At 49.2% G+C, this 72,089-nt stretch overlaps 2 protein-coding genes across 2 annotated transcripts; both read left to right on the forward strand.

Annotated features, from left to right (window-relative positions):
* Nucleotides 1–817: 817 nt before the first annotated feature.
* On the forward strand, nucleotides 818–14,562 carry LOC139299314 (GATA zinc finger domain-containing protein 14-like; the record flags this gene model as incomplete). The annotated part of the gene is made up of 11 exons (XM_070922208.1): nucleotides 818–822; nucleotides 872–1,454; nucleotides 1,548–2,838; nucleotides 2,885–2,964; nucleotides 3,486–4,002; nucleotides 4,697–4,821; nucleotides 4,911–5,698; nucleotides 6,512–7,096; nucleotides 12,797–13,036; nucleotides 13,376–13,544; nucleotides 14,512–14,562. Coding segments are annotated over exons 1-11 (4,434 nt in total), but the record flags the coding sequence as incomplete, so codon positions are not given.
* A 3,469-nt stretch (nucleotides 14,563–18,031) lies between these two features.
* LOC139299315 (uncharacterized protein DDB_G0283357-like) lies at nucleotides 18,032–58,094 on the forward strand. Its single transcript, XM_070922209.1, has 26 exons — nucleotides 18,032–18,102; nucleotides 18,197–18,412; nucleotides 33,368–33,571; nucleotides 35,186–35,389; nucleotides 37,196–37,330; nucleotides 38,318–38,470; nucleotides 42,527–42,745; nucleotides 44,216–44,455; nucleotides 45,596–45,754; nucleotides 46,631–46,750; nucleotides 47,447–47,623; nucleotides 48,119–48,469; nucleotides 49,082–49,142; nucleotides 49,372–49,422; nucleotides 49,557–49,617; nucleotides 50,728–50,995; nucleotides 51,332–51,523; nucleotides 52,715–53,271; nucleotides 53,804–53,865; nucleotides 54,492–54,628; nucleotides 55,133–55,312; nucleotides 55,685–55,858; nucleotides 55,901–56,185; nucleotides 56,549–57,091; nucleotides 57,422–57,597; nucleotides 57,769–58,094. The coding sequence occupies exons 1-26, from the start codon at nucleotides 18,032–18,034 to the stop codon at nucleotides 58,092–58,094; spliced, it is 5,322 nt and encodes a 1,773-aa protein (XP_070778310.1).
* Nucleotides 58,095–72,089: the final 13,995 nt, after the last annotated feature.

Genomic DNA, 72,089 nt, shown 5'->3' on the forward strand with positions numbered 1-72,089 from the left:
AAAACCACGGCAGCCCCAACTACAACCACAGGGGCCCCAACAACAACTGCAGCAGCTACAACAACTGCTGCTGCAGCAACAACAACAGTTGCCACAACAAAAACCAGTGCAGTGGCAACAACCACCACAGTTGCCCCAGCAACGACCACATTAGCTCCAGAACCAACAACCACAGTAGCCTCAGGACCATCAACCACAGTTGCCACTGGAGGAATGACTACAGCTGTTGCAGCAACAACCACAGTGGCCTCAGGAGCTCAAACAAAAACCACAGCTGCGCCGACAACCACAGCGGCCCCAACAACAACCACTGCTGCCCCGACAACAACGAGAGCAGGGACAGCAACCACAGTGACCCCAACAACAACAGCAGCAGGAGCAACAACTACGGCTGCAGCAACAACAGTTTCCCCAACAAAAGACACTGCAGCGAAACTATTGACCACAGAAACAACCACAGTAGCCCCAGGACCAACAACCACGGTTGCCCCTGGAGCAATGACTACACCTGCTGCAACAACAACCACAGTGGCCTTAACAGCCCAAATAAAAACTACAGCTGCTCCAACAACCACAGCAGAAGTGGCAACCATAGTACCCCCAACAGCAACCGCAGCAGCAACAACTACTGCTGCAGCAACAACAACAGTTGCTGCATCAAAAACCACCGCAAAAACTACCATGGCTAGAGTAACCACCACCACATTTGCCCCAGCAACAACCACCACAGTTGCCCCATCAACAACGACAGCTGTGATGACAACAATCACAATTGGCACAGCAACATCTACAGTCGGTATAGCAACAAACACAGTAGATGCAGCAAAAAATCTCACAGTGCCATCAGAAGCTCAAACAAAAACCACGGCAGCCCCAACTACAACCACAGGGGCCCCAACAACAACTGCAGCAGCTACAACAACTGCTGCTGCAGCAACAACAACAGTTGCCACAACAAAAACCAGTGCAGTGGCAACAACCACCACAGTTGCCCCAGCAACGACCACATTAGCTCCAGAACCAACAACCACAGTAGCCTCAGGACCATCAACCACAGTTGCCACTGGAGGAATGACTACAGCTGTTGCAGCAACAACCACAGTGGCCTCAGGAGCTCAAACAAAAACCACAGCTGCGCCGACAACCACAGCGGCCCCAACAACAACCACTGCTGCCCCGACAACAACGAGAGCAGGGACAGCAACCACAGTGACCCCAACAACAACAGCAGCAGGAGCAACAACTACGGCTGCAGCAACAACAGTTTCCCCAACAAAAGACACTGCAGCGAAACTATTGACCACAGAAACAACCACAGTAGCCCCAGGACCAACAACCACAGTTGCCCCTGGAGCAATGACTACACCTGCTGCAACAACAACCACAGTGGCCTCAACAGCCCAAATAAAAACTACAGCTGCTCCAACAACCACAGCAGAAATGACAACCATAGTGCCCCCAACAGCAACCGCAGCAGCAACAACTACTGCTGCAGCAACAACAACAGTTGCTGCATCAAAAACCACCGCAAAAACTACCATGGCTAGAGTAACCACCACCACAGTTGCCCCGGCAACAACCACCACAGTTGCCCTATCAACAACGACAGCTGTGATGACAACAACCACAATTGGCACAGCAACATCTACAGTCGGTATAGCAACAAACACAGTAGACCCAGCAAAAAATCCCACAGTGCCATCAGAAGCTCAAACAAAAACCACGGCAGCCCCAACTACAACCACAGGGGCCCCAACATCAACTGCAGCAGCTACGACAACTGCTGCCGAAGCAACAACAACATTTGCTGCAACAAAAACCAGTGCAGTGGCAACAACCACCACAGTTGCCCCAGTAACGACCACAGTTGTGCCAGCAATGACTACAGCTGTAACGACTGCAACCTCAATTGGCACAGCAACACCTACAGTAGTTCTAGCATCAACCACGGGTACTGCCGCAAAAACCACAGTAGTCCCAGCAGCCGCAACCATGGGAGCCCCAGGAGGTTCAGCCACACTGGCAACAGAAATAACAACCACAGCGGCCCAGGCAGCAACAACCACATTGCATCCAGCGGCAACCACAAGTTCTGCAGTTACAACTACGGGAGCCCTAGTGGCATCAACCACACTAGCAAAATTAACAGTGGACCTAGCAAAAACAACCACAATGGCCCAAGGACCAACAGCCACTGTAGCCCTAGTAGCAAAAACTACTGTAACTCCAGTATCAACCACAGTTTCCGCAACAACAAGCACAGTAGCACTAAGGACAACAACTACAGTGGCCCCAGCAGTAACAACCACAGTAACTCCAGCATCAACCACAGGTTTTGCAGCTACAACTACGGTAACCCAAGGGGCACCAACCACACTAAACAAGGAAACAACCACAGTTTCTGTTGGAGCAACGACTACAGCGACTGCAGCAACGAGTACAGCTGCTGTAGCAACAACTACAGTGGCCTCAGAAGCTCAATCAAAAACCACAGCTGCCCCAACTACTATCACAGTTGCCACAACAACAACCACCTCTGCCCCAACATTAAAAACAGCTGTAACAATGACCACTGTAGCTCCAGAACCAACAACCACAGTGGCCACTGGAGCTCAAACAAAAACCACAGCTGCTCCAACAATCACAGCAGCTCCAACAACAACCACTGTTGCTCCAAAAACAACGACAGCAGCAACGGCAACCACAGTGAACTCAGCAACAACAGCCGCAGGAGCAATGACTACAGCTACAGCAACAACAGTTGCCCCAACAAAAAACACTGCAGCGGAACTATTGACCACAGAAACAACCACAGTAGCCCCAGGACCAACAACCACAGTTGTCCCTGGAGTGATGACTACACCTGCTGCAACAACAACCACAGTGGCCTCAACAGCTCAAATAAAAACTACAGCTGCTCCAACAACCACAGCAGAAACAACGACAACCACAGTGCCCCCAACAGCAACCGCAGCAGCAATGACTACTGCTGAAGCAATAACAGTTGCTGCATCAAAAACCACAGCAGTGTCAAAAACTACCATGGCTGCAGAAACAATCACCACAGTTGCCCCAGCAACAACAACAGCTGTGATGACAACAACCACAATTGGCACAGCAACACCTACAGTAGGTATAGTAACAACCACAGTGGACCCAGCAGAAAAACCCACAGTGGCTCCAGGAGCAACAACCACACTGACCACAGAAAAAAACACAGTGGCTCCAGGAGCAACAACCACAGTTGCCGCTGGAGGTACTACAACTACAGCTGGAGCAACAACAACCACTGTGGCATCAGAAGCACAAACAAAAACCACAGCAGCCCCAACGACAAACACAGTGGCCCCAACAACAACCACCTCTGCCCCAACATTAACGACAGCTGCAACAACAACCACAGTAGCTCCTGGACAAACAACTACAGTTGACACAGGAAAGACAACCACAGTTGACACAGGAGCAATGACTACAGTTGCCCCTAGAGCAACAAGTACAGCTGGTGCAACAACCACAGTGGCACCAGGACCAACAGCTACAGGTGCCTCTGCAGGAATGACTACAGCTGCGGCAACAACAACCACAGTGGCTGCAGAAGCTCAAACAAAAACCACAGTGGCCCCAACAACAACCACCGCTGCCCCGACAACAATGACAGCTGCAACAATGACAACCACAGTAACCCCAACAACAAAAGCAGCAGGAACAGCAACTACAGCCGCAGGAACAACAGTTGCCCCAACAAAAAACACTGCAGCGGAACTATTGACCACAGAAACAACCACAGTAGCCCCAGGACCAACAACCACAGTTGCCCCTGGAGCAATGGCTACACCTGCTGCAACAACAACCACAGTGGCCTCAACAGCTCAAATAAAAACTACAGCTGCTCCAACAAACACAGCAGAAACAACGACAACCATAGTGCCCCCAACAGCAACCGCAGCAGCAACGACTACTGCTTTAGCAACAACCACCACAGTTGCCCCAGCAACGACAGCTGTGAGGACAACAACCACAATTAGCACAGCAACACCTACAGTAGGTATAGCAACAACCACAGTGGCTTCAGGAGCAACAACCACACTGACCACAGAAACAACCACAGTAACACCACGACCAACAACCACAGATTCCACTGGAGGAACGACTACAGCTGCAGCAACAACAACCACAGTGGCATCAGAAGTTCAAACACAAACCACAGCAGCCCCAACTACAACCACAGTGGCCCCAACAACAACCACCTCTGCCCCAACATTAACGACAGCTGCAACAACAACCACAGTAGCTCCTGGACAAACAACTACAGTTGACACAGGAAAGACAACCACAGTTGACACAGGAGCAATGACTACAGTTGCCCCTGGAGCAACAAGTACAGCTGGTGCAACAACCACAGTGGCACCAGGACCAACAGCTACAGGTGCCTCTGCAGGAATGACTACAGCTGCGGCAACAACAACCACAGTGGCTGCAGAAGCTCAAACAAAAACCACAGTGGCCCCAACAACAACCACCGCTGCCCCGACAACAATGACAGCTGCAACAATGACAACCACAGTAACCCCAACAACAAAAGCAGCAGGAGCAGCAACTACAGCCGCAGGAACAACAGTTGCCCCAACAAAAAACACTGCAGCGGAACTATTGACCACAGAAACAACCACAGTAGCCCCAGGACCAACAACCACAGTTGCCCCTGGAGCAATGGCTACACCTGCTGCAACAACAACCACAGTGGCCTCAACAGCTCAAATAAAAACTACAGCTGCTCCAACAAACACAGCAGAAACAACGACAACCATAGTGCCCCCAACAGCAACCGCAGCAGCAACGACTACTGCTTTAGCAACAACCACCACAGTTGCCCCAGCAACGACAGCTGTGAGGACAACAACCACAATTAGCACAGCAACACCTACAGTAGGTATAGCAACAACCACAGTGGCTTCAGGAGCAACAACCACACTGACCACAGAAACAACCACAGTAACACCACGACCAACAACCACAGATTCCACTGGAGGAACGACTACAGCTGCAGCAACAACAACCACAGTGGCATCAGAAGTTCAAACACAAACCACAGCAGCCCCAACTACAACCACAGTGGCCTCAACAACAACCACAGCAGCTGCAACAAATACTGCTGCACCAACGATAACGGTTGCCGCAACAAAAACCACTGCAGTGGCAAAAACTACCACGGCTGCAGCAAAAACCACCACAGTTGCCCCCGCAATGACCACAGTTGTCCAAGCAATGACTACAGCTGTAACGACAACAACCACAATTGGCACAGCAGCACCTACAGTAGGTATAGCATCAACCACAGGATCTTCAGCTACAACTATGGGAGCCCCAGGGGCATCACTCACACTGGCCACAGTAGCAGCAACCACTCTGACCACAGAAACAACCACAGTAGCCCTAGGACCAACAACCAAAGCAACCCCAGAACCAACAACCACAGTTGCCGCTGGAGCACTGACTACAGCTGCTACATCAACAACCACAGTGGCTTCAGAAGATCAAACAAAAACCACAGCTGCCCCACCTACAACCACAGTGGCCCCAACAACAACCACCTCTGCCCTAACATTAATGACAGCTGCAACAACAACCTCAGTAGCTCCAGGACCAACAACCACAGTGACCCCAACAACAACCACAGCAGAATCAAGAGCAACCAGAAGTACTGACCAAGGAGAAACAGCCACAGTTGCCTCTGTAGCAATTGCCACAGTTGACCCAGGAACAAAAACCACAGGAGCCCCAGGACCATCAGCCACATTGGTCTCAGGAGATACAACCACAGTGGCCTCAGGTGTTAGAAGCACAGTGGTCCCAGGAGTAACAACCACTTTACCCACAGGAGAAACAACCCCAGTAGCTCTAGCATCAACCACACCTGCCGTAGCGACAACCACAGTTTCCCCAGGAGCAACAACCACAGTGGCTGAAGCTGAAACAACCACATTGGTGACAGGAGCAAAACCCACAGTGACACCAGGAGCTACAACCACAATGACCGGAGCAACAGCATTGGCCCCAGGAGCAACAACAACTGGAGTACAAGGTGCAACCACCATAGCTGTCCAAGGATCCACAACCACAATGGTTGCAGGAGCAACCACCACTGTACCCCCAGTAGCAACAGAAGCTTCAGCATCAACCACAGCTTCTGCAACAACAGCCACAGTTGCCCCAAGAACAACAACCACAATAGCTCCAGGAGCAACACCTACAGTGGCTCTAGGAGCCACAACCATGGGAGCCCCAGAAGCAACAACCACTGTACCTACAGGAGAAATAACCACAGTAGCTCCAGCATTAACCACAGCTGCTGTAGCAATAACCACAGTTGCCCCTGGAGCAACAACTACACCTGCTAGAGCAACAACCACATCTTCCGCAGTAACAACCACAGAGGTTCAAGAAGTAACAACCACAGTAGCCCCAGCATCAACCACTTTTGCCCCAGGAGCATCAACCACTTTTGCCCCAGGAGCATCAACCACTTTTGCCCCAGGAGCAACAACCACTGGAGTGCAAGGAGCAACAACAACAGTATCCCAAGGAACAAGAACCACAGTAGCCCCAGGAGCATCAACCACACTTGCCCCAGGAGCAACAACCACATTGACCCCTGGAGCCATGACTACAGTGGCCCCAGCAGCAACATCGACAGTGGCCCCTGGAGCAACAACTATGGGAGTGCAAGGAGCAACAACAATAGTATCCCAAGGAACAAGAACCACAGTAGCCTCAGAAGCATCAACCACACTGGCTCCAGGAGCAACAACAACATTGGCCTCTGGGGCCATAACCACAGTGGCCCCGGCAGCACCATCCCCAATTGCCCCAGGAGCAACTACCACAGTTGCTCCAGGATCCACAACCATGGGAGCCCCAGGAGCAACAACCACAGTGTCCCCAGGAGCACCAACCACAATAGCTCCAGCATCAACTACAGGTTCTGCAGCAACATCCACAGTAGTCACAGGAGCCACAAATATTGGAGCACCAGGATCATCAATCACACTCGCCCCAGGAGCTACAAATACGAGAGCCCCAGGAGCAAAAACCACAGGTTCTTCAGTATCAGAGGGAGCCCAAGGGGCATCAACCACAGTAGAACCAAGAGCAACAACCACAGTTGACCCAGGTGAAACACCCACATTTACAACAGTAACAACGGCCACAGCTGTCGCATCACCAACCACAGTAGTGGCAGGATCAACCATAACTGTGGCAGCAACAACCACAGTAGCCCCAGGAGCATCAACCACACTGGCCCGAGGAACAACAACCACACTGGCCCCTAGAGCAACAGCCACATTGGCCCCAGGAGCAATAACTACAGTAGCCCCAGCAGCAGCCACAGCTGCCCCAGGAGGAACCACAACGGCTATGGCAGCAGGAACTGCAGTGGCCCCAGGAGCAAACACAGTTGTCTCTGCAGGAACCACAGTGGCCCTAGCAGCAACCACAACAAAAACAACAGTAGTGCTAATAGTGGAGGAAACAGTAGCAGCAGCTACAGCAGCACCACCAACAGCAGCACCAAAGCCAACAACTGCTGCCTCCTCTTCAGTCATCAACAAAATAAGTTTCCTTTTAGTCATAGCCATTGTAACAGCCATGCTTTGGAATTAAGAACTGGCTTAATGCCACAAATACTGCACCGTATACCATGTATTGTTTATGAAGAAACTGAAGAATCACTTAAGTCACTTAACTTATTATTATTATTAATCATATTCACCCTACATTTGAATGTGTTTGGTAATAGGCCATGTAAAGTACTAAATGTATTAAAATATAGAATGGAAAGAACCAGGGTTTCTTTTGTTGTGTTTGTTTGTAATAGAACATGGCACTCATATTTGTTTCTTCTGGCAGTGTGTAGCAAGCCCATGTTGGCTCTGTATCTTGTAGAACAAGTTCATCATTACAGGCAACAATAATGTTAGGCTAAAGAAACTTCAAGTGTACCAACAAGCATTGCACAAACTATTTCATACAAACAAATTGTACTGTATTACAAAGAAGAAAACAATTACCAAGGCTAAGAATACTAAGGTATTCCAATATTTATAGTGTAACTATTATTATCTTACAATTGTTAAAAATACAATATATAATACGGTTTGGTAAATTTTCTTGAACTGCTGGTCTTAAATGAAAATAATTTACACATATAGACATATGTACAGAATAGTTTTTTTTTAATGTTTGAAGGTCATGCAGACCCTCTTAAGAGATTTTTTTATTCCAAATTAGAATAATTAAAGTTCATAGTAAATTTGAGTCCAAAGAGCATCACTTTCCCAGATGCACAGATTGATGATTATTAACACACAGACTGACCACAGCACCTTTTGACATTATGACAGATCATCCTCCTTTGAAGAAAAGTCTAACTTCTACCTAAAATCTGTGTTCACTGAAGTGGGAAATGTGGCAGAGATGAAAACCACAGAAGTCCTTCCATGAACATGAGCATATTTTTGGCAAGGGCAACCTTCTGTGCCAACAGTTATGTCATCAGTTTTCATTGGAACTTATTTCCACAAAGGAAATAGCTCCTATGAAACAGCATTCCAACGAAACTTGATGCAGTTTAATTTTTCAAAGGTAAGTTTTCATTATCTCAAAGACTAAGAAAACAAACCAAAATGGTCTAGCAGTCTAGCAACTGGCCATTCAACAGAGTGCAGCTGAAATAAATATCAGGGGCTGGTTTCACAAAGATACACTTGTTAGATCTACGGCAGGAAAACCGCCAGTGTAAATTCCCATCTATGTTTGTCTAAATCTGTTGTGCAAAGCTGTCTAGATCTTGACAATCTTAAGTATTCTTGTCCAAAAACCGTGTCAAACCACTCAGCTCTGTTTAGTCCGGCAGAAAATGTTTGCCTTCTGGAAGTACCAGGACATTTTCAGTGAAGTTTAACAATACAAAAATCTTTGTTTATCATAAAATGTAAGCACAGCGCAGACATACAGCACAGCTGAGCTGCTGTGGCTTCTTAATGTGGCAGGGCTCAGTACTTCCTTTAGCTCATCAATCAGACTCAGGAGAGTTTCATTGGACAAAAGAAGATCCTCACTGCTGTATATTTCCACCAATGATTTCTTTTGTCATTTGCTCCTCAAAGTTATTAGCAAACCACGAATCATGAGCCGTGTTTTCCTTCTTTTTGTCATTTGGTGCCACTGGTCAGCAAGTATCACTGATTGTTACTATGGAAACATGGCTCTTATGTTGTTGTGATTGTCTTTCTGTATGTGTAAGCCCTGTGGCACACTGGTGACCTGTTCAGGGTTTGCCCTGCCTCTCACATCACACCCAGAGATATTTCTGGATCATTACTGTCTCCACAGAGATGGACTTAAATTTGAAAGAAACTGATATTCTCACTTTTCTCACAAAATGTATGAAAAAACATTATGTCTTGTTGTGACACCATTTATTTTATTTTAACCTTTTTTTCGCACAATGTGAAGGAGACATAGTCATCCTATGGGAATTTAAGCACAGAACAAGAGCCGGAAAAAGTATGTGACCAGGGTATTGTTGTATTTTAATGGTGAGAAGCAAAATGCCACACATTCTATAATTCTCACTTTATCTAAAAAGTACTTATATTTAAAATGACATTGTCTTTCAACATGTATCCTCATGAAGCAGGGGTTGAATGCCAGGTGGAAGTAACTTGGAGATTCCAGAGGCAAAAAGAAGAAGAAAAATAGAGCCTTGAAATGCATGATTTGGTAAAGTCAGTCACAATAAAGAATTATAGGAATGACTTGCTGTATGTTTATGGCTAATAGTCGCTTACAATAAGCCTGTATGTCTCCAAAACAGACAAGATGCAAAGCACAATTCATACTGATCTGGTGTAATTCAGACCAGAGAAAACTGTAGAGTCGATCACACCACAGCTCCCCAAGCTACAACCACAAGTTCCCCCAAAACAACCACAGTTGCCCCAACAACAACCAGAGTGGCCCTGACGACAACAGCTGCTCCAACAACCACAGCTCCCCAAGCTACAACCTCAGTGTCTGCAATAACTGCTATGGCAGCAGGAACTGCAGTGGCCCCAGGAGCAAACACAGTTGTCTCAGCAGGAACCACAGTGGCCCTAGCAGCAACCACAACAAAAACAACAGTAGTGCTAATAGTGGAGGAAACAGTAGCAGCAGCTACAGCAGCACCAAAGCCAACAACTGCTGCCTCCTCTTCAGTCATCAAAAAAATAAGTTTCCTTTTAGTCATAGCCATTGTAACAGCCATGCTTTGGAATTAAGAACTGGCTTAATGCCACAAATACTGCACCGTATACCATGTATTGTTTATGAAGAAACTGAAGAATGTCACTTAACTTATTATTATTATTAATCATATTCACCCTACATTTGAATGTGTTTGGTAATAGGCCATGTAAAGTACTAAATGTATTAAAATATAAAATGGAAAGAACCAGGGTTTCTTTTGTTGTGTTTGTTTGTAATGGAACATGGCACTCATATTTGTTTCTTCTGGCAGTGTGTAGCAAGCCCATGTTGGCTCTGTATCTTGTAGAACAAGTTCATCATTACAGGCATTTTTTTCGCACAATGTGAAAGAGACATAGTAATCCTGTGGGAATTTAAGCACAGAACAAGACCCGGAAAAAGTATGTGACCAGGGTATTGTTGTATTTTAATGGTGAGAAGCAAAATGCCACACATTCTATTATTTTCACTTTATCTAAAAAGTACTTATGTTTAAAATGACATTGTCTTTCAACATGTATCCTCATGAAGCAGGGGTTGAATGCCAGGTGGAAGTAACTTGGAGATTCCAGAGGCAAAAAGAAGAAGAAAAATAGAGCCTTGAAATGCATGATTTGTCACAATAAAGAATTATAGGAATGACTTGCTGTATGTTTATGGCTATTAGTCGCTTACAATAAGCCTGTATGTCCCCAAAACAGACAAGATGCAAAGCACAATTCATTCTGACCTGGTGTAATTCAGACCAGAGAAAACTGTAGAGTCGATCACACCCTTAAAACCGACATCATCTCTAATAGGTGTAGGCCATTATACTTAACATACCTTTACATTGTGTAATAAAAAAACACTTGGGAGGGTGTATGAGGGTGTAATTTGAAATAACAAATATCACTCACAAAATGAATGTTGGATCACACGTCACATCCAAACAATGTCACTCAACAAGTTTCTTTATTTAGTAAGTAAGACATTGCATGGTTGGCCACACCGTCAATTGAATTTGAAAGACATATTCATATTTCTAAGTTATGTCTTTGTAAAGACTGTCATCGCACCTGCTTTGTGCTGTTATAAAAGCTGCTGTATTTTCACTGGTGGACACCTCTAAGCCAACAGCAAAGGATACAGAGAAGGTGGAATCAGAAAGCATCACAAGCTCCATTACTACAGTGGACACAGTTCAAGCCGAGACAAAATCTGTAAGTGTTTCAATTATATTATGTCAGTGTTTGTCATTTATTCTGTGATTAAATAGTTAATCATTATGACCAATATTACAGTTATTTTATTGTATTTTAGCCGGATCTTGTGGATTTTTTTCTTGAAGAAAAAAACAGGAAGATGATTGTGTCTACAGTCATACCTTTATTATCACTTTTTATTAAAAAATGAAATATAAATGAATGCCCAAAATAAAGCTACGATGTTCTTACGCTCACAGTCATTCCAAATTCCTCATGTCTTTCCTTTCAATTAATTGTACTACTTTCCTTTTATGATCAAATGCGAAAGTGTTGTTGTGTTAAAGCGACTCTAGAAATTTTGATAATAGATATAAGTTCTACATTTGGAAAACTACACGATATATTACATTGTAGTCTTATTTATGAACAATTTCAACAATGAAAAGAAATAGAAGAAAGCAGGTATGTGCCTTGTTGATCACTTTTAAATAGTTACCCAGGTGTTACTAATGGGGTGGGATAAGCATAATTCTTTTTCATTGGCAGAAATACCTGTAAAATTTAACATTTTCCAAGAAAGGTATAATAATAACATTTTTATAATTAAATTACATACACTAACGAGTATGTAAGTAAGTATGTACTTAAAAAACCTGAGTTTAAAAAATGAATGTCTTAAGGAGAGTAATGGTTAGTAATTTTTAGTTTCATTACGAAAGCTCTTTTTATTCTTAACTAAAAAAAGTAATACATTTTGTTCCCAAAAAAAATAGACTGTTTACACGCCGATGATGAAGGTCTGTGTCATCCTTCTTGTGGTTCTTGGTGAGTTAAAATAATTAAATCCAAATATTAAAAGAATTTAATCTATAAAAAGGGACCCAACATATCTAAATATGACACTGGTCTATCATTCTAAATGCAAACAGCGTCTTGTAATGGAGAAACCACACCCACAGCTGCTCCATGTACAAAAGCTGACGCAACAACAACCATAGGTGAAGAAACAACAACTAAAGCAACAATGACCACGGCTTCAGCAAAAAACCCAGCAACTGCCCATACAAAAACAACAGTTGTAGCAACAATAACCACAGCTGTGCCGACAAAAACAACCACAACTGCATCTACAACAACCCTAACTGTGCCGAAAGAAACCACAGCTGACCCTACTACAACCACAGTGGCCAAAAAAACAACAGCTGCCCCAACAACAGCTGCTCAAACAATAACGACAGCTGTGCCGACAACAACAACAGCCGCAGCAAAAACAACTGCAACTGCTGAAACAACAACCACAGCCACCCCAACGACCACAGCTCCCCAAGCTACAACCACAAGTTCCCCCGAAACAGCAACAGTTGCCCAGATAACAACCACAGTGGCCGCAACAACAACTTCTCCAAAAACGACTACAGCTGCGCCAACAACAACAACAGCTGTGCCAACAACAACCACAGTTGCCGCAAAAACAACAGCTCCCCAAGCTACAACCACAGTGGCCCAGGCAAAAACCACAGTTGCCCCAACAACAACCACAGTGGCCATGACGACAACAGGTGCCCAAACAACAGCTGCGGCAACAACCACAGCTCCCCAAGCTACAACCACAACTTCCCATAAAACAACCACAGTTGCCCGGATAACAACCACAGTTGCCCAAACAACAACCACAGTGGTTGCAACAACAACTTCTCCAAAAACGACGACAGCAGTGCAAACAACAACAACAGCTCCTCAAGCTACAACCATAGGTGCCACAAAAAAAACCACGGTGGCCCAGACAACAACTACAGTTGCCCCAACAAAAAACACAGTTGCCCCAATAACAACAGCTCCCCAAGCTACAACCACGGGTACCCCTAAAACAACCACCGTGGCCCAGACAACAACCACAGACACCCCAAGACCAACAGGTGCCCCAACAACAGCTGCTCCAACAACCACAGCTCCCCAAGCTACAACATCAGTGTCCGCAATAACAACAGCTGCCACAACAACAACTTCTCCAGAAACAACAACAGCTGTGCCACCAACAACAACAGCGGCTCCGACATCTACAGCTCCGCAAGCTACAACCACAGATGCCCCAACAACAATCACAGTGGCCGCAACAGCAACTTCTCAAAAAACAACTACAGCTGTGCCCACAAAAACAACAGGTGCACCAACAAAAGTTGCTCCAACAACAACAACAGCTGTGCCACCAACAAAAACATCTGTGCTAACGACAACCACAGTTGCCCCAACAACAACATCTCACCAAGCTACAACCAAAGGTGCCTCTAAAACAACCAGAGTTGCCCGGACAAAAACCACAGATGCCCCAACAACAATCACAGTGGCCGCAACAACAACAAAAACAACTACAGCTGCCCCAACAACAACATCTCCCCAAGCTACAACCACAGGTGCCCCTAGAACAACATCTCCCCAAGCTACAACCACAGGTGCCCCTAAAACAACCACAGTGACCCAGAAAACAACCACATTTTCCCCAACAACTACCAAAGATGCCCCAACAACAACAGGTGCCCCAACAACAGCTGCTCCAAAAACCACAGCTCCCCAAACTACAATCACAATGGCTGCAACAACAGCTGTCTCAACAACAACTTCTTCAAAAACAACAACAGCTGTGCCAACAACAACATCTCCAGCAACAACAACCACAGCTGCCCCAACTACAACCACACTGGCCGCAACAACAACAGCTGCCACAACAACAACTTCTCCAGAAACAACAGCTGTGCCAACATCAACAACAGCGGCTCCGACATCTACAGCTCCCCAAGTTACAACCACAGTTGCCCAGGCAACAACCACAGTTTCCCCAACAACTACTAGAATAGCCCCAACAACAACAGCTCCCCAAGCTACAACCACAGTGGCCCAGACAACAACAGGTGCCTCAACAACAGCGGCTCCAACAACAACAGCTCCCCAAGCTACAACCGCAGGTTCCCTTCGTACAACCACAGTGGCCCAGGCTACAACCACAGCTGCTCCAACAACTACAACAGTGGCAGTGACAACAACAGGTGCCTCAACAACAGCGGCCCAAACAACCGCAGGTTCCCCTACAACAACCACAGTGGCCCAGGCAACAACCACAGTTTCCCCAACAACTACCACAATTGCCGCAATAACAACAGCTCCCCAAGCTACAACCACAGGTGCCCCTAAAACAACCACAGTTTCCCCAACAACTACCACAATTGCCGCAATAACAACAGCTCCACAAGCTACAACCACAGGTGCCCCTCAAACAACCACAGTGGCCCAGACAACAACCACAGTTTCCCCAACAACTACCACAATAGCCCCAACAACAACAGCTCCCCAAGCAACAACCACAGTGGCCCAGACAACAACAGGTGCCTCAACAACAGCGGCTCCAACAACAACAGCTCCCCAAGCTACAACCACAGGTTCCCCTCAAACAACCACAGTGGCCCCTCAAACAACCACAGTGGCCCAGGCTACAACCACAGTTGCTCCAACAACTACAACAGTGGCCAAGAAAACAATAGGTGCCTCAACAACAGCGGCCCAAACAACCGCCGGTTCCCCTACCACAACCACAGTGGCCCCGGCAACCACCACAGTTTCCCCAACAACTACCACAATTGCCGCAATAACAACAGCTCCCCAAGCTACAACCACAGGTGCCCCTAAAACAACCACAGTGGCCCAGGCTACAACCACAGTTTCTCCATCAACTACCACAGTTGCCGCAACAACAACAGCTCCCCATGCTACAACCGCAGGTTCCCCTCAAACAACCACAGTGGCCCAGGCTACAACCACAGCTGCTCCAACAACTACAACAGTGGCCCTGACAACAACAGGTGCCTCAACAACAGCGGCCCCAACAACCGCAGGTTCCCCTACAACAACCACAGTGGCCCAGGCAACAACCACAGTTTCCCCAACAACTACCACAATTGCCGCAATAACAACAGCTCCCCAAGCTACAACCACAGGTGCCCCTAAAACAACCACAGTTTCCCCAACAACTACCACAATTGCCGCAATAACAACAGCTCCACAAGCTACAACCACAGGTGCCCCTCAAACAACCACAGTGGCCCAGACAACAACCACAGTTTCCCCAACAACTACCACAATAGCCCCAACAACAACAGCTCCCCAAGCAACAACCACAGTGGCCCAGACAACAACAGGTGCCTCAACAACAGCGGCTCCAACAACAACAGCTCCCCAAGCTACAACCACAGTGGCCCCTCAAACAACCACAGTGGCCCAGGCTACAACCACAGTTGCTCCAACAACTACAACAGCGGCCCAGGCAACAACCACAGTTTCCCCAACAACTACCACAATTGCCGCATCAACAACATCTCACCAAGCTACAACCACAGTTGCCCCTAAAACAACCACAGTGGCCCAGGCTACAACCACAGTTGCCCCAACAACTACCACAGTGGCCCAGACAACAACAGGTGCCGCAATAACAACAAATCCCCAAGCAACAACCACAGGTGCCCCTAAAACAACCACAGTGGCTCAGACTACAACCACAGTTGCCCCAACAACTAAAACAGTGTCCCAGACAACAACAGGTGCCTCAACAACAGTGGCTCCAACAACAACAGCTCCACAAGCTACAACCACAGGTGCCACTCAAACAACCACAGTGGCCCAGACAACAACCACAGTTTCCCCAACAACTACCACAGTTGCCGCAACAACAACAGCTCCGCATACTACAACCGCAGGTTCCCCTACAACAACCACAGTGGCCCAGGCAACAACCACAGTTTCCCCAACAACTACCACAATAGCCCCAACAACAACAGCTCCCCAAGCTACAACCACAGTGGCCCAGGCAACAACCACAGTTGCTCCAACAACTACAACAGTGGCCCTGACAACAACAGGTGCCTCAACAACAGCGGCCCCAACAACCGCAGGTTCCCCTACAACAACCACAGTTGCTCAGGCTACAACCACAGTTGCTCCAACAACTACAACAGTGGACCTGACAACAACAGGTTCCCCTACAACAACCACAGTGGCCCAGAAAACAACCACATTTTCCCCAACAACTACCAAAGATGCCCCAACAACAACAGGTGCCCCAACAACAGCTGCTCCAAAAACCACAGCTCCCCAAATTACAACCACAATGGCTGCAACAACAGCTGTCTCAACATCTTCTCCAAAAACAACAACAGCAGTGCCAACAACAACATCTGCAGTAACAACAACCACAGCTGCCCCAACAACAACCACAGTGGCCGCTACAACAACAGCTGTCACAACAACAACTTCACCAAAAACAACAACAGCTGTGCCAACAACAACATCTCCAGCAACAACAACCACAGCTGCCCCAACTACAACCACACTGGCCGCAACAACAACAGCTGCCACAACAACAACTTCTCCAGAAACAACAACAGCTCCCCAAGCTACAACCACAGTGGCCCAGACAACAACAGGTGCCTCAACAACAGCGGCTCCAACAACAACAACAGCTCGCCAAGCTACAACCAGAGGTGCCCCTCAAACAACCACAGTGGCCCAGACAACAACCACAGTTGCTCCAACAACTACAACAGTGGCCCTGACAACAACAGGTGCCTCAACAACAACAGCTCCCCAAGCTACAACCACAGGTGCCCCTCAAACAACCCCAGTGGCCCAGACAACAACCACAGTTTCCCCAACAACTACCACAGTTGCCGCAATAACAACAGCTTCCCAAGCAACAACCACAGGTGCCCCTAAAACAACCACAGTGGCCCAGACTACAACCACAGTTGCCCCAACAACTACCACAGTGTCCCAGACAACAACAGGTGCCTCAGCAACAGCGGCTCCAACAACAGCTCCACAAGCTACAACCACAGGTGCCACTCAAACAACCACAGGGGCCCAGACAACAACCACAGTTTCCCCAACAACTACCACAGTTGCGGCAACAACAACAGCTCCCCATGCTACAACCGCAGGTTCCCCTACAACAACCACAGTGGCCCAGGCTACAAGCACAGTTGCCCCAACAACTACCACAGTGGCCCAGACAACAACAGGTGCCTTAACAACAACAGCTCCCCAAGCTACAACCACAGGTGCCCCTCAAACAACCACAGTGGCCCAGACAACAACCACAGTTTCCCCAACAACTACCACAACAGCCCCAACAACAACAGCTCCCCAAGCTCCAACCACAGTGGCCCAGACAACAACAGGTGCCTCAACAACAGCGGCTCCAACAACAACAGCTCCCCAAGCTAAAACCACAGTGGCCCCTCAAACAACCATAGTTGCCCAGGCTACAACCACAGTTTCTCCAACAACTACAACAGTGGCCCTGACAACAACAGGTGCCTCAACAACAGCGGCCCCAACAACCGCAGGTTCCCCTACAACAACCACAGTGGCCCAGGCAACAACCACAGTTTCCCCAACAACTACCACAATTGCCGCATCAACAACATCTCCCCAGGCTACGACCACAGTTGCCCCTAAAACAACCACAGTGGCCCAGAAAACAACCACATTTTCCCCAACAACTACCAAAGATGCCCCAACAACAACAGGTGCCCCAACAACAGCTGCTCCAAAAACCACAGCTCCCCAAACTACAACCACAGTGGCCGCTACAACAACAGCTGTCACAACAACAACTTCACCAAAAACAACAACAGCTGTGCCAACAACAACATCTCCAGCAACAACAACCACAGCTGCCCCAACTACAACCACACTGGCCGCAACAACAACAGCTGCCACAACAAAAACTTCTCCAGAAACAACAACAGCTGTGCCAACATCAACAACAGTGGCTCCAACATCTACAGCTCCCCAAGTTACAACCACAGTTGCCCAGACAACAACCACAGTAGCCCCAACAACTACCACAATTGCCGCAATAACAACAGCTCCCCCAGCTACAACCACAGGTGACCCTAAAACAACGACAGTGGCCCAGGCTACAACCACAGTTGCCCCAACAACTACCACAGTGGCTCAGACAACAACAGGTGCCTCAACAACAGCTCCCCAAGCTACAACCACAGGTGCCCCTCAAACAACCACAGTGGCCCAGACAACAACCACAGTTTCCCCAATAATTACCAAAATAGCCCAAACAACAACAGCTCCCCAAGCTATAACCACAGTGGCCCAGACAACAACAGTTGCCTCAACAACAGCGGCTCCAACAACAACAGCTCCCCAAGCTACAACCACAGTGGCCCCTCAAACAACCACAGTTGCCCAGGCTACAACCACAGTTGCTCCAACAACTACAACAGTGGACCTGACAACAACAGATTCCCCTACAACAACCACAGTGGCCCAGGCAACAACCACAGTTTCCCCAACAACTACCACAATTGCCGCATCAACATCTCCCCAAGCTACAACCACAGTTGTCCCTAAAACAACCACAGTGGCCCAGAAAACAACCACATTTTCCCCAACAACTACCAAAGATGCCCCAACAACAACAGGTGCCCCAACAACAGCTGCTCCAAAAAACACAGCTCCCCAAATTACAACCACAATGGCTGCAACAACAGCTGTCTCAACATCTTCTCCAAAAACAACAACAGCTGTGCCAACAACAACATCTCCAGCAACAACAACCACAGCTGCCCCAACTACAACCACACTGGCCGCAACAACAACAGCTGCCACAACAACAACTTCTCCAGAAACAACAACAGCTCCCCAAGCTACAACCACAGTGGCCCAGACAACAACAGGTGCCTCAACAACAGCGGCTCCAACAACAACAACAGCTCGCCAAGCTACAACCAGAGGTGCCCCTCAAACAACCACAGTGGCCCAGACAACAACCAGAGTTGCTCCAACAACTACAACAGAGGCCCTGACAACAACAGGTGCCTCAACAACAACAGCTCCCCAAGCTACAACCACAGGTGCCCCTCAAACAACCCCAGTGGCCCAGACAACAACCACAGTTTCCCCAACAACTACCACAGTTGCCGTAATAACAACAGCTCCCCAAGCTACAACTACAGGTGACCCTAAAACAACCACAGTGGCCCAGGCAACAACCACAGTTGCACCAACAACTACAACAGTGGCCCTGACAACAACAGGTGGCTCAACAACAGCGGCCCCAACAACCGCAGGTTCCCCTACAACAACCACAGTGGCCCTGACAACAACAGGTGCCTCAACAACAGCGGCTCCAACAACAACAGCTCCACAAGCTACAACCACAGGTGCCACTCAAACAACCACAGTGGCCCAGACAACAACCACAGTTTCCCCAACAACTACCACAATTGCCGCAAAAACAACAGCTCCCCATGCTACAACCGCAGGTTCCCCTACAACAACCACAGTGGCACAGGCATCAACCACAGTTTCCCCAACAACTACCACAATAGCCCCAACAACAACAGCTCCCCAAGCTACAACCACAGTGGCGCAGGCAACAACCGCAGTTGCTCCAACAACTACAACAGTGGCCCTGACAACAACAGGTGCCTCAACAACAGCGGCCCCAACAACCGCAGGTTCCCCTAAAACAACCACAGTGGCCCAGGCAACAAGCACAGTTTCCCCAACAACTACCACAATTGCTGCAATAACAACAAATCCCCAAGCAACAACCACAGGTGCCCCTAAAACAACCACAGTGGCCCAGACTACAACCACAGTTGCCCCAACAACTACCACAGTGTCCCAGACAACAACAGGTGCCTCAACAACAGCGGCTCCAACAACAGCTCCACAAGCTACAACCACAGGTGCCACTCAAACAACCACAGGGGCCCAGACAACAACCACAGTTTCCCCAACAACTACCACAGTTGCCACAACAACAACAGCTCCCCATGCTACAACCGCAGGTTCCCCTACAACAACCAGAGTGGCCCAGGCTACAAGCACAGTTGCCCCAACAACTACCACAGTGGCCCAGACAACAACAGGTGCCTTAACAACAACAGCTCCCCAAGCTACAACCACAGGTGCCCCTCAAACAACCACAGTGGCCCAGACAACAACCACAGTTTCCCCAACAACTACCACAACAGCCCCAACAACAACAGCTCCCCAAGCTACAACCACAGTGGCCCAGACAACAACAGGTGCCTCAACAACAGCGGCTCCAACAACAGCTCCACAAGCTACAACCACAGGTGCCACTCAAACAACCACAGGGGCCCAGACAACAACCACAGTTTCCCCAATAACTACCACAGTTGCCGCAACAACAACAGCTCCCCATGCTACAACCGCAGGTTCCCCTACAACAACCACAGTGGCCCAAGCTACAACCACAGTGGCCCCTCAAACAACCACAGTTGCCCAGGCTACAACCACAGTTGCTCCAACAACTACAACAGTGGACCTGACAACAACAGGTGCCTCAACAACAGCGGCCCCAACAACCGCAGGTTCCCCTACAACAACCAGAGTGGCACAGGCAACAACCACAGTTGCCTCAACAACTACCACAATGGCCCAGACAACAACAGGTGCCTCAACAACAACAGCTCCCAAAGCTACAACCACAGGTGCCACTCAAACAACCACAGTGGCCCAGGCTACAACCACACTTGCCTCAACAACTACCACAATGGCCCAGACAACAACAGGTGCCTCAACAACAACAGCTCCCAAAGCTACAACCACAGGTGCCACTCAAACAACCACAGTGGCCCAGACAACAACCACAGTTTCCCCAACAACTACCACAATAGCCCCAACAACAACAGCTCACCAAGCTACATCCACAGTGGCCAAGACAACAACAGGTGCCTCAACAAAAGCGGCTCCAACAACAACAGCTCCCCAAGCTACAACCACAGTGGCCCCTCAAACTAAAAAAGTGGCCCTGACAACAACAGGTTCCTCAACAACAGCGGCCCCAACAACCGCAGGTTCCCCTACAACAACCACAGTGGCCCAGGCAACAACCACAGTTTCCCCAACAACTACCACAATTGCCGCATCAACAACATCTCCCCAAGCTACAACCACAGGCGCCCCTAAAACAACCACAGTGGCCCAGGCTACAACCACAGCTGCCCCAACAACTACCACAGTGGCCCAGACATCAACAGGTGCCTCAACAACAACAGCTCCCCAAGCTACAACCACTGGTTCCCCTCAAACAACCAAAGTGGCCCAGACAACAACCACAGTTTCCCCAACAACTACCACAAAAACCCCAACAACAACAGCTCCCCAAGATGCAACCACAGTGGCACAGACAACAACAGGTGCCTCAACAACAGCGGCTCCAACAACAACAGCTCTCCAAGCTACAACCAGAGTGGCCCCTCAAACTAAAAAAGTGGCCCTGACAACAACAGGTTCCTCAACAACAGCGGCCCCAACAACCGCAGGTTCCCCTACAACAACCACAGTGGCCCAGGCAACATCCACAGTGGCACAGGCAACAACCACAGTTGCAAAAACAACTACAACAGTGGCCCTGACAACAACAGGTGCCTCAACAACAGCGGCTGCAACAACAACAGCTCCACAAGCTACAACCACAGGTGCCACTCAAACAACCACAGTGGCCCAGACAACAACCACAGTTTCCCCAACAACTACCACAATTGCCGCAACAACAACAGCTCCCCATGCTACAACCGCAGGTTCCCCTACAACAACCACAGTGGCACAGGCAACAACCACAGTTTCCCCAACAACTACCACAATAGCCCCAACAACAACAGCTCCCCAAGCTACAACCACAGTGGCCCAGGCAACAAGCACAGTTTCTCCAACAACTACCACAATTGCCGCAATAACAACAAATCCCCAAGCAACAACCACAGGTGCCCCTAAAACAACCACAGTGGCCCAGACTACAACCACAGTTGCCCCAACAACTACCACAGTGTCCCAGACAACAACAGGTGCCTCAACAACAGCGGCTCCAACAACAGCTCCACAAGCTACAACCACAGGTGCCACTCAAACAACCACAGGGGCCCAGACAACAACCACAGTTTCCCCAACAACTACCACAGTTGCCACAACAACAACAGCTCCCCATGCTACAACCGCAGGTTCCCCTACAACAACCAGAGTGGCCCAGGCTACAAGCACAGTTGCCCCAACAACTACCACAGTGGCCCAGACAACAACAGGTGCCTTAACAACAACAGCTCCCCAAGCTACAACCACAGTGGCCCAGACAACAACAGGTGCCTCAACAACAGCGGCTCCAACAACAGCTCCACAAGCTACAACCACAGGTGCCACTCAAACAACCACAGGGGCCCAGACAACAACCACAGTTTCCCCAACAACTACCACAGTTGCCGCAACAACAACAGCTCCCCATGCTACAACCGCAGGTTCCCCTACAACAACCACAGTGGCCCAAGCTACAACCACAGTGGCCCCTCAAACAACCACAGTTGCCCAGGCTACAACCACAGTTGCTCCAACAACTACAACAGTGGACCTGACAACAACAGGTGCCTCAACAACAGCGGCCCCAACAACCGCAGGTTCCCCTACAACAACCAGAGTGGCACAGGCAACAACCACAGTTGCCTCAACAACTACCACAATGGCCCAGACAACAACAGGTGCCTCAACAACAACAGCTCCCAAAGCTACAACCACAGGTGCCACTCAAACAACCACAGTGGCCCAGGCTACAACCACACTTGCCTCAACAACTACCACAATGGCCCAGACAACAACAGGTGCCTCAACAACAACAGCTCCCAAAGCTACAACCACAGGTGCCACTCAAACAACCACAGTGGCCCAGACAACAACCACAGTTTCCCCAACAACTACCACAATAGCCCCAACAACAACAGCTCACCAAGCTACATCCACAGTGGCCAAGACAACAACAGGTGCCTCAACAAAAGCGGCTCCAACAACAACAGCTCCCCAAGCTACAACCACAGTGGCCCCTCAAACTAAAAAAGTGGCCCTGACAACAACAGCGGCCCCAACAACCGCAGGTTCCCCTACAACAACCACAGTGGCCCAGGCAACAACCACAGTTTCCCCAACAACTACCACAATTGCCGCATCAACAACATCTCCCCAAGCTACAACCACAGGCGCCCCTAAAACAACCACAGTGGCCCAGGCTACAACCACAGCTGCCCCAACAACTACCACAGTGGCCCAGACATCAACAGGTGCCTCAACAACAACAGCTCCCCAAGCTACAACCACTGGTTCCCCTCAAACAACCAAAGTGGCTCAGACAACAACCACAGTTTCCCCAACAACTACCACAATAGCCCCAACAACAACAGCTCACCAAGCTACATCCACAGTGGCCAAGACAACAACAGGTGCCTCAACAAAAGCGGCTCCAACAACAACAGCTCCCCAAGCTACAACCACAGTGGCCCCTCAACCTAAAAAAGTGGCCCTGACAACAACAGGTTCCTCAACAACAGCGGCCCCAACAACCGCAGGTTCCCCTACAACAACCACAGTGGCCCAGGCAACAACCACAGTTTCCCCAACAACTACCACAATTGCCGCATCAACAACATCTCCCCAAGCTACAACCACAGGCGCCCCTAAAACAACCACAGTGGCCGAGACTACAACCACAGTTGCCCCAACAACTACCACAGTGGCCCAGACAACAACAGGTGCCTCAACAACAGCGGCTCCAACAACAGCTCCACAAGCTACAACCACAGGTGCCACTCAAACAACCACAGGGGCCCAGACAACAACCACAGTTTCCCCAGCAACTACCACAGTTGCCGCAACAACAACAGCTCCCCATGCTACAACCGCAGGTTCCCCTACAACAACCACAGTGGCCCAAGCTACAACCAGAGTGGCCCCTCAAACAACCACAGTTGCCCAGGCTACAACCACAGTTGCTCCAACAACTACAACAGTGGACCTGACAACAACAGGTGCCTCAACAACAGCGGCCCCAACAACCGCAGGTTCCCCTACAACAACCAGAGTGGCACAGGCAACAACCACAGTTGCCTCAACAACTACCACAATGGCCCAGACAACAACAGGTGCCTCAACAACAACAGCTCCCAAAGCTACAACCACAGGTGCCACTCAAACAACCACAGTGGCCCAGGCTACAACCACACTTGCCTCAACAACTACCACAATGGCCCAGACAACAACAGGTGCCTCAACAACAACAGCTCCCAAAGCTACAACCACAGGTGCCACTCAAAAAACCACAGTGGCCCAGACAACAACCACAGTTTCCCCAACAACTACCACAATAGCCCCAACAACAACAGCTCACCAAGCTACATCCACAGTGGCCAAGACAACAACAGGTGCCTCAACAAAAGCGGCTCCAACAACAACAGCTCCCCAAGCTACAACCACAGTGGCCCCTCAAACTAAAAAAGTGGCCCTGACAACAACAGGTTCCTCAACAACAGCGGCCCCAACAACCGCAGGTTCCCCTACAACAACCACAGTGGCCCAGGCAACAACCACAGTTTCCCCAACAACTACCACAATTGCCGCATCAACAACATCTCCCCAAGCTACAACCACAGGCGCCCCTAAAACAACCACAGTGGCCCAGGCTACAACCACAGCTGCCCCAACAACTACCACAGTGGCCCAGACATCAACAGGTGCCTCAACAAAAACAGCTCCCCAAGCTACAACCACTGGTTCCCCTCAAACAACCAAAGTGGCCCAGACAACAACCACAGTTTCCCCAACAACTACCACAAAAACCCCAACAACAACAGCTCCCCAAGATGCAACCACAGTGGCACAGACAACAACAGGTGCCTCAACAACAGCGGCTCCAACAACAACAGCTCTCCAAGCTACAACCAGAGTGGCCCCTCAAACTAAAAAAGTGGCCCTGACAACAACAGGTTCCTCAACAACAGCGGCCCCAACAACCGCAGGTTCCCCTACAACAACCACAGTGGCCCAGGCAACATCCACAGTGGCACAGGCAACAACCACAGTTGCAAAAACAACTACAACAGTGGCCCTGACAACAACAGGTGCCTCAACAACAGCGGCTGCAACAACAACAGCTCCACAAGCTACAACCACAGGTGCCACTCAAACAACCACAGTGGCCCAGACAACAACCACAGTTTCCCCAACAACTACCACAATTGCCGCAACAACAACAGCTCCCCATGCTACAACCGCAGGTTCCCCTACAACAACCACATTGGCACAGGCAACAACCACAGTTTCCCCAACAACTACCACAATAGCCCCAACAACAACAGCTCCCCAAGCTACAACCACAGTGGCCCAGGCAACAAGCACAGTTTCTCCAACAACTACCACAATTGCCGCAATAACAACAAATCCCCAAGCAACAACCACAGGTGCCCCTAAAACAACCACAGTGGCCCAGACTACAACCACAGTTGCCCCAACAACTACCACAGTGTCCCAGACAACAACAGGTGCCTCAACAACAGCGGCTCCAACAACAGCTCCACAAGCTACAACCACAGGTGCCACTCAAACAACCACAGGGGCCCAGACAACAACCACAGTTTCCCCAACAACTACCACAGTTGCCACAACAACAACAGCTCCCCATGCTACAACCGCAGGTTCCCCTACAACAACCAGAGTGGCCCAGGCTACAAGCACAGTTGCCCCAACAACTACCACAGTGGCCCAGACAACAACAGGTGCCTTAACAACAACAGCTCCCCAAGCTACAACCACAGGTGCCCCTCAAACAACCACAATGGCTCAGACAACAACCACAGTTTCCCCAACAACTACCACAACAGCCCCAACAACAACAGCTCCCCAAGCTACAACCACAGTGGCCCAGACAACAACAGGTGCCTCAACAACAGCGGCTCCAACAACAGCTCCACAAGCTACAACCACAGGTGCCACTCAAACAACCACAGGGGCCCAGACAACAACCACAGTTTCCCCAACAACTACCACAGTTGCCGCAACAACAACAGCTCCCCATGCTACAACCGCAGGTTCCCCTACAACAACCACAGTGGCCCAAGCTACAACCACAGTGGCCCCTCAAACAACCACAGTTGCCCAGGCTACAACCACAGTTGCTCCAACAACTACAACAGTGGACCTGACAACAACAGGTGCCTCAACAACAGCGGCCCCAACAACCGCAGGTTCCCCTACAACAACCAGAGTGGCACAGGCAACAACCACAGTTGCCTCAACAACTACCACAATGGCCCAGACAACAACAGGTGCCTCAACAACAACAGCTCCCAAAGCTACAACCACAGGTGCCACTCAAACAACCACAGTGGCCCAGGCTACAACCACACTTGCCTCAACAACTACCACAATGGCCCAGACAACAACAGGTGCCTCAACAACAACAGCTCCCAAAGCTACAACCACAGGTGCCACTCAAAAAACCACAGTGGCCCAGACAACAACCACAGTTTCCCCAACAACTACCACAATAGCCCCAACAACAACAGCTCACCAAGCTACATCCACAGTGGCCAAGACAACAACAGGTGCCTCAACAAAAGCGGCTCCAACAACAACAGCTCCCCAAGCTACAACCACAGTGGCCCCTCAAACTAAAAAAGTGGCCCTGACAACAACAGGTTCCTCAACAACAGCGGCCCCAACAACCGCAGGTTCCCCTACAACAACCACAGTGGCCCAGGCAACAACCACAGTTTCCCCAACAACTACCACAATTGCCGCATCAACAACATCTCCCCAAGCTACAACCACAGGCGCCCCTAAAACAACCACAGTGGCCCAGGCTACAACCACAGCTGCCCCAACAACTACCACAGTGGCCCAGACATCAACAGGTGCCTCAACAAAAACAGCTCCCCAAGCTACAACCACTGGTTCCCCTCAAACAACCAAAGTGGCCCAGACAACAACCACAGTTTCCCCAACAACTACCACAAAAACCCCAACAACAACAGCTCCCCAAGATGCAACCACAGTGGCACAGACAACAACAGGTGCCTCAACAACAGCGGCTCCAACAACAACAGCTCTCCAAGCTACAACCAGAGTGGCCCCTCAAACTAAAAAAGTGGCCCTGACAACAACAGGTTCCTCAACAACAGCGGCCCCAACAACCGCAGGTTCCCCTACAACAACCACAGTGGCCCAGGCAACATCCACAGTGGCACAGGCAACAACCACAGTTGCAAAAACAACTACAACAGTGGCCCTGACAACAACAGGTGCCTCAACAACAGCGGCTGCAACAACAACAGCTCCACAAGCTACAACCACAGGTGCCACTCAAACAACCACAGTGGCCCAGACAACAACCACAGTTTCCCCAACAACTACCACAATTGCCGCAACAACAACAGCTCCCCATGCTACAACCGCAGGTTCCCCTACAACAACCACATTGGCACAGGCAACAACCACAGTTTCCCCAACAACTACCACAATAGCCCCAACAACAACAGCTCCCCAAGCTACAACCACAGTGGCCCAGGCAACAAGCACAGTTTCTCCAACAACTACCACAATTGCCGCAATAACAACAAATCCCCAAGCAACAACCACAGGTGCCCCTAAAACAACCACAGTGGCCCAGACTACAACCACAGTTGCCCCAACAACTACCACAGTGTCCCAGACAACAACAGGTGCCTCAACAACAGCGGCTCCAACAACAGCTCCACAAGCTACAACCACAGGTGCCACTCAAACAACCACAGGGGCCCAGACAACAACCACAGTTTCCCCAACAACTACCACAGTTGCCACAACAACAACAGCTCCCCATGCTACAACCGCAGGTTCCCCTACAACAACCAGAGTGGCCCAGGCTACAAGCACAGTTGCCCCAACAACTACCACAGTGGCCCAGACAACAACAGGTGCCTTAACAACAACAGCTCCCCAAGCTACAACCACAGGTGCCCCTCAAACAACCACAATGGCTCAGACAACAACCACAGTTTCCCCAACAACTACCACAACAGCCCCAACAACAACAGCTCCCCAAGCTACAACCACAGTGGCCCAGACAACAACAGGTGCCTCAACAACAGCGGCTCCAACAACAGCTCCACAAGCTACAACCACAGGTGCCACTCAAACAACCACAGGGGCCCAGACAACAACCACAGTTTCCCCAACAACTACCACAGTTGCCGCAACAACAACAGCTCCCCATGCTACAACCGCAGGTTCCCCTACAACAACCACAGTGGCCCAAGCTACAACCACAGTGGCCCCTCAAACAACCACAGTTGCCCAGGCTACAACCACAGTTGCTCCAACAACTACAACAGTGGACCTGACAACAACAGGTGCCTCAACAACAGCGGCCCCAACAACCGCAGGTTCCCCTACAACAACCAGAGTGGCACAGGCAACAACCACAGTTGCCTCAACAACTACCACAATGGCCCAGACAACAACAGGTGCCTCAACAACAACAGCTCCCAAAGCTACAACCACAGGTGCCACTCAAACAACCACAGTGGCCCAGGCTACAACCACACTTGCCTCAACAACTACCACAATGGCCCAGACAACAACAGGTGCCTCAACAACAACAGCTCCCAAAGCTACAACCACAGGTGCCACTCAAACAACCACAGTGGCCCAGACAACAACCACAGTTTCCCCAACAACTACCACAATAGCCCCAACAACAACAGCTCAACAAGCTACATCCACAGTGGCCAAGACAACAACAGGTGCCTCAACAAAAGCGGCTCCAACAACAACAGCTCCCCAAGCTACAACCACAGTGGCCCCTCAAACTAAAAAAGTGGCCCTGACAACAACAGGTTCCTCAACAACAGCGGCCCCAACAACCGCAGGTTCCCCTACAACAACCACAGTGGCCCAGGCAACAACCACAGTTTCCCCAACAACTACCACAATTGCAGCATCAACTACATCTCCCCACGCTACAACCACAGGCGCCCCTAAAACAACCACAGTGGCCCAGGCTACAACCACAGCTGCCCCAACAACTACCACAGTGGCCCAGACATCAACAGGTGCCTCAACAAAAACAGCTCCCCAAGCTACAACCACTGGTTCCCCTCAAACAACCAAAGTGGCCCAGACAACAACCACAGTTGCCCCAACAACTACCACAGTGGCCCAGACAACAACAGGTGCCTTAACAACAACAGCTCCCCAAGCTACAACCACAGGTGCCCCTCAAACAACCACAATGGCCCAGACAACAACCACAGTTTCCCCAACAACTACCACAACAGCCCCAACAACAACAGCTCCCCAAGCTACAACCACAGTGGCCCAGACAACAACAGGTGCCTCAACAACAGCGGCTCCAACAACAGCTCCACAAGCTACAACCACAGGTGCCACTCAAACAACCACAGGGGCCCAGACAACAACCACAGTTTCCCCAACAACTACCACAGTTGCCGCAACAACAACAGCTCCCCATGCTACAACCGCAGGTTCCCCTACAACAACCACAGTGGCCCAAGCTACAACCACAGTGGCCCCTCAAACAACCACAGTTGCCCAGGCTACAACCACAGTTGCTCCAACAACTACAACAGTGGACCTGACAACAACAGGTGCCTCAACAACAGCGGCCCCAACAACCGCAGGTTCCCCTACAACAACCAGAGTGGCACAGGCAACAACCACAGTTGCCTCAACAACTACCACAATGGCCCAGACAACAACAGGTGCCTCAACAACAACAGCTCCCAAAGCTACAACCACAGGTGCCACTCAAACAACCACAGTGGCCCAGGCTACAACCACACTTGCCTCAACAACTACCACAATGGCCCAGACAACAACAGGTGCCTCAACAACAACAGCTCCCAAAGCTACAACCACAGGTGCCACTCAAACAACCACAGTGGCCCAGACAACAACCACAGTTTCCCCAACAACTACCACAATAGCCCCAACAACAACAGCTCACCAAGCTACATCCACAGTGGCCAAGACAACAACAGGTGCCTCAACAAAAGCGGCTCCAACAACAACAGCTCCCCAAGCTACAACCACAGTGGCCCCTCAAACTAAAAAAGTGGCCCTGACAACAACAGCGGCCCCAACAACCGCAGGTTCCCCTACAACAACCACAGTGGCCCAGGCAACAACCACAGTTTCCCCAACAACTACCACAATTGCCGCATCAACAACATCTCCCCAAGCTACAACCACAGGCGCCCCTAAAACAACCACAGTGGCCCAGGCTACAACCACAGCTGCCCCAACAACTACCACAGTGGCCCAGACATCAACAGGTGCCTCAACAACAACAGCTCCCCAAGCTACAACCACTGGTTCCCCTCAAACAACCAAAGTGGCCCAGACAACAACCACAGTTTCCCCAACAACTACCACAATAGCCCCAACAACAACAGCTCACCAAGCTACATCCACAGTGGCCAAGACAACAACAGGTGCCTCAACAAAAGCGGCTCCAACAACAACAGCTCCCCAAGCTACAACCACAGTGGCCCCTCAAACTAAAAAAGTGGCCCTGACAACAACAGGTTCCTCAACAACAGCGGCCCCAACAACCGCAGGTTCCCCTACAACAACCACAGTGGCCCAGGCAACAACCACAGTTTCCCCAACAACTACCACAATTGCCGCATCAACAACATCTCCCCAAGCTACAACCACAGGCGCCCCTAAAACAACCACAGTGGCCCAGGCTACAACCACAGCTGCCCCAACAACTACCACAGTGGCCCAGACATCAACAGGTGCCTCAACAAAAACAGCTCCCCAAGCTACAACCACTGGTTCCCCTCAAACAACCAAAGTGGCCCAGACAACAACCACAGTTTCCCCAACAACTACCACAAAAACCCCAACAACAACAGCTCCCCAAGATGCAACCACAGTGGCACAGACAACAACAGGTGCCTCAACAACAGCGGCTCCAACAACAACAGCTCTCCAAGCTACAACCAGAGTGGCCCCTCAAACTAAAAAAGTGGCCCTGACAACAACAGGTTCCTCAACAACAGCGGCCCCAACAACCGCAGGTTCCCCTACAACAACCACAGTGGCCCAGGCAACATCCACAGTGGCACAGGCAACAACCACAGTTGCAAAAACAACTACAACAGTGGCCCTGACAACAACAGGTGCCTCAACAACAGCGGCTGCAACAACAACAGCTCCACAAGCTACAACCACAGGTGCCACTCAAACAACCACAGTGGCCCAGACAACAACCACAGTTTCCCCAACAACTACCACAATTGCCGCAACAACAACAGCTCACCATGCTACAACCGCAGGTTCCCCTACAACAACCACAGTGGCACAGGCAACAACCACAGTTTCCCCAACAACTACCACAATAGCCCCAACAACAACAGCTCCCCAAGCTACAACCACAGTGGCCCAGGCAACAAGCACAGTTTCTCCAACAACTACCACAATTGCCGCAATAACAACAAATCCCCAAACAACAACCACAGGTGCCCCTAAAACAACCACAGTGGCCCAGACTACAACCACAGTTGCCCCAACAACTACCACAGTGTCCCAGACAACAACAGGTGCCTCAACAACAGCGGCTCCAACAACAGCTCCACAAGCTACAACCACAGGTGCCACTCAAACAACCACAGGGGCCCAGACAACAACCACAGTTTCCCCAACAACTACCACAGTTGCCACAACAACAACAGCTCCCCATGCTACAACCGCAGGTTCCCCTACAACAACCAGAGTGGCCCAGGCTACAAGCACAGTTGCCCCAACAACTACCACAGTGGCCCAGACAACAACAGGTGCCTTAACAACAACAGCTCCCCAAGCTACAACCACAGGTGCCCCTCAAACAACCACAATGGCCCAGACAACAACCACAGTTTCCCCAACAACTACCACAACAGCCCCAACAACAACAGCTCCCCAAGCTACAACCACAGTGGCCCAGACAACAACAGGTGCCTCAACAACAGCGGCTCCAACAACAGCTCCACAAGCTACAACCACAGGTGCCACTCAAACAACCACAGGGGCCCAGACAACAACCACAGTTTCCCCAACAACTACCACAGTTGCCGCAACAACAACAGCTCCCCATGCTACAACCGCAGGTTCCCCTACAACAACCACAGTGGCCCAAGCTACAACCACAGTGGCCCCTCAAACAACCACAGTTGCCCAGGCTACAACCACAGTTGCTCCAACAACTACAACAGTGGACCTGACAACAACAGGTGCCTCAACAACAGCGGCCCCAACAACCGCAGGTTCCCCTACAACAACCAGAGTGGCACAGGCAACAACCACAGTTGCCTCAACAACTACCACAATGGCCCAGACAACAACAGGTGCCTCAACAACAACAGCTCCCAAAGCTACAACCACAGGTGCCACTCAAACAACCACAGTGGCCCAGGCTACAACCACACTTGCCTCAACAACTACCACAATGGCCCAGACAACAACAGGTGCCTCAACAACAACAGCTCCCAAAGCTACAACCACAGGTGCCACTCAAACAACCACAGTGGCCCAGACAACAACCACAGTTTCCCCAACAACTACCACAATAGCCCCAACAACAACAGCTCACCAAGCTACATCCACAGTGGCCAAGACAACAACAGGTGCCTCAACAAAAGGGGCTCCAACAACAACAGCTCCCCAAGCTACAACCACAGTGGCCCCTCAAACTAAAAAAGTGGCCCTGACAACAACAGGTTCCTCAACAACAGCGGCCCCAACAACCGCAGGTTCCCCTACAACAACCACAGTGGCCCAGGCAACAACCACAGTTTCCCCAACAACTACCACAATTGCCGCATCAACAACATCTCCCCAAGCTACAACCACAGGCGCCCCTAAAACAACCACAGTGGCCCAGGCTACAACCACAGCTGCCCCAACAACTACCACAGTGGCCCAGACATCAACAGGTGCCTCAACAACAACAGCTCCCCAAGCTACAACCACTGGTTCCCCTCAAACAACCACAGTGGCCCAGACAACAACCACAGTTTCCCCAACAACTACCACAAAAACCCCAACAACAACAGCTCCCCAAGCTGCAACCACATTGGCACAGACAACAACAGGTGCCTCAACAACAGCGGCTCCAACAACAACAGCTCCCCAAGCTGCAACCACATTGGCACAGACAACAACAGGTGCCTCAACAACAGCGGCCCCAACAACCGCAGGTTCCCCTAAAACAACCACAGTGGCCCAGGCAACAAGCACAGTTTCCCCAACAACTACCACAATTGCTGCAATAACAACAAATCCCCAAGCAACAACCACAGGTGCCCCTAAAACAACCACAGTGGCCCAGACTACAACCACAGTTGCCCCAACAACTACCACAGTGTCCCAGACAACAACAGGTGCCTCAACAACAGCGGCTCCAACAACAGCTCCACAAGCTACAACCACAGGTGCCACTCAAACAACCACAGGGGCCCAGACAACAACCACAGTTTCCCCAACAACTACCACAGTTGCCACAACAACAACAGCTCCCCATGCTACAACCGCAGGTTCCCCTACAACAACCAGAGTGGCCCAGGCTACAAGCACAGTTGCCCCAACAACTACCACAGTGGCCCAGACAACAACAGGTGCCTTAACAACAACAGCTCCCCAAGCTACAACCACAGGTGCCCCTCAAACAACCACAGTGGCCCAGACAACAACCACAGTTTCCCCAACAACTACCACAACAGCCCCAACAACAACAGCTCCCCAAGCTACAACCACAGTGGCCCAGACAACAACAGGTGCCTCAACAACAGCGGCTCCAACAACAGCTCCACAAGCTACAACCACAGGTGCCACTCAAACAACCACAGGGGCCCAGACAACAACCACAGTTTCCCCAACAACTACCACAGTTGCCGCAACAACAACAGCTCCCCATGCTACAACCGCAGGTTCCCCTACAACAACCACAGTGGCCCAAGCTACAACCACAGTGGCCCCTCAAACAACCACAGTTGCCCAGGCTACAACCACAGTTGCTCCAACAACTACAACAGTGGACCTGACAACAACAGGTGCCTCAACAACAGCGGCCCCAACAACCGCAGGTTCCCCTACAACAACCAGAGTGGCACAGGCAACAACCACAGTTGCCTCAACAACTACCACAATGGCCCAGACAACAACAGGTGCCTCAACAACAACAGCTCCCAAAGCTACAACCACAGGTGCCACTCAAACAACCACAGTGGCCCAGGCTACAACCACACTTGCCTCAACAACTACCACAATGGCCCAGACAACAACAGGTGCCTCAACAACAACAGCTCCCAAAGCTACAACCACAGGTGCCACTCAAACAACCACAGTGGCCCAGACAACAACCACAGTTTCCCCAACAACTACCACAATAGCCCCAACAACAACAGCTCACCAAGCTACATCCACAGTGGCCAAGACAACAACAGGTGCCTCAACAAAAGGGGCTCCAACAACAACAGCTCCCCAAGCTACAACCACAGTGGCCCCTCAAACTAAAAAAGTGGCCCTGACAACAACAGGTTCCTCAACAACAGCGGCCCCAACAACCGCAGGTTCCCCTACAACAACCACAGTGGCCCAGGCAACAACCACAGTTTCCCCAACAACTACCACAATTGCCGCATCAACAACATCTCCCCAAGCTACAACCACAGGCGCCCCTAAAACAACCACAGTGGCCCAGGCTACAACCACAGCTGCCCCAACAACTACCACAGTGGCCCAGACATCAACAGGTGCCTCAACAACAACAGCTCCCCAAGCTACAACCACTGGTTCCCCTCAAACAACCACAGTGGCCCAGACAACAACCACAGTTTCCCCAACAACTACCACAAAAACCCCAACAACAACAGCTCCCCAAGCTGCAACCACATTGGCACAGACAACAACAGGTGCCTCAACAACAGCGGCTCCAACAACAACAGCTCCCCAAGCTGCAACCACATTGGCACAGACAACAACAGGTGCCTCAACAACAGCGGCCCCAACAACCGCAGGTTCCCCTAAAACAACCACAGTGGCCCAGGCAACAAGCACAGTTTCCCCAACAACTACCACAATTGCTGCAATAACAACAAATCCCCAAGCAACAACCACAGGTGCCCCTAAAACAACCACAGTGGCCCAGACTACAACCACAGTTGCCCCAACAACTACCACAGTGTCCCAGACAACAACAGGTGCCTCAACAACAGTGGCTCCAACAACAGCTCCACAAGCTACAACCACAGGTGCCACTCAAACAACCACAGGGGCCCAGACAACAACCACAGTTTCCCCAACAACTACCACAGTTGCCACAACAACAACAGCTCCCCATGCTACAACCGCAGGTTCCCCTACAACAACCAGAGTGGCCCAGGCTACAAGCACAGTTGCCCCAACAACTACCACAGTGGCCCAGACAACAACAGGTGCCTTAACAACAACAGCTCCCCAAGCTACAACCACAGGTGCCCCTCAAACAACCACAGTGGCCCAGACAACAACCACAGTTTCCCCAACAACTACCACAACAGCCCCAACAACAACAGCTCCCCAAGCTACAACCACAGTGGCCCAGACAACAACAGGTGCCTCAACAACAGCGGCTCCAACAACAGCTCCACAAGCTACAACCACAGGTGCCACTCAAACAACCACAGGGGCCCAGACAACAACCACAGTTTCCCCAACAACTACCACAGTTGCCGCAACAACAACAGCTCCCCATGCTACAACCGCAGGTTCCCCTACAACAACCACAGTGGCCCAAGCTACAACCACAGTGGCCCCTCAAACAACCACAGTTGCCCAGGCTACAACCACAGTTGCTCCAACAACTACAACAGTGGACCTGACAACAACAGGTGCCTCAACAACAGCGGCCCCAACAACCGCAGGTTCCCCTACAACAACCAGAGTGGCACAGGCAACAACCACAGTTGCCTCAACAACTACCACAATGGCCCAGACAACAACAGGTGCCTCAACAACAACAGCTCCCAAAGCTACAACCACAGGTGCCACTCAAACAACCACAGTCGCCCAGGCTACAACCACACTTGCCTCAACAACTACCACAATGGCCCAGACAACAACAGGTGCCTCAACAACAACAGCTCCCAAAGCTACAACCACAGGTGCCACTCAAACAACCACAGTGGCCCAGACAACAACCACAGTTTCCCCAACAACTACCACAATAGCCCCAACAACAACAGCTCACCAAGCTACATCCACAGTGGCCAAGACAACAACAGGTGCCTCAACAAAAGCGGCTCCAACAACAACAGCTCCCCAAGCTACAACCACAGTGGCCCCTCAAACTAAAAAAGTGGCCCTGACAACAACAGGTTCCTCAACAACAGCGGCCCCAACAACCGCAGGTTCCCCTACAACAACCACAGTGGCCCAGGCAACAACCACAGTTTCCCCAACAACTACCACAATTGCCGCATCAACAACATCTCCCCAAGCTACAACCACAGGCGCCCCTAAAACAACCACAGTGGCCCAGGCTACAACCACAGCTGCCCCAACAACTACCACAGTGGCCCAGACATCAACAGGTGCCTCAACAACAACAGCTCCCCAAGCTACAACCACTGGTTCCCCTCAAACAACCAAAGTGGCCCAGACAACAACCACAGTTTCCCCAACAACTACCACAAAAACCCCAACAACAACAGCTCCCCAAGATGCAACCACAGTGGCACAGACAACAACAGGTGCCTCAACAACAGCGGCTCCAACAACAACAGCTCTCCAAGCTACAACCAGAGTGGCCCCTCAAACTAAAAAAGTGGCCCTGACAACAACAGGTTCCTCAACAACAGCGGCCCCAACAACCGCAGGTTCCCCTACAACAACCACAGTGGCCCAGGCAACATCCACAGTGGCACAGGCAACAACCACAGTTGCAAAAGCAACTACAACAGTGGCCCTGACAACAACAGGTGCCTCAACAACAGCGGCTGCAACAACAACAGCTCCACAAGCTACAACCACAGGTGCCACTCAAACAACCACAGTGGCCCAGACAACAACCACAGTTTCCCCAACAACTACCACAATTGCCGCAACAACAACAGCTCCCCATGCTACAACCGCAGGTTCCCCTACAACAACCACAGTGGCACAGGCAACAACCACAGTTTCCCCAACAACTACCACAATAGCCCCAACAACAACAGCTCCCCAAGCTACAACCACAGTGGCCCAGGCAACAAGCACAGTTTCTCCAACAACTACCACAATTGCCGCAATAACAACAAATCCCCAAGCAACAACCACAGGTGCCCCTAAAACAACCACAGTGGCCCAGACTACAACCACAGTTGCCCCAACAACTACCACAGTGTCCCAGACAACAACAGGTGGCTCAACAACAGCGGCTCCAACAACAGCTCCACAAGCTACAACCACAGGTGCCACTCAAACAACCACAGGGACCCAGACAACAACCACAGTTTCCCCAACAACTACCACAGTTGCCACAACAACAACAGCTCCCCATGCTACAACCGCAGGTTCCCCTACAACAACCAGAGTGGCCCAGGCTACAAGCACAGTTGCCCCAACAACTACCACAGTGGCCCAGACAACAACAGGTGCGTTAACAACAACAGCTCCCCAAGCTACAACCACAGTGGCCCAGACAACAACAGGTGCCTCAACAACAGCGGCTCCAACAACAGCTCCACAAGCTACAACCACAGGTGCCACTCAAACAACCACAGGGGCCCAGACAACAACCACAGTTTCCCCAACAACTACCACAGTTGCCGCAACAACAACAGCTCCCCATGCTACAACCGCAGGTTCCCCTACAACAACCACAGTGGCCCAAGCTACAACCACAGTGGCCCCTCAAACAACCACAGTTGCCCAGGCTACAACCACAGTTGCTCCAACAACTACAACAGTGGACCTGACAACAACAGGTGCCTCAACAACAGCGGCCCCAACAACCGCAGGTTCCCCTACAACAACCAGAGTGGCACAGGCAAAAACCACAGTTGCCTCAACAACTACCACAATGGCCCAGACAACAACAGGTGCCTCAACAACAACAGCTCCCAAAGCTACAACCACAGGTGCCACTCAAACAACCACAGTGGCCCAGGCTACAACCACACTTGCCTCAACAACTACCACAATGGCCCAGACAACAACAGGTGCCTCAACAACAACAGCTCCCAAAGCTAAAACCACAGGTGCCACTCAAACAACCACAGTGGCCCAGACAACAACCACAGTTTCCCCAACAACTACCACAATAGCCCCAACAACAACAGCTCACCAAGCTACATCCACAGTGGCCAAGACAACAACAGGTGCCTCAACAAAAGCGGCTCCAACAACAACAGCTCCCCATGCTACAACCACAGTGGCCCCTCAAACTAAAAAAGTGGCCCTGACAACAACAGCGGCCCCAACAACCGCAGGTTCCCCTACAACAACCACAGTGGCCCAGGCAACAACCACAGTTTCCCCAACAACTACCACAATTGCCGCATCAACAACATCTCCCCAAGCTACAACCACAGGCGCCCCTAAAACAACCACAGTGGCCCAGGCTACAACCACAGCTGCCCCAACAACTACCACAGTGGCCCAGACATCAACAGGTGCCTCAACAACAACAGCTCCCCAAGCTACAACCACTGGTTCCCCTCAAACAACCAAAGTGGCTCAGACAACAACCACAGTTTCCCCAACAACTACCACAATAGCCCCAACAACAACAGCTCACCAAGCTACATCCACAGTGGCCAAGACAACAACAGGTGCCTCAACAAAAGCGGCTCCAACAACAACAGCTCCCCAAGCTACAACCACAGTGGCCCCTCAAACTAAAAAAGTGGCCCTGACAACAACAGGTTCCTCAACAACAGCGGCCCCAACAACCGCAGGTTCCCCAACAACTACCACAATTGCCGCATCAACAACATCTCCCCAAGCTACAACCACAGGCGCCCCTAAAACAACCACAGTGGCCGAGACTACAACCACAGTTGCCCCAACAACTACCACAGTGGCCCAGACAACAACAGGTGCCTCAACAACAGCGGCTCCAACAACAGCTCCACAAGCTACAACCACAGGTGCCACTCAAACAACCACAGGGGCCCAGACAACAACCACAGTTTCCCCAACAACTACCACAGTTGCCGCAACAACAACAGCTCCCCATGCTACAACCGCAGGTTTCCCTACAACAACCACAGTGGCCCAAGCTACAACCACAGTGGCCCCTCAAACAACCACAGTTGCCCAGGCTACAACCACAGTTGCTCCAACAACTACAACAGTGGACCTGACAACAACAGGTGCCTCAACAACAGCGGCCCCAACAACCGCAGGTTCCCCTACAACAACCAGAGTGGCACAGGCAACAACCACAGTTGCCTCAACAACTACCACAATGGCCCAGACAACAACAGGTGCCTCAACAACAACAGCTCCCAAAGCTACAACCACAGGTGCCACTCAAACAACCACAGTGGCCCAGGCTACAACTACACTTGCCTCAACAACTACCACAATGGCCCAGACAACAACAGGTGCCTCAACAACAACAGCTCCCAAAGCTACAACCACAGGTGCCACTCAAAAAACCACAGTGGCCCAGACAACAACCACAGTTTCCCCAACAACTACCACAATAGCCCCAACAACAACAGCTCACCAAGCTACATCCACAGTGGCCAAGACAACAACAGGTGCCTCAACAAAAGCGGCTCCAACAACAACAGCTCCCCAAGCTACAACCACAGTGGCCCCTCAAACTAAAAAAGTGGCCCTGACAACAACAGGTTCCTCAACAACACCGGCCCCAACAACCGCAGGTTCCCCTACAACAACCACAGTGGCCCAGGCAACAACCACAGTTTCCCCAACAACTACCACAATTGCCGCATCAACAACATCTCCCCAAGCTACAACCACAGGCGCCCCTAAAACAACCACAGTGGCCCAGGCTACAACCACAGCTGCCCCAACAACTACCACAGTGGCCCAGACATCAACAGGTGCCTCAACAAAAACAGCTCCCCAAGCTACAACCACTGGTTCCCCTCAAACAACCAAAGTGGCCCAGACAACAACCACAGTTTCCCCAACAACTACCACAAAAACCCCAACAACAACAGCTCCCCAAGATGCAACCACAGTGGCACAGACAACAACAGGTGCCTCAACAACAGCGGCTCCAACAACAACAGCTCTCCAAGCTACAACCAGAGTGGCCCCTCAAACTAAAAAAGTGGCCCTGACAACAACAGGTTCCTCAACAACAGCGGCCCCAACAACCGCAGGTTCCCCTACAACAACCACAGTGGCCCAGGCAACATCCACAGTGGCACAGGCAACAACCACAGTTGCAAAAACAACTACAACAGTGGCCCTGACAACAACAGGTGCCTCAACAACAGCGGCTGCAACAACAACAGCTCCACAAGCTACAACCACAGGTGCCACTCAAACAACCACAGTGGCCCAGACAACAACCACAGTTTCCCCAACAACTACCACAATTGCCGCAACAACAACAGCTCCCCATGCTACAACCGCAGGTTCCCCTACAACAACCACAGTGGCACAGGCAACAACCACAGTTTCCCCAACAACTACCACAATAGCCCCAACAACAACAGCTCCCCAAGCTACAACCACAGTGGCCCAGGCAACAAGCACAGTTTCTCCAACAACTACCACAATTGCCGCAATAACAACAAATCCCCAAGCAACAACCACAGGTGCCCCTAAAACAACCACAGTGGCCCAGACTACAACCACAGTTGCCCCAACAACTACCACAGTGTCCCAGACAACAACAGGTGCCTCAACAACAGCGGCTCCAACAACAGCTCCACAAGCTACAACCACAGGTGCCACTCAAACAACCACAGGGGCCCAGACAACAACCACAGTTTCCCCAACAACTACCACAGTTGCCACAACAACAACAGCTCCCCATGCTACAACCGCAGGTTCCGCTACAACAACCAGAGTGGCCCAGGCTACAAGCACAGTTGCCCCAACAACTACCACAGTGGCCCAGACAACAACAGGTGCCTTAACAACAACAGCTCCCCAAGCTACAACCACAGGTGCCCCTCAAACAACCACAGTGGCCCAGACAACAACCACAGTTTCCCCAACAACTACCACAACAGCCCCAACAACAACAGCTCCCCAAGCTACAACGACAGTGGCCCAGACAACAACAGGTGCCTCAACAACAGCGGCTCCAACAACAGCTCCACAAGCTACAACCACAGGTGCCACTCAAACAACCACAGGGGCCCAGACAACAACCACAGTTTCCCCAACAACTACCACAGTTGCCGCAACAACAACAGCTCCCCATGCTACAACCGCAGGTTCCCCTACAACAACCACAGTGTCCCAAGCTACAACCACAGTGGCCCCTCAAACAACCACAGTTGCCCAGGCTACAACCACAGTTGCTCCAACAACTACAACAGTGGACCTGACAACAACAGGTGCCTCAACAACAGCGGCCCCAACAACCGCAGGTTCCCCTACAACAACCACAGTGGCACAGGCAACAACCACAGTTGCCTCAACAACTACCACAATGGCCCAGACAACAACAGGTGCCTCAACAACAACAGCTCCCAAAGCTACAACCACAGGTGCCACTCAAACAACCACAGTGGCCCAGGCTACAACCACACTTGCCTCAACAACTACCACAATGGCCCAGACAACAACAGGTGCCTCAACAACAACAGCTCCCAAAGCTACAACCACAGGTGCCACTCAAACAACCACAGTGGCCCAGACAACAACCACAGTTTCCCCAACAACTACCACAATAGCCCCAACAACAACAGCTCACCAAGCTACATCCACAGTGGCCAAGACAACAACAGGTGCCTCAACAAAAGCGGCTCCAACAACAACAGCTCCCCAAGCTACAACCACAGTGGCCCCTCAAACTAAAAAAGTGGCCCTGACAACAACAGGTTCCTCAACAACAGCGGCCCCAACAACCGCAGGTTCCCCTACAACAACCACAGTGGCCCAGGCAACAACCACAGTTTCCCCAACAACTACCACAATTGCCGCATCAACAACATCTCCCCAAGCTACAACTACAGGCGCCCCTAAAACAACCACAGTGGCCCAGGCTACAACCACAGCTGCCCCAACAACTACCACAGTGGCCCAGACATCAACAGGTGCCTCAACAACAACAGCTCCCCAAGCTACAACCACTGGTTCCCCTCAAACAACCAAAGTGGCCGAGACAACAACCACAGTTTCCCCAACAACTACCACAAAAACCCCAACAACAACAGCTCCCCAAGATGCAACCACAGTGGCACAGACAACAACAGGTGCCTCAACAACAGCGGCTCCAACAACAACAGCTCTCCAAGCTACAACCAGAGTGGCCCCTCAAACTAAAAAAGTGGCCCTGACAACAACAGGTTCCTCAACAACAGCGGCCCCAACAACCGCAGGTTCCCCTACAACAACCACAGTGGCCCAGGCAACATCCACAGTGGCACAGGCAACAACCACACTTGCAAAAACAACTACAACAGTGGCCCTGACAACAACAGGTGCCTCAACAACAGCGGCTGCAACAACAACAGCTCCACAAGCTACAACCACAGGTGCCACTCAAACAACCACAGTGGCCCAGACAACAACCACAGTTTCCCCAACAACTACCACAATTGCCGCAACAACAACAGCTCCCCATGCTACAACCGCAGGTTCCCCTACAACAACCACAGTGTCACAGGCAACAACCACAGTTTCCCCAACAACTACCACAATAGCCCCAACAACAACAGCTCCCCAAGCTACAAACACAGTGGCCCAGGCAACAAGCACAGTTTCCCCAACAACTACCACAATTGCCGCAATAACAACAAATCCCCAAGCAACAACCACAGGTGCCCCTAAAACAACCACAGTGGCCCAGACTACAACCACAGTTGCCCCAACAACTACCACAGTGTCCCAGACAACAACAGGTGCCTCAACAACAGCGGCTCCAACAACAGCTCCACAAGCTACAACCACAGGTGCCACTCAAACAACCACAGGGGCCCAGACAACAACCACAGTTTCCCCAACAACTACCACAGTTGCCGCAACAACAACAGCTCCCCATGCTACAACCGCAGGTTCCCCTACAACAACCACAGTGGCCCAGGCTACAAGCACAGTTGCCCCAACAACTACCACAGTGGCCCAGACAACAACAGGTGCCTTAACAACAACAGCTCCCCAAGCTACAACCACAGGTGCCCCTCAAACAACCACAGTGGCCCAGACAACAACCACAGTTTCCCCAACAACTACCACAACAGCCGCAACAACAACAGCTCCCCAAGCTACAACCACAGTGGCCCAGACAACAACAGGTGCCTCAACAACAGCGGCTCCAACAACAGCTCCACAAGCTACAACCACAGGTGCCACTCAAACAACCACAGGGGCCCAGACAACAACCACAGTTTCCCCAACAACTACCACAGTTGCCGCAACAACAACAGCTCCCCATGCTACAACCGCAGGTTCCCCTACAACAACCACAGTGGCCCAAGCTACAACCACAGTGGCCCCTCAAACAACCACAGTTGCCCAGGCTACAACCACAGTTGCTCCAACAACTACAACAGTGGACCTGACAACAACAGGTGCCTCAACAACAGCGGCCCCAACAACCGCAGGTTCCCCTACAACAACCAGAGTGGCACAGGCAACAACCACAGTTGCCTCAACAACTACCACAATGGCCCAGACAACAACAGGTGCCTCAACAACAACAGCTCCCAAAGCTACAACCACAGGTGCCACTCAAACAACCACAGTGGCCCAGGCTACAACCACACTTGCCTCAACAATTACCACAATGGCCCAGACAACAACAGGTGCCTCAACAACAACAGCTCCCAAAGCTACAACCACAGGTGCCACTCAAACAACCACAGTGGCCCAGACAACAACCACAGTTTCCCCAACAACTACCACAATAGCCCCAACAACAACAGCTCACCAAGCTACATCCACAGTGGCCAAGACAACAACAGGTGCCTCAACAAAAGCGGCTCCAACAACAACAGCTCCCCAAGCTACAACCACAGTGGCCCCTCAAACTAAAAAAGTGGCCCTGACAACAACAGGTTCCTCAACAACAGCGGCCCCAACAACCGCAGGTTCCCCTACAACAACCACAGTGGCCCAGGCAACAACCACAGTTTCCCCAACAACTACCACAATTGCCGCATCAACAACATCTCCCCAAGCTACAACTACAGGCGCCCCTAAAACAACCACAGTGGCCCAGGCTACAACCACAGCTGCCCCAACAACTACCACAGTGGCCCAGACATCAACAGGTGCCTCAACAACAACAGCTCCCCAAGCTACAACCACTGGTTCCCCTACAACAACCACAGGTGCCCCTAAAACAACCACAGTGGCCCAGACTACAACCACAGTTGCCCCAACAACTACCACAGTGTCCCAGACAACAACAGGTGCCTCAACAACAGCGGCTCCAACAACAACAGCTCCACAAGCTACAACCACAGGTGCCACTCAAACAACCACAGTGGCCCAGACAACAACCACAGTTTCCCCAACAACTACCACAGTTGCCGCAACAACAACAGCTCCCCATGCTACAACCGCAGGTTCCCCTACAACAACCACAGTGGCCCAGGCTACAAGCACAGTTGCCCCAACAACTACCACAATAGCCCCAACAACAACAGCTCCCCAAGCTACAACCACAGTGGCCCAGGCAACAACCACAGTTTCCCCAACAACTACCACAGTTGCCGCAACAACAACAGCTCCCCATGCTACAACCGCAGGTTCCCCTACAACAACCACAGTGGCCCAAGCTACAACCACAGTGGCCCCTCAAACAACCACAGTTGCCCAGGCTACAACCACAGTTGCTCCAACAACTACAACAGTGGACCTTACAACAACAGGTGCCTCAACAACAGCGGACCCAACAACCGCAGGTTCCCCTACAACAACCACAGTGGCCCAGACTACAACCACAGTTGCCCCAACAACTACCACAGTGTCCCAGACAACAACAGGTGCCTCAACAACAGTGGCTCCAACAACAGCTCCACAAGCTACAACCACAGGTGCCACTCAAACAACCACAGGGGCCCAGACAACAACCACAGTTTCCCCAACAACTACCACAGTTGCCGCAACAACAACAGCTCCCCATGCTACAACCGCAGGTTCCCGTACAACAACCACAGAGGCCCAGGCTACAAGCACAGTTGCCCCAACAACTACCACAATAGCCCCAACAACAACAGCTCACCAAGCTACATCCACAGTGGCCAAGACAACAACAGGTGCCTCAACAAAAGCGGCTCCAACAACAACAGCTCCCCAAGCTACAACCACAGTGGCCCCTCAAACTAAAAAAGTGGCCCTGACAACAACAGGTTCCTCAACAACAGCGGCCCCAACAACCGCAGGTTCCCCTACAACAACCACAGTGGCCCAGGCAACATCCACAGTGGCACAGGCAACAACCACAGTTGCAAAAACAACTACAACAGTGGCCCTCACAACAACAGGTGCCTCAACAACAGCGGCTCCAACAACAACAGCTCCACAAGCTACAACCACAGGTGCCACTCAAACAACCACAGTGGCCCAGACAACAACCACAGTTTCCCCAACAACTACCACAATTGCCGCAACAACAACAGCTCCCCATGCTACAACCGCAGGTTCCCCTACAACAACCACAGTGGCACAGGCAACAACCACAGTTTCCCCAACAACTACCACAATAGCCCCAACAACAACAGCTCCCCAAGCTACAACCACAGTGGCACAGGCAACAACCGCAGTTGCTCCAACAAGTACAACAGTGGCCCTGACAACAACAGGTGCCTCAACAACAGCGGCCCCAACAACCGCAGGTTCCCCTAAAACAACCACAGTGGCCCAGGCAACAAGCACAGTTTCCCCAACAACTACCACAATTGACGCAATAACAACAAATCCCCAAGCAACAACCACAGGTGCCCCTAAAACAACCACAGTGGCCCAGACTACAACCACAGTTGCCCCAACAACTACCACAGTGTCCCAGACAACAACAGGTGCCTCAACAACAGCGGCTCCAACAACAGCTCCACAAGCTACAACCACAGGTGCCACTCAAACAACCACAGGGGCCCAGACAACAACCACAGTTTCCCCAACAACTACCACAGTTGCCGCAACAACAACAGCTCCCCATGCTACAACCGCAGGTTCCCCTACAACAACCACAGAGGCCCAGGCTACAAGCACAGTTGCCCCAACAACTACCACAGTGGCCCAGACAACAACAGGTGCCTTAACAACAACAGCTCCCCAAGCTACAACCACAGGTGCCCCTCAAACAACCACAGTAGCCCAGACAACAACCACAGTTTCCCCAACAACTACCACAACAGCCCCAACAACAACAGCTCTCCAAGCTACAACCACAGTGGCCCAGACAACAACAGGTGCCTCAACAACAGCGGCTCCAGCAACAACAGCTCCCCAAGCTAAAACCACAGTGGCCCCTCAAACAACCATAGTTGCCCAGGCTACAACCACAGTTTCTCCAACAACTACAACAGTGGCCCTGACAACAACAGGTGCCTCAACAACAGCGGCCCCAACAACCGCAGGTTCCCCTACAACAACCACAGTGGCTCAGGCAACAACCACAGTTTCCCCAACAACTACCACAATTGCCGCATCAACAACATCTCCCCAGGCTACGACCACAGTTGCCCCTAAAACAACCACAGTGGCCCAGAAAACAACCACATTTTCCCCAACAACTACCAAAGATGCCCCAACAACAACAGGTGCCCCAACAACAGCTGCTCCAAAAACCACAGCTCCCCAAACTACAACCACAGTGGCCGCTACAACAACAGCTGTCACAACAACAACTTCACCAAAAACAACAACAGCTGTGCCAACAACAACATCTCCAGCAACAACAACCACAGCTGCCCCAACTACAACCACACTGGCCGCAACAACAACAGCTGCCACAACAACAACTTCTCCAAAAACAACAACAGCTGTGCCAACATCAACAACAGTGGCTCCAACATCTACAGCTCCCCAAGTTACAACCACAGTTGCCCAGACAACAACCACAGTCGCCCCAAAAAATACCACAATTGCCGCAATAACAACAGCTCCCCCAGCTACAACCACAGGTGACCCTAAAACAACGACAGTGGCCCAGGCTACAACCACAGTTGCCCCAACAACTACCACAGTGGCTCAGACAACAACAGGTGCCTCAACAACAACAGCTCCCCAAGCTACAACCACAGGTGCCCCTCAAACAACCACAGTGGCCCAGACAACAACCACAGTTTCCCCAATAATTACCAAAATAGCCCAAACAACAACAGCTCCCCAAGCTATAACCACAGTGGCCCAGACAACAACAGTTGCCTCAACAACAGCGGCTCCAACAACAACAGCTCCCCAAGCTACAACCACAGTGGCCCCTCAAACAACCACAGTTGCCCAGGCTACAACCACAGTTGCTCCAACAACTACAACAGTGGACCTGACAACAACAGGTTCCCCTACAACAACCACAGTGGCCCAGGCAACAACCACAGTTTCCCCAACAACTACCACAATTGCCGCATCAACATCTCCCCAAGCTACAACCACAGTTGTCCCTAAAACAACCACAGTGGCCCAGAAAACAACCACATTTTCCCCAACAACTACCAAAGATGCCCCAACAACAACAGGTGCCCCAACAACAGCTGCACCAAAAACCACAGCTCCCCAAATTACAACCACAATGGCTGCAACAACAGCTGTCTCAACATCTTCTCCAAAAACAACAACAGCTGTGCCAACAACAACATCTATAGTAACAACAACCACAGCTGCCCCAACTACAACTACAGTGGCCGCTACAACAACAGCTGTCACAACAACAACTTCACCAAAAACAACAACAGCTGTGCCAACAACAACTTCTCCAGAAACAACAACAGCTCCCCAAGCTACAACCACAGTGGCCCAGACAACAACAGGTGCCTCAACAACAGCGGCTCCAACAACAACAACAGCTCGCCAAGCTACAACCACAGGTGCCCCTCAAACAACCCCAGTGGCCCAGACAACAACCACAGTTTCCCCAACAACTACGACAGTTGCCGCAATAACAACAGCTCCACAAGCTACAACTACAGGTGTCCCTAAAACAACCACAGTGGCCCAGGCAACAACCACAGTTGCACCAACAACTACAACAGTGGCCCTGACAACAACAGGTGCCTCAACAACAGCGGCCCCAACAACAGCAGGTTCCCCTACAACAACCACAGTGGCCCAGGCAACAACCACAGTTTCCCCAACAATTACCACAATTGCCGCAATAACAACAAATCCCCAAGCAACAACCACAGGTGCCCCTAAAACAACCACAGTGGCCCAGACTACAACCACAGTTGCCCAAACAACTACCACAGTGTCCCAGACAACAACAGGTGCCTCAACAACAGCGGCTCCAACAACAACAGCTCCACAAGCTACAACCACAGGTGCCACTCAAACAACCACAGGGGCCCAGACAACAACCACAGTTTCCCCAACAACTACCACAGTTGCCGCAACAACAACAGCTCCCCATGCTACAACCGCAGGTTCCCCTACAACAACCACAGTGGCCCAGACAACAAAAGGTGCCTTAACAACAACAGCTCCGCAAGCTACAACCACAGGTGCCCCTCAAACAACCACAGTGGCCCAGACAACAACCACAGTTTCGCCAACAACTACCACAACAGCCCCAACAACAACAGCTCCCCAAGCTACAACCACAGTGGCCCAGACAACAACAGGTGCCTCAACAACAGCGGCTCCAACAACAGCTCCTCAAGCTACAACCACAGGTGCCACTCAAACAACCACAGGGGCCCAGACAACAACCACAGTTTCCCCAACAACTACCACAGTTGCCGCAACAACAACAGCTCCCCATGCTACAACCGCAGGTTCCCCTACAACAACCACAGTGGCCCAAGCTACAACCACAGTGGCCCCTCAAACAACCACAGTTGCCCCGGCTACAACCACAGTTGCTCCAACAACTACAACAGTGGACCTGACAACAACAAGTGCCTCAACAACAGCGGCCCCAACAACCGCAGGTTCCCCTACAACAACCACAGTGGCACAGGCAACAACCACAGTTGCCTCAACAACTACCACAATTGCCCAGACAACAACAGGTGCCTCAACAACAACAGCTCCCAAAGCTACAACCACAGGTGCGACTCAAACAACCACAGTGGCCCAGGCTACAACCACACTTGCCTCAACAACTACCACAATGGCCCAGACAACAACAGGTGCCTCAACAACAACAGCTCCCAAAGCTACAACCACAGGTGCCACTCAAACAACCACAGTGGCCCAGACAACAACCACAGTTTCCCCAACAACTACCACAATAGCCCCAACAACAACAGCTCACCAAGCTACATCCACAGTGGCCAAGACAACAACAGGTGCCTCAACAAAAGCGGCTCCAACAACAACAGCTCCCCAAGCTACAACCACAGTGGCCCCTCAAACTAAAAAAGTGGCCCTGACAACAACAGGTTCCTCAACAACAGCGGCCCCAACAACCGCAGGTTCCCCTACAACAACCACAGTGGCCCAGGCAACAACCACAGTTTCCCCAACAACTACCACAATTGCCGCATCAACAACATCTCCCCAAGCTACAACCACAGGCGCCCCTAAAACAACCACAGTGGCCCAGGCTACAACAACAGCTGCCCCAACAACTACCACAGTGGCCCAGACATCAATAGGTGCCTCAACAACAACAGCTCCCCAAGCTACAACCAGTGGTTCCCCTCAAACAACCACAGTGGCCCAGACAACAACCACAGTTTCCCCAACAACTACCACAAAAACCCCAACAACAACAGCTCCCCAAGCTGCAACCACAGTGGCACAGACAACAACAGGTGCCTCAACAACAGCGGCTCCAACAACAACAGCTCTCCAAGCTACAACCAGATTGGCCCCTCAAACTAAAAAAGTGGCCCTGACAACAACAGGTTCCTCAACAACAGCGGCCCCAACAACCGCAGGTTCCCCTACAACAACCACAGTGGCCCAGGCAACATCCACAGTGGCACAGGCAACAACCACACTTGCAAAAACAACTACAACAGTGGCCCTGACAACAACAGGTGCCTCAACAACAGCGGCTCCAACAACAACAGCTCCACAAGCTACAACCACAGGTGCCACTCAAACAACCACAGTGGCCCAGACAACAACCACAGTTTCCCCAACAACTACCACAATTGCCGCAACAACAACAGCTCCTCATGCTACAACCGAAGGTTCCCCTACAACAACCACAGTGGCACAGGCAACAACCACAGTTTCCCCAACAACTACCACAATAGCCCCAACAACAACAGCTCCCCAAGCTACAACCACAGTGGCCCAGGCAACAACCGCAGTTGCTCAAACAACTACAACAGTGGCCCTGACAACAACAGGTGCCTCAACAACAGCGGCCCCAACAACCGCAGGTTCCCCTAAAACAACCACAGTGGCCCAGGCAACAAGCACAGTTTCCCCAACAACTACCACAATTGCCGCAATAACAACAAATCCCCAAGCAACAACAACAGGTGCCCCTAAAACAACCACAGTGGCCCAGACTACAACCACAGTTGCCCAAACAACTACCACAGTGGCCCAGACAACAACAGGTGCCTCAACAACAGCGGCTCCAACAACAGCTCCACAAGCTACAACCACAGGTGCCACTCAAACAACCACAGGGGCCCAGACAACAACCACAGTTTCCCCAACAACTACCACAGTTGCCACAACAACAACAGCTCCCCATGCTACAACCGCAGGTTCCCCTACAACAACCACAGTGGCCCAGGCAACAACCACAGTTTCCCCAACAACTACCACAATTGCCGCATCAACAACATCTCCGCAGGCTACGACCACAGTTGCCCCTACAACAACCACAGTGGCCCAGGCAACAAGCACAGTTTCCCCAACAACTACCACAGTTGCCGCAATAACAACAGCTCCCCAAGGTACAACTACAGGTGCCCCTAAAACAACCACAGTGGCCCCTCAAACTAAAAAAGTGGCCCTGACAACAACAGGTTCCTCAACAACAGCGGCCCCAACAACTGCAGGTTCCCCTACAACAACCACAGTGGCCCAGGAAACATCCACAGTGGCACAGGCAACAACCACAGTTTCCCCAACAACTACCACAATAGCCCCAACAACAACAGCTCCCCAAGCTACAACCACAGTGGCCCAGGCAACAACCGCAGTTGCTCCAACAACTACAACAGTGGCCCTGACAACAACAGTTGCCTCAACAACAGCGGCCCCAACAACCGCAGGTTCCCCTAAAACAACCACAGTGGCCCAGGCAACAAGCACAGTTTCCCCAACAACTACCACAATTGCCGCAATGACAACAAATCCCCAAGCAACAACCACAGGTGCCCCTAAAACAACCACAGTGGCCCAGACTACAACCACAGTTGCCCCAACAACTACCACAGTGTCCCAGACAACAACAGGTGCCTCAACAACAGCGGCTCCAACAACAACAGCTCCACAAGCTACAACCACAGGTGCCACTCAAACAACCACAGTGGCCCAGACAACAACCACAGTTTCCCCAACAACTACCACAGTTGCCGCAACAACAACAGCTCCCCATGCTACAACCGCAGGTTCCCCTACAACAACCACAGTGGCCCAGGCTACAAGCACAGTTGCCCCAACAACTACCACAGTGGCCCAGACAACAACAGGTGCCTTAACAACAACAGCTCCCCAAGCTACAACCACAGGTGCCCCTCAAACAACCACAGTGGCCCAGACAACAACCACAGTTTCCCCAACAACTACCACAACAGCCCCAACAACAACAGCTCCCCAAGCTACAACCACAGTGGCCCAGACAACAACAGGTGCCTCAACAACAGCGGCTCCAACAACAACAGCTCCCCAAGCTAAAACCACAGTGGCCCCTCAAACAACCATAGTTGCCCAGGCTACAACCACAGTTTCTCCAACAACTACAACAGTGGCCCTGACAACGACAGGTGCCTCAACAACAGCGGCCCCAACAACCGCAGGTTCCCCTACAACAACCACAGTGGCCCAGGCAACAACCACAGTTTCCCCAACAACTACCACAATTGCCGCATCAACAACATCTCCCCAGGCTACGACCACAGTTGCCCCTAAAACAACCACAGTGGCCCAGAAAACGACCACATTTTCCCCAACAACTACCAAAGATGCCCCAACGACAACAGGTGCCCCAACAACAGCTGCTCCAAAAACCACAGCTCCCCAAACTACAACCACAGTGGCCGCTACAACAACAGCTGTGACAACAACAACTTCACCAAAAACAACAACAGCTGTGCCAACAACAACATCTCCAGCAACAATAACCACAGCTGCCCCAACTACAACCACACTGGCCACAACAACAACAGCTGCCACAACAACAACTTCTCCAGAAAGAACAACAGCTCCCCAAGCTACAACCACAGTGGCCCAGACAACAACAGGTGCCTCAACAACAGCGGCTCCAACAACAACAGCTCGCCAAGCTACAACCAGAGGTGCCCCTCAAACAACCACAGTGGCCCAGAAAACAACCACAGTTGCTCCAACAACTACAACAGTGGCCCTGACAACAACAGGTGCCTCAACAACAACAGCTCCCCAAGCTACAAATACAGGTGCCCCTCAAACAACCACAGGTGCCCCTCAAACAACCACAGTGGCCCAGACAACAACCACAGTTGACGCAATAACAACAGCTCCCCAAGCTACAACTACAGGTTCCCCTTCAACTACCACAGTGTCCCAGACAACAACAGGTGCCTCAACAACAGCGACTCCAACAACAACAGCTCCACAAGCTACAACCACAGGTGCCACTCAAACAACCACAGTGGCCCAGACAACAACCACAGTTTCCCCAACAACTACCACAGTTGCCGCAACAACAACAGCTCCCCATGCTACAACCGCAGGTTCCCCTAAAACAACCACAGTGGCCCAGGCAACAACCACAGTTTCCCCAACAACTACCACAATAGCCCCAACAACAACAGCTCCCCAAGCTACAACCACAGTGGCCCAGGCAACAACCACAGTTGCTCCAACAACTACAACAGTCGCCCTGACAACAACAGGTGCCTCAGCAACAGCGGCCCCAACAACCGCAGGTTCCTCTAAAACAACCACAGTGGCCCAGGCAACAAGTACAGTTTCCCCAACAACTACCACAATTGCCGCAATAACAACAAATCCCCAAGCAACAACCACAGGTGCCCCTAAAACAACCACAGTGGCCCAGACCACAACCACAGTTGCCCCAACAACTACCACAGTGTCCCAGACAACAACAGGTGCCTCAACAACAGCGGCTCCAACAACAACAGCTCCACAAACTACAACCACAGGTGCCACTCAAAAAACCACAGGGGCCCAGACAACAACCACAGTTTCCCCAACAACTACCACAGTTGCCGCAACAACAACAGCTCCCCATGCTACAACCGCAGGTTCCCCTACAACAACCACAGTGGCCCAGGCTACAAGCACAGTTGCCCCAACAACTACCACAGTGGCCCAGACAACAACAGGTGCCTTAACAACAACAGCTCCCCAAGCTACAACCACAAGTGCCCCTCAAACAACCACAGTGGCCCAGGCAACAACCACAGTTTCCCCAACAACTACCACAATAGCCCCAACAAAAAAAGCTCCGCAAGCTACAACCACAGTGGCCCAGACAACAACAGGTGCCTCAACAACAGCGGCTCCAACAACAACAGCTCCCCAAGCTACAACCACAGGCGCCCCTAAAACAACCACAGTGGCCCAGGCTACAACCACAGCTGCCCCAACAACTACCACAGTGGCCCAGACAACAACAGGTGCCTCAACAACAACAGCTCCCCAAGCTGCAACCACTGGTGCCCCTCAAACAACCACAGTGGTCCAGGCAAGAAGCACAGTTTCCCCAACAACTACCACAATAGCCCCAACAACAAAAGCTCCCCAAGCTACAACCACAGTGGCCCAGACAACAACAGGTGCCTCAACGACCGCAGCTCCAACAACAACTGCTCCCCAAGCTACAACCACAGGCGCCCCTAAAACAATCACAGTGGCCCAGGCAAGAAGCACAGTTTCCCCAACAACTACCACAATAGCCCCAACAACAAAAGCTCCCCAAGCTACAACCACAGTGGCCCAGACAACAACAGGTGCCTCAACAAAAGCGGCTCCAACAACAACATTTCCCCAAGCTACAACCACAGTGGCTCCTCAAACTAAAAAAGTGGCCCTGACAACAACAGGTGCCTCAACAACAGCGGCTCCAACAACAACAGCTCCCCAAGCTACAACCATGAGTGCCCCTAAAACAACCACAGTGGCCCAGAAAACAACGACAGTTTCCCCAACAACTACCACAGTTGCCGCAACAACAACAGCTCCCCAAACTACAATCAGAGGTGCCCCTAAAACAACCACAGTGGCCCAGGCTACAACGACAGTTGCCCCAACAACTACCACAGTGGCCCTGACAACAACAGGTGCCTCAACAACAGCGGCCCCAACAATCGCAGGTTCCCCTACAACAACCACAGTGGCCCAGACTACAACCACAGTTGCCCCAACAACTACCACAGTGGCCCAGACAACAACAGGTGCCACAGTGTCTCCAACAACGACAGCTCCCCAAGCTACAACCACAGTTGCCCCAACAACTACCACAGTGGCTCTGATAACAACAGGTGCCTCAACAACAGCGGCCCCCACAACCGCAGGTTCCCATACAACAACCACAGTGGCCCAGGCTACAACCACAGTTGCCCCAACAACTACCACAGTGGCCCAGACAACAACAGGTGCCTCAACAACAGCGGCTCCAACAACAACAGCTCCCCAAGCTACAACCACAGGTGCCCCTCAAACAACCACAGTGGCCCAGGTTACAACCACAGTTGCTCTAACAACTACAACAGTGGCCCTGACAACAACAGGTGCCTCAACAACTGCAGCCAAAACAACTGCAGGTTCCCCTACAACAACCACAGTGGCACAGGCAACAACCACAGTTGCCGCAATAACAACAGCTCCCCAAGCTACAACCACAGGTGCCCCTAAAACAACCACAGTGTCCCAGCCTACAACCACAGTTGCTCCAACAACTACAACAGTGGCCCTGACAACAACAGGTGCCTCAACAACTGCGACCCCAACAACTGCAGGTTCCCCTACAACAACCACAGTGGCCCAGGCAACAACCACAGTTTCCCCAACAACTACCACAGTTACCGCAATAACAACAGCTCCCCAAGCTACAACCACAGGTGCCCCTAAAACAATCACAGTGGCCCAGGCTTCAACCACAGTTGCCCCAACAACTACCACAGTGGCCCTGACAACAACTGGTGCCTCAACAACAGTGGCTCCAACAACGACAGCTCCCCAAGCTACAACCACAGTTGCCCCAACAACTACCACAGTGGCTCTGACAACAACAGCGGCCCCAACAACCGCAGGTTCCCCTACAACAAACACAGTGGCCCAGGCTACAACCACAGTTGCCCCAACAACTACCACAGTGGCCCAGACAACAACAGGTGGCTCAACAACAGCGGATCCAACAACGACAGCTCCCCAAGCTACAACCATGGGTGCCCCTAAAACAACCACAGTGGCCCAGACAACAACCACAATTTTCCCAACAACAAATGGTGCCCCAACAACAGCTGCTCCAAAAACCATAGCTACTCAAGCAACAACCACAGTGTCCGCAACAACATCAGGTGCCACAGAAACAACCTCTCCAAAAACAACTGCAGCAGTGTCAACAGCAATATCTGTGGCAACAACAACAACATCTGCCCCAACAACAGCAGCTCAAATAACAATGAGACCTGTGCTGACAACAACAACTACCACAGTGGCCCTGACAACAACAGGAGCCCCAACAACAACGGCTCCAACAACCACAGCTCCCCAAGCTAAAACCACTGGTGCCCGTAAAACAACCACAGTTGCCCCAACTACAGCTACTCCAACAACAACAACAACATCAACAGCTGTGCCAAAAACAACAACAGTCGTGCCAACTACAACCACAGCGGCTCTGACATCTACAGCTGCCAAGACTACAACCATGGTGGCCCAAACAACAACATCTGCCCCAAGTACGTCAGTGTCCGCAATAACAGGTGCCCCAACAACAGCTGCTCCAGCAACCACAGCTCCCCAAACTACAACCACAAAGACCGCAACAACAGCAGCTTCCACAACAACAACTTCCCCAGAAACAACTACAGCTGTGCCAATAACAACAACAGCTGTTCCAACAACCACAGCTCCCCAAGCTACAACCACAGGTCCCCAAGCTACAACCACAGTGGCCCAGACAACAACCACACTTGCCCCAACAACAGCAGGTGCCCCAACAACAGCTGCTCCAACAACCACCGAGCCCCAAGCTACAACCACAGTGACTTCTCCAAAAACAACTACAGCTGTGCCAACAACAACATCTGCAGCAACAACAACCACAGCTGCACCAACTACAACCACAGGTTCCCTTAAAACAACCACGGTGGCCCAGACAACAACAGGTGCCCCAACAACAGTTGCTCCAGCAACCACAGCTCCCCAAGCTACAACCACAGTGGCCGGAACAACAGCTGCCACAACAGTAACGTCTCCAGAAAAAACTACATCTGTGCCGACAACAACAACAGCTGCAGCAACAACAACTGCAACTGCAGCAAAAACAACCATAGGTACCCCAATGACCACAGCTCCCCAAGCTACAAGGAGAAGGTTCCCAAAAACAACCACAGTAGCTGAGAAAACAACCAAAGTTGCCCCAAAAACAACCACAGCTGTGCCAACAATAACAACAGGTGCGCCAACAAAAGCTGCTCCGACAACAACAACATCTATAGGAACAACAACAGCTGCTCCAACAGCTACAGCTGCCCAGACTACAACAACGGTGGCCCCAACAGCAACGACAGTTGTGCCAACAACAACCGCAGCTGCTCCATCAACTCCATCTGCAGTGACAACAACCACAGCTGTGACAACAAAACCTGACCCAACTATGACGACAGTGTCCGCAACAACAACAGCTGTTCCAACCACAACTCCAGATGCAGCAACCACAAAGACTGCTGCCCCAACGACAGTTGCACCCACAGCTCCCCAAGCTAAAACCACAGGTGCCCCAAAAACAACCATAGTGGCCCAGACAATAACCACAGTTGCCGCAACTATTACATCTCAAAAAACAACTACAGCTGTGCCAACAACATCTACAGCTGCTCCAACATCTACAGTTGCCCAGACTACAACCATGGTGGCCCCAACAACAACGGTTGTGCAAACAAGAAGCGCAGCTGCTCCAACAACCACAGCTGCAGCAACAATTACCACAGCTGCCCAAACTACAACCACAGTTGCACCAGCAACAACAGCTCCCCCAAGTACAACCACAGTGTCTGCAACAACAACAGCTGCCCCAGTAACAGCTGCGCCAACAACCACAGCATCTCCACCTACAACAACATCTGCTGAATCAACATCCGCAGCTGCTCAAAGAACAACCGCAGCTGCCCCAACAACTACCACAGCCATGCAAACAACAATCACAGCTGCTCCAACGACAGCTGCCCCAACTACAACGACACGTGCTGACACAACAACCACAGCTGTGCCAAGAACAACCACAGCTGCAGTAACAACATCCACAGCTGCTCCAACAACCACAGCTGTGCCAACAACAATGACAGTTGCAGCAACAACGACAACTACCCCAACAACCACAGCTGCTCTAACAACAACTACAGCTGTGTCAGTAGTGGAAGAAACAGTAGCAGCAGCTACAGCAGCAGCACCAGAGCCCACAACTGTTGCCTCCTCTGCAGTCATCAACAAAACAAGTTTCCTTTTCGTCATAGCAGTTGTGACAGCAGTTTTTTGGAATTAAGAACTCAACAGGAAGTAGGGCCAATACCAGCAACTTCTGACACTATATACACTATATACTTTATGTAAAGAGACTATTTTAATCATTTATCATATCTGTACCTTTGGAGATTGTTAATTTGAACACTGCTCTTAATACCCTCACAGAATCAATCAATATCATGGTGGCAATGACATGAACAGCTATTATTAGTAATGTAATCAATTTATTTATGATGATTTATGATTTATCTATTGTGAGGCCATAGTTTGGTGGTTTGGTATATGTTGATATGTATGGTATGCATTTCTGCTTTTCAGTCCACTGGATGAAAATGCTGAGGAATATACTGCAATAACTGTGCATGTTAAGGTTCATCTATTTAAAGTATTAAAGCATCACATGCAAAGACCCTGCGTGTACTTTTGTTTTTATTCATGATACAGCATCGTACTGGTATTTTGTTTGACTGCTTGTGTCTGGTAAGGCCATGTTGACTCGGCATCTATTGTGTGACATGAAAACAAACTCCATCATTATAGCCATAAATCTCCCACATGCACCCCCATAATACACCAGAAAGCATAGCACAAAATAGCACAATAAACAACAAAATATTATCTGAAAAAAAAACAAAAAACAATTTCCAATGTTATAGCGCACAGCTGTGGGATGTCTGTCTGACAGAACCACAACAGCTAACTTTATGGCGTCATAATTTCCAGTGATGACATGTAGTATCACATAATATTACTTAATCTTATTATATATCAGTCTGGTGTATTCTATTTACATATACTAGCCTTGCTGACTTTGCTGCTACCAATCACACCACTGTCATCTTTGCCTCGTAATTTTGTCTTTATTTTCTCTCATAGCTTCTATTTTTACTTCTATTCTTATTTTAGTTTTATGTACCTTTTATTATTTATTTTTTTACTTTCTCTATTTATTTGTACTGCTGCAATGCAGTATTTTCCCTTTGGGGATCAATAAAACTTACCCTGTGTTATATGCAGATTATGTCACTCCACTGCCATATACCACTCCCCGGCAGCCTATTAACAATTATTTACTGACATATGTCGTTGCTGAGTTTGGTGAATGAACTCCAAAGACTAGGTGCTGGTCATGCCAGTGATATGTGTTGAAGAGTAGATGACCACCAAGTTCCAGTGATTTTTGGAGCTCAGTGTGCAGCCATCTTCTCTTCAATATACAGTATGTGTCTGCTCTGTTCCACATGAGAATAGTATGTCACTGTTGTACCATGGCAGATACAATCTTCCATTATTATGTTATGGCATTAGCTACAAGTTTTATTGTGTTTTATGTGGTACACAGCAGCGGCATATCATAGTCAGCAGTGACAGACCACTCAGAGTGACACACCTTTAGCCGAGTTATGATCCCAGCGCTGCTGGAACATGTTGACACTAAGTAGAAAAAGGAAATACAAAAGATTGCCATACAAGAGTTCTCCTGAACTATTTTGCTTGTCTGTTTTCTCATTCACACACTGTAAGTGGCTTTGGCAGTCGTTGTACAACTTGGTTTTTACTTGTTAAGCAGGATATGTCAAGAACTTAAGAGCTACTCAACACTTCATTGAAATCTGGTTGAGGATTGGGCCATCAGCCAAGGAACAAGTGATTTGTGTTTGGTGAAGAGCCAAGAATGTTATAAAGTGTTTCCTATTGTCCTATTGAACAAAAATGTTAAAAATGTACAGGTAGTCCATGTTTATCAGTCTTTTATTTTGATACAGATCTTGATGTGAAATTAAACACGGGGCATTGAGCACGGGGACACTGTCATGTTGAAACAGGAAAGAGACACACAAACGAACAAAAGTACACCACAGTGTACAGGACATTGTTTGCTTTGCACTTAACCAGACAAATGCAAATGTGATATTAGGTATGCAAATACAAAATAATGACAAAAACAGATACTTAGCTCTCTGACTCAAATAATAGCGTGCCTCCCATGTATTATTACACACGGGAAGGTCATTTATTATTATACATGGGAGGCACAATCTGTTGTGAGACTGGGATGGGCTCCATTCTAACCAGCTCCAACCCCTGAACAGGATAAACTGGTATAGATAATGCAAAGGTAGATGGACGTCCTGTGAACCGTCTCCTATTGTTCTGTTAGGTGTGACCAGCATACTCTGATGAGTCAACATACCTCTCTGAATATGATTATATAACAAACTGTCAGCTGACTGTTTTAAATCACCATGGTATTTCAGTTTTTCTTTATTGTTTACATACTAACACTGATATTTGAGACACAATGACCACAACCTGGAACTCATATACCAACCTGATTCTGCCAAAACACAAGCACATTTCCTGCTTTATACTCACTTGCAGGTCTAAAGCAAACTTTTTTCAAAACACTACACACAGCAAATGTTGCACATTTGTTCAATTTGCAATCAGAGCTTTAGCACTAAAAGGACCACAGGTGAGCTTTTCTGTTTTGGAGCGATGGATGCCAACAAAGGAGAGAGAGGCATAGCAAGTGGAGTGAGAATAGGAGGACGAGGAAGAGCAAGAGCAAGGACCACCATGGTCTAACAATGAGGGAGGCTGGGTAGAGAGTACAACTAAACTCAGCAAGTTCACAGTAGCGTCCATTGTCCAGACTTTCTGAAATGAGAACAGTTAAGAAATCGGAGGATCTGTGGAGTGTTGCCTTTTGTGTGTTTTAGATGTGTGTGTAGAGCTCTGAGAACAAGAGGTATGCTTTCAGAAAATGTCTGTAAACAATTGAGAAAAACTGTAAAATAAGTTCTCCCAACAACTAACCCCAACTCCTTCCTAAATAACAAAACAGGTTGTTTGTCAGTGTCAGTGTTCCGATGTTGGCATGACCATGATGACAAATATCAACCTCATGGTGGCGCTAGATGAAACTCAGTGGGATTCATCCTCTGGGGACCATTACAGTTTTTTTTCACTGGTTACACCATTTCTCAATACTGACTTCACTCTTCACACAGTGAGTTAGCACAACAGCAGTCGTTGATTTGACACAACATGCATTCAGTGACCACGTTTCAAATTTCATGAATTGTTTTCTCACTCAAACTCAACCACCACCAAACCTCTGTGCATCTACTCTCAATTTAGCTCATGTTTACATACTATTTTAAAAGTTGAATTTATGTTCAAAACCAAAAAACATGAATTATTGAAAAATTTATTTGTATTGCATTACTTATAGATATAAAGTCTACTGTAAATGGACCCTGTGCTATGTTTATTGATGCTCTGATGCTTTTAACTTGTTAAAGAGATTATACTTATAATATTCACATTTTTGATATGGTCACTGACTATTCTAAATCTCGCCTAAAGGTTTTTCTGCCAAATGAACAATCAGGTTTTTTGATGAAGGGAAGTCAAAACTATCATCTCCTTTTTTACTTCCACATTTTTACGATTGAATTCTGACTTACGAAGTGATCACCTGCTGATTTCAGCACCACAGAAATATCACAATGACCCACATGATGTACAATAGTAACAAAGAAAGATCATTAAAGTCAATAAACCCAAAGTCAGACAGTTAAAATGTGAAATGTCACGTCAGAAAAATGTCACAGTACATGTATGACGTGTTACAGTCAGCAATTGCTAAATTCATAGCGGTTACGTATCAGTGGGACAAAAGCAGAGAAGGGGTGAGTAATGAAAAAGGTTCTCGCTCACACCTTTAATTATTACTTATACTGTACCTGCACATATTTCTCTGGCCTTTGTCCTCGGTCATTTAAAATACATGCTAATAAAAGAGGAGCTGAAATCAGAGGACATCACAACTTCCTTCAGTGCAGTGGACGACATTCACACAGAGAACAGAACCCTGTAAGTACTTCCATTATGTTGTATTTGAATTTGTATTTCTTTTCCAAGAGGGAGATTATTTGTAGCAATGAACATGCAATAATTTATTTTAATTATCTAATGTATTTAAAGCAGGATTTCTCATTTTATTTTATTTCCCTATTATCCCAATAGAGTTTTCAATTGACAGTATGGTATATATCAGAATCAGAAATACTTTATTGATCTATTGGGAAATTACACAGTTACAGGTGTAGAAAGTAGAAAGTTGCATACATTTAGAAATGAGAAGTATGTACAAATATAAGATATAGAAAATAAAACAGGAAGAAACATGTAATATGTTACTCTACCTTGTTTTATTGTATTCCAGTGTTTTTTAATCAGTTTAAATGTTTAAATATTTTCATACAATTTGATGTGAAGAACTTTGAGCTGCATTGAATGTATGAAACGTGCTATACAAATACAGTTTACTATTATACTATTATTCTTTAAACATATTACTAATGTAAATGTAAATACATTAAAATAGTGTGGCACTCTTGTAGGATGGAAGATTTACGTACCTGAAAATTACCAATGTTATTTTTCAGAGATCAGAGAAGAGAAACTCTAACTGCATCAACATGATTGCAAAGATTTGTGTCGTCCTTCTTCTGGTTGTTGGTAAGAGAAACTTTCATCCCAAATAAAGTTGTTCAGTTTGAAAAATGTGAAACTGATCCAGCATTTTCTACCAGCCTCTGGCAACGCACAGACCACCGCTGCTCCACCAACCACCGCTGCTCCACCAACCACAGCTGCAGCACCAACCACAGCTGCTCCACCAACCACCGCTGCTCCACCAACCACAGCTGCAGCACCAACCACTGCTGCAGCACCAACCACAGCTGCAGCACCAACCACAGCTGCTCCACCAACCACAGCTGCAGCACCAACCACCGCTGCAGCACCAACCACCGCTGCTCCACCAACCACAGCTGCTCCACCAACCACAGCTGCAGCACCAACCACCGCTGCTCCACCAACCACTGCTGCAGCACCAACCACCGCTGCAGCACCAACCACAGCTGCTCCACCAACCACAGCTGCAACACCAACCACCGCTGCAGCACCAACCACCGCTGCTCCACCAACCACAGCTGCTCCACCAACCACAGCTGCAGCACCAACCACCGCTGCTCCACCAACCACCGCTGCTCCACCAACCACAGCTGCAGCACCAACCACAGCTGCAGCACCAACCACAGCTGCAGCACCAACCACTGCTGCAGCACCAACCACAGCTGCTCCACCAACCACCGCTGCTCCACCAACCACAGCTGCAGCACCAACCACTGCTGCAGCACCAACCACAGCTGCTCCACCAACCACTGCTGCAGCACCAACCACAGCTGCTCCACCAACCACAGCAGCCGCCTCCTCCGCCCTCATCAACAAAGTCAGTCTCATGTCAGTTGTGGTGGCTGTGACGACACATGTACTTCGCTCATGTTGAAGTGATAAAGATTGAAGGATTTGTATGAAGACTTGCTGTAAATAAGATGATACGCTCATTGGGGGCCGGGCAGCTCTGTTCTGTCATGGTAGATGCAGTGTGGTACATTTCGGAATGTTTTTTATTCTATCCTCACGTGAACTATTGCAGTCAATGGAAAACGTTGACATGTCTATGTTGTCCAGATGAAGTACACAAACTCTCAGAATTTGGTCTTGAATTTTTGACACTAGTTTGAAACCTGCCTTTTCATGCATGGACAGCTGTGTTAGTGTGGAGCCACCTCAGAATGAGTCTTATAGCTACTCTGGCATCGTGTTGTATGAACTGGAGACACATGACTTCAACATTTAATGATGATTTTGGTCTGGACAGTTCTGCTGATGGACCCTCCTGTATTTCTCATTTGTCTTCCTCCTCTTCCTTTTGTCATCTTCCTCCTCAAAATGCCCGGCCCTGACTCATTGCTGGACAGCAGCTATAATTATTATTTTTTGTTTGTGTGGAGGAAGGGTGGAGTGTGTTTGTACTGTACTGTTGTGTCCCTCCTGGAGTCTATAATTAACGTCTGTGATGGAGGACTCTAATGTTCTGGTTCAGAGGCCAGTGAGTGAATCTGCCAAATATTAACTTGATGATTTTTACAATAAAGGTTTTGCAAAGTTATTACGTTTTTACTAATTACTTTAATATTAGTTAGAAAACTCCTATAATATTTGATAATATGAAATATTCATGAGTGGTAAGACACAATTAAAAGATTTATATATATATATATATATCATTAATATTTATTAGGAGATGAGACACTCGGCCAACCTACTTCATCAGACTGTGTGGGTGTTTTTTGAACAGATTTGATTGACATCTCCCAGCAAACAACTAATGTCCAGATACAAGCTTTTTCCAGTGCTTTTAACCACAACACATAGTCTTCATCAATGGACGAAGTTTGCTCAATTGACACTGAGATGGATCTGTTGACATGCAAGGCCAGCAATTGTTATGATTTTATCCACAGCACTTTTAAGTTAAAGTTATGAATCTATTGCTGAATGGCAGCCACTGTGGTCACAAGTGGGATAAAGGTACATCATAAAACATATGAACAGCACAGGAACAGAGAAGTGTTCATAATTCAGTGAAATGAGTCAGTAATGCCTGTCAAAAGTTTTGCTACTACAACCAGTAGCTTGGTGGCTAATGGCTAATGTTAGGTAATGCTCATAAACTCCTGAGTGTGTATAAATGAGCAAGAGTGACAGCAGCAATAGTCCCGCCCATGGCACTGATTGGCTCAACATTAGTCCCCCCCCCCACAGTGCTCATTGGATCATTTTCAACTGAGAAACTGCTGTTTCAGTTCATGATGCCAGACCAGAAGCAGCCAACTTGGTGGAGTGGGCAGATTCAGAAGGTCTGGATCCAGGCAATACTTGCAAATGAAATGTGTTGAATTTTAACCCATAAGAACCCATGGTGACACCAGTGTAACACACACGTCAAAGGCCCCAGAATCTTCCTTATACAGCTTTGTGCTTGATTTTAACTCATTAAGTCCCTAAGAGACATATAGGAAACATCCTGGTGTGGTGGTCATGTCGCAGTCATGTGACTGTGGCAGGTCGGGACCTTTTCAAAATGGTGGTGTGACATGTAAACACAAGTGAAGGAAGCAACTCATTTCAAAAAGCCCGTATTTTGATACTGAAGGTAAGTTAAAACCCATTTAACGATTCTAATGCTTTAATAGTGTCTCCTGTATACAGTCAACCTGTTTTGACCATGTTTCTTGAACAAATTAATATAAAACAATAAAACAAGTAAATTTACCATAAACGCCCAACGTAACGTATATGTACCATCGCAGATCTTTGACATTAAGGGGTAGTATAAAAAAAACCCATCAGAAATGTCTTCAATGTGGTCCACTTGGTCTGTGGTGTATTCCACAGTTTTCCTTTGAGGGGAAATGGGTCTGGGTTCTTATGGGTTAAATACATTACAAGAACACTGGCACAAACAGCTCCTCCCCCAACATGTTTATTAGACCCCAGAGAAACACACAATGAGTTTTGTTGAGTCACACTGACTGTAAACAGATACTCCACAGAGCACCTTTCTGGGTCACGGTGGCAGCAGAATCAGTAAGGTAACCCATGTACTCCTGGGTCAGAGAAAAGCTCCAGCCAGTACTTGGTCTGCCTCAGGATCTCCTCCCAGTTGTACGAGCCTGGACGAGTCCTGCTCAGGTGCTGAACCACCTCAACTGCCTCTTTTTAAGAAGAATAAGGAGTGTTTGTTTTGTTCTGATTCCCTTACAGCGTCACTAAGGGTGAGTTCAGACAAACAAACAATAAAAAACACCAACGGACTTTTGGGCCTGAATTATATTGAAAGCTCAACAATATCTGACTGTGAAGAGCAGCAGCACCCTCTGCTGGAGGAATGATGGTCTGACTCTGACAGAAACCCATACTAATGTAAGACTGTGTGATTTAATGCAGTTTGGTGTTACAGTCTACAAGCAACCTGTTAGCTATTTAACTGAGAAGCTCTGATCCTGATGGTTTCCATATTTCCTATTGGTTTGACAAAAGAGACAACATTCAACCTGACCGTCACTTGCATGTCTTTGTAGTAGTTTTGCATCTGGGGCCCCTGGGCCTGCGCCAGGTAGGCCATTCAGTAATTGATCCATGTTCATCATCTGACGCACTTTGCTCATTTGTAATATCTATCAGCCAATAAATCTTTCACCGTGTCTTCCAATGTCTTGGAAGCTCTATTTCCTACAGTTTGTGAGCGATTCCTCCGATAATAGGAAAAGTCTAAAAACACTGGTGTTGCCTTTTCCACGCTGCTATTTCACACAGGAGGACTAACACAGCGTTAGAATCCCTGTAGCAAAACAACCAAAAAACATAATTCTGGGCACCTGCTCAGTTAATCTTCCCAGACAAATAGAGGTTTGTTTCAAGTTTCATTCACTTTTATCAGAATTGTATTTTTTAGACCCAAAAAGAGCAATTAGAAAAGCCTTGGAGAATGGAAGGTTCTCAGTAAATACACAGAGCCGACAGGTACTTCAGGCATCTGGGAGAGAGGGGGGTTATCAGCAAATACACAGAACCAACACGTAGTTTAGGAGGTCTGGGAGTGTGGAGCATTCTCAGTAAATACACAGAGCCGGAAGGAAGTTCAGATGGTTTGGTGTAAGTGTTGCCATAGAATACACAGAGCCAGCAGATAGTCCAATAGGCTTGTATGGAGTGTTCCTAGCAAATACTCTGAGCCGGCAGATACTTACAGACATAGTAGTTCAGGAGGTGGTTTCGTAGAGTGAAGCGCTGCCAGAGAATACACAGAGCCAGTGTGTTGTTCAGCATTACTGGGCAGTTAAAGGTTTCTTGCTGCTATGGAGCAGTTGGGTCCCACATGAGACCCACATACAGTGTTACTCCACAGGGCACCTTTAAGCAGGACTGGGAGTGTAGAGTTTTCCCAACAAAGACAGGGTTCAGGTTCAGGGTGCCTGATATTGTGGAGCATTCCCAGCAAATACACAGACCCCATTGGTACATCAGGGGGCTGGGAGTGCCAAGCTGTCTCAGGAAATGCACACAGCCAGCGAGAATTCAGGGGCCTGGTAATGTGGGCGTTTTCAGAAAATACACAGAGCCGGTTGGTAACTCAGGGAAGCATTCCCAGGATTTACACACAGCCGGTCTTGCTCAGTTCCCTGTGTTGCCCAATCATGAGTGTGCCCAGAAAAGCCACAGTTTGTATTTGTTGGCAGGTGAACAGTCACTCTGAGTGACACATTCAGCTCTGACTGTGTGTTCAGGTGTAATGGAAGACTTCCAGCTATATTTCAATACACTCTGGCGAATTACAAACTAGTTGTAAAAACAGACTGTTTAAAGGACTTACTGATTATCAATATGTGCCATAAGTTACACTGAGGATAAAAACTGGTTCAGGAATCTCTTCGGATCTCATTTCTGTAGGTAGACAGTACGTTATGTATATTTCCTCCCCTGAACTTAGTCTGTAAGGTAACCATGGCGCGTCCTTAATCAAGTGTTTCTCATTCTGTCTTGTTCTGTTTATAATTGATTCTATAATTTATTTTGTTGCCTTTTTTATGCAGTTTCTGTGTGTGTATCAGCTATGATATTGATCTTGATCTCGAGGTAGCTGTTGTCTGTAAATCACTGCTGCGTCTCTTTGTCACCTTTAAATCAAATACTAATCTCCAGTCGTTTCCCCTCTCTACTGAAAAGAAATAAAACAGAAGAACAGGTGGCATGGCACGTATTAGTCCTACTTTTTTGGGAAGCTGTGCCACCAGAATGAGACTGGGTGGAGTCCAGCAGTCTCTAGTGGCCTTTTTGTCCTCAGCTGCTTGTTACAAACCTGAAAGGATCAACAGGGTTTGAGAGACAAAAGACTGACAAACACACTGGGTGGACGTCAGAATCACCATGTTCAACGCACTGGAACGCATTCTCAGAACATGGTTCTTAAAATAGTATCATGACAAGTTCAAAGAAATCGCTCTGAAACTGGAATGAAGATGTAGATTTCAAAAGGGAACCAGAGGAATTAGTGAGTCATCAGTGTTTTTAAACCTTAAATTTCACTCATTCGCTCCTCTAAGCAGCAGCAGAGCAGCCAGGAGTGAAGTGCCTTGCTCATGGGCTTTTATTTAATCAGAGTAGCTTCACTAATGCGCTTTTATTCTGAAGAAACAAGCTGTTCACATTCACACATATACAAACATTCACATCAAATATCCATTCACTTTGTAACCCCCCCCCAGCCTTGATGTCAGTATTATTATTACAAATTCAATGTTTGCAAACCTGAACGTGACCTTTGACTCTTCGCTTGATCTAATGTATCTTTAAAAATTCATTGAATGATCCAGAATCTATTAATATTGTTCATTTCTAAAGTTTCAGCTGGACCAGGATGTCTCAGCTCACGTACACAACTGGTTTCCAAAGTAGCTGAAGTGAGCTCAGAGAAACTTTCCTCCTTCAGCGTGAACGTGAAAACAAACATCATTATCACGACAAGTTAAACACATCTGAGTTGAGTGGGACTTTAAAAATACTTTGAGAAACATGTTTCAGTCCTGCATGATGATAAACCTTTTGAAGCTGTGTATGTGGTCTAAACTGTAGTCCTCTGCTGCCCCTGGCTTCGTTCTCAGGGATTAGCAGTCTCCAGAGGTGGACACAATAACAGGAACACCAGTGTAACATACTGCAGTACTTATTACAAAACCACAAACTGCAGCCTCCAACTGCGAGACAAACGGAGGAGAATGATGAGAACTGCGTCCGATTGTATTTTGTAAATCCAGTTTTTATCTCTCAATTTTGTATTGAGAGGCTCATCGTCTGTAATCTTTAATTCGTTCTTCTGTGTTGATGTGTGACTGCTGTTTGGACCCATGGCCCAAACTGCACTGTGTCAATGTGAAGCAACCGCACATGATTATACCTCATCTACTGACCACAGAAGAAGACGAAGAGCCGATCACCACAAAATGAAATCTCAAATAACTGTAGGCTGAATGAAATCTGTTGGTTCTGCCAACGCGTTGGTCCACAGTGAAATATCTCAACTACTAGCGGACAAATTTGCATGAAATTCTCTCCAGAGGATGACTCGCCTGCCTTTTCTCTTTCAAAACACATTTTCTGGCTTTTTATGTGTTTATCATACAGGAAATGAGGGGAAAGAGAGAGAGGGATTAAACCTCCAGGCCACGGTGATGGGTCCAGACTTTATCTGGGGTGCACACACACACAAATAGACCTATAAACAAAAGTCCGGTTTTCTCCTCAAACAGTTCGACTAAGGTTCCGCCTCTGACCGGGCAGATAGCCAATCATAGTTTGGGATAATGGAGTGGCACCTGGGGAGGCCACTCCCTGGACACGCCCCTGCTGGGCCACCATCAGGCCAAAATGTGCTTGTGTGCACAGGAAGTGTCCAAATCTACTGCACAGGTTTTCACGAGGTTAACTGAGCACCTTGAGACTCTCCAGAGAATGAAGCATTTCTATTGTAATCCTGTGATCTTTCCTCTAGCGCCACCCTCAGGACAAACTTTACCAAAAGTCACCAGTATATCGTCACAGATATACTTACTTAAGCAAACTTTCTGTTCTCATTAAGTTAAAATTGCAATTACAGTACCGTAAATGTCTTCCTTACTGGTCAGTGATGTGTTTTCATGTCACAGGAAGATTAACAAGGAAGTTAATGTGAAACTAGATAAATAAACTCGACAGCCTTCACGAATTGTCAGTTTGTTTCAGGGACAGTGGAGGGTTTCTTTTTTTTTGTCAACCCAACATCTGAACCATTGACCAGTCAGTCACGAGTTGTTTGTCCAGAAAATGATCTAAAGGATGATGCAAAAACAAACCAAGGATCATTCACAGTGAGCCTTTGTCGTCCTCTGTGGCTTAGTGTTGATGACAGCAGCTGTTCAGTTCAGCTCACAGGTTTGTCTAAATGCTGAAGAAAATAATAAATCAGCAGCAGCGATGGCACCGACGCCTTCACGATCTTCAGTTTACATCGCACACATTCTTCAAGTGGATGAACGAGTTATCCAGACGAGAATGTTGACGATTTGACTTCACGTGTACCTGTAATCACATGACCGGCACTCAGCCAATAATATGAAAGCTTATGATGGTTTTAGCCTTCATTAAAATAAGAGCGCACTGTTATTACGATAATTTTGTCCAGGATTAACAAATCAAACCTCACACTGCTTTCAAAGAACCAAATCAGCTGGATGAGAACAAACAGGAGTCATTCAGCCTGATAACAACATGTTAGACACATTTGAAGAACTTGGCCCTGAAGTCTGCTGAAATACAACCTGATGAGTTCGGAGGAGTCACGACTGAGCAGCTGTAGTTTGATGTTAAGTACACCAGAGGGCAGCAGAGTTCCCTGCATTTGAACGCGGCTGCAGCAGCTTCACATTGTACATCCTGTAAATCCACATGGAGGCTTGGGTTTGGACATTTCAGACAACAATATACAGCTCCAGAATATATGAGTCATACTGAGAGGTAGCTGTGTGTAGACTGACTGTTATCATAATCACATGTGGAGCAGTGACTCATTGACTTCAAAGCCTCGTTCAGACGGCCGTGTGTGTTCTACACCGACACACTTCATCATTCTTTGGAGAACAAGAGATGGAGCAAAGAAATAATTTATAGCTGCAGCTGAATGGAAATCTCCAAAATGTCAGAACTGAAGGAAAAAAAAGAACCAAAAAACAGAACGAGGTGCTGCAGGAGACTCGTGTGTTTTGGAAAATGACAGAATGGGATTCAGCTGATGTTCAGAGCTGCTGAGAAGCCCTTCGAATCAAAATGAGACGACACTCTGAGAGCTTCTTGACTCCTTCATTTGATGATCCAATGAGATGTCAGTCGGGGAAAGAGGAGCTTTGATTGGCTTGGAGGGAGTTCACGTTGGAAAAAAAGAACAAATGTGTCAGGGTGCAGAATAAATCAGCTTGATTTTTCAGTTTGCTGTTGATGGACACAAATATGAAATACACCAGACCGGCACACAACGCCCCTTTTTGGGGGATAGAAAACCAAAGATTGGAAAGTTTGTATGCATTCATTTTGTGTGAAACAAGCCTTTGTTTTATAGACGAGTCTCATCGTTATTTTGTATAGTAAATTAAGGTTGATTGTAGTCATGGTGCCCCCTCATTCTTCCCCCGTCCAGTTGGATCAGTGACCCGACACAGTGGCCGGACACTGCTGATCCTGACATCTATACATACTGGATTGAATCACGGGTATCGTTCGGCTACATGTGGTCTATAAATAACCAACCTGTTAATAGCCGACTGTTGGAGCTCGGCTTGCCTGAGATTTACAGTCTGATGCTGTGTGAGCTGTATCAGCAGCCTCTGTTGTGACTGTCACCAGCATCATTTATCTGTTCACCACACTGACAGTGAATATTCAGCGATCTTAAATGCCTCAAACGTCAGTGTGAAAGCTTTGGTTAATTAATGCGGTTGTTCTTAGATTTACAATCTGCTGCACAACAGCTTTTCAGCATTTTCCTGTTTCTGTCGTTAAGTGAAAAGACCGTCCTCCTTTTGTAGTTTAGAGGACTTGTTGCTTCAAACAGAAGACGTGCTTTCATGTTCAGGAGCCTCTTTTGTTCTTGAT

This window comes from Enoplosus armatus, chromosome 16, assembly GCF_043641665.1.
Source record: "Enoplosus armatus isolate fEnoArm2 chromosome 16, fEnoArm2.hap1, whole genome shotgun sequence".
Taxonomy (NCBI): Eukaryota; Metazoa; Chordata; class Actinopteri; order Centrarchiformes; family Enoplosidae; genus Enoplosus; species Enoplosus armatus.

Bases quoted from the DNA above. Each gene is read 5' to 3' on its own strand.
- LOC139299315 (XM_070922209.1), top strand. From the start codon at position 18,032: ATGCCCCAACAACAACAGGTGCCCCAACAACAGCTGCTCCAAAAACCA. The intron at 18,103-18,196 runs GTGGCCGCTACA...CAACAACCACAG, and splicing joins CTCCCCAAACTACAACCACA to CTGCCCCAACTACAACCACA. The intron at 57,598-57,768 runs GTGACAACAAAA...ATAGTGGCCCAG, and splicing joins CAGTGACAACAACCACAGCT to ACAATAACCACAGTTGCCGC.